Source organism: Chenopodium album, chromosome 24 (genome assembly GCF_948465745.1).
Source record: "Chenopodium album chromosome 24, dcCheAlbu1.1, whole genome shotgun sequence".
Lineage (NCBI taxonomy): Eukaryota > Viridiplantae > Streptophyta > Magnoliopsida > Caryophyllales > Amaranthaceae > Chenopodium > Chenopodium album.
In genome coordinates, this window is record NC_137857.1 from 7,347,105 (window position 1) to 7,410,222 (window position 63,118).

Below are 63,118 nucleotides of genomic sequence, written 5' to 3' on the forward strand. Positions count from 1 at the left end.
TACCACTAGATCAAACTTAGCTTGGTGCAACGTTGGGCTTTGGATGAGGGAAGGAAATGATAGGAAGAAAGAGGGCTATGATGTTGTATTCCTTATTTTATTTATGTGTGATATGAGCATATATGATAGAGAAAGAGGTGGATGGGTAGATTGGACTAAACTGACTCGATAATGAAATCTAAATTTTATAACGGGTGACTCCATTTTTTATTGAAATAACGATCTAATGGTAAATTTGAATACAACAAACTCTATTATGACTCGATTAATTCAAACTGAGTTCAGATCAGCTTAACTCGATTTAGAAATCTCCCTTTTTTTTAACATCTTTGATAAGGCTATCTTCTTCTTTTAACAAAAAAAGTTTTTCGGCACAAATATTTTCACTTACTTCATAAATCTAATTAGGGTTTGTAATTTCTAGTACGAGTTTAAAGAATAATTTCAAATACGTAAGACTCTAAAAAGACTCTACTTTATGATAAGTAATCACATATTGGAGTATCGGCTTATATTACTTTATTTATTTTTCTTAATGGGTGTATTTACAGTAAATAGAAAAAAAATTTGTTAAAGGACAATGTATAATACATGATGGGCTACTTTTGTTTATGAAATTTTCCAATAACTTTAATGGATGCCGTTTTTCATTTTCTATTCCGTACTACTAGAAATTTTTTTGCTCAAAAAGGTTGAAGATTAGGTACATGTACTAATGTACATGAGTAGTTGAGTAAATGGAATAATTATCTCCTCTCATATAATAATCACGTTACCACTAATAATTATTCTTGGTATGTATAGAACCACCCAAAAACTTAGCATTATGTGGCAGTACGCTTAATGTACCATTTTTTTGTATATTTTTTAATGAAAAGTACACCTTGGTCTAAAGCATAAACTTTAATACGAGTATAAAAATAAAATATTAGTATAAGAATTTTGAATTTATATTTATTCCTTAACATAGAGATTTAAAAGTATAAATTAAAAAAACATTTCCGCTGTTTTTTTAGTTGTATTATTATACAATTTCTCAACTAATCATATAGTTGAAAAATATATGTTGTAGCATTAATTGAATCAAAACAATTTTGCAATGTTTAGTAAAGGCAAAAATAACTTATTTAACGTATTAGACTTGATTTCACTTTATTAAAGAACTCTAAGCTGAAATCAATTACTACCTCCGTCCTTGTGTTTCTTCACGATGTTTAAAAAATGGGAGGAAAAAAAAAAAGATGAAATACATAATAAAAAAATACAATCATTGGAAAAAGTTAAATTAAAGCAAGAAAGTGAATAAAGTACGAGACAAGTGGAAATTTTAAGTTTTTTAACAGAAGTGAAAATGTTAAGTTGAATGAATAAAGTTAAAAAAAATGAGTGTAGAATGATCTTTACATACTTTCAAAAAATAACGAGCATCCAAAATAGGAAAACAAAAATATAACGTAGGACTAAGAATGCGTGTTATGTTCACGTTATTTTCACTAATTTCAGGTCTAATAAGTTCAGTTCAGAAAAATTAAGTTTTGATAAGGGCTACCCAAGTTTAAATTACAATTTTAATAAGGGTGTTTTCTCTTCAGTTTAAGTTTAGTTCCGTTCATAATATTCTCCTCTCATAAAATGTTCAGTTCACTTCAGCTCAGTTCAGTAAATCAAAACAGACCCTAAGTTTAATTAGTTTTTATAAGGGCTACTTTATTTTAAATTACACCAAAATTCAATTTAAGTTCAGTTAGTTCAAAATAAATGAAAATTAGGTAATTGAACACATTCTAACCCTTATCAAAAGTTATTAATTTGTAAGTGTGCACTATTCACTCACCTTACCTAAATCATTTGAGCGGAATTAAAATAAGAGAAAATAATGTGAATAAAACATAACTTTATTGCATGAATAATATAAAATTCAAATTGTTTAATCACAGGACATTTATATTAATTTATTTATAATTTCGCTTCTTCATAAACTCCCTTATTATCAACCACCAAGAAAACGTATCAATTATTCAAAATGAAAAGGTGTATTACCCAAAAAAAAAAAAAAAAAAAAAAAAAAAAAGAAATAAATAAATAAATAAGGAAAAAGCACGAGTAGCATGAGCAAATAGTAACAATCACGAGCCTAGAAAAACGAACCTCTCCCGCCATAACTAACCTATAAGATCCACCCACGTGTACGTAGATTAACATTCTCAATTCATCGCATGTGCGTCCCACCTAATGCGGCGCCGCTTCGGTGAAATTCCCAAAATACCCCTCATTTTCCCCACGCGGAAACAATTTTTAACCCCACTTTTATCCTCCACGTGTCTTCTCCTCATTGGCTCTCACCAACGTGATGTTGCCGTTTATTTAAATGGGTCCCACCCCCACCTTCACACTAACTGCAGTACGGCACGTCGTTTTTCTCGAGAAATTATTTTTTGATATTTGAATAACGCCGTTATTTTTCCCGTTAACGCCGTTATGTGGGGACTACTTTCCGTTTACGGTATTACCCCTAACGTTACGGTGGTGTTTAAACGTGAATTTTTTTATAAAAAAGATTCGAAAATGTGAAATAATAAGATATGAAAATGTGGGGTTTTTGTTTTTTAGAGATTTGACGGACCACAAAAGTCACATTCATTGCATTAAATTAATTAAGATTATGATTATGATTATGATTTGTGAGTATAACAATGATCAATTTCCTCTTGGTATGTCCTTGATATAGGAAATATGGACCTTATGGTTCACAAATTTATAATTGAACCAACGTATACATGTATATATGTATAGATCTGAGATTTTGATTTTATTGTGTTTGAAATTTCTTTTTCAAACTTTTTTTTATAGTATTGATATGTTATATTCAACATTGATGATTTGATGACGACTTTTAAAATTTTAATCAAGTATTAGTGTATCAGTGCTCGAGGAAATTCACATAATTGTTGAATAGGAAATAATTCGTACGATTTTCAACAACGAACATCAAACAACCACAAGACGAAGGCTGAGAAATAAATGAGATTTGAAAAACAAAATAATGGGACAAAAATGAAGGGAAAAAAAAGGGGAAGCATGAAGTGCGTGCACAAGTCTTTTTTTTTTTTTTTTTTTTTTTTTTTTTTGAAGACAGGTGAGTTAGGGAATTAATTAAGCTCAAATGTTGTTTGATGTACTTTTATACTCCGTACTCAAATCAATAGTATATGTTCCCATTTGACAAATTTGCACAAGTTTTGCATATGAATGTGGCTTTTATGACACTCTAGCTTATTGGCTAGTTTGGCCTAAATTCAATCTCCAAGTAGTATGAGCGGCATTTTTCCACACGTTTTGATTAGTTTGCTTTATCATAGATTTAATTGTTGAAACCTAACATACAAGATAGAGCTGATAGACAAACAATGAGTAGAGGGAGTATATTTGTATATTTGAGAATGTTCATCTCATTCATTAATTGGTTTCAAAATTAGAAGCCATTGGGCCTGTTCTGTTTACCTAATTTTTACTTATTTCGAGTGTTATAAGTTCAAGTAAATTCAGTTTATAAAGATTAGTTATGTTAAGGAAAAAATAGTTCTATAAGATTTATCAAAGTACAAATTACAACTAAATAAAGTTTGCTAAGTTTTAATGAATTGAGATAAGTTTTGATAAGTACGGATAAAATAAGATAAGTTATAGTAAATGTATATCAAGTGAATTGAACACACTCTACATGCTATGTCCATATTGTGTGCACTTACTAAGAGCCTGTTCTGTTCACCTTATTTTCACTTATTTCTAGTGCAATAAGTTAAGATAAGTTCAGTTAAGTTCATATAATTGAGTTCAGGTTCAATAAGTTGTAATACAGTTTACCCAAGTACAACTGTACAAATTACAACTAAAATAAGATTTAATAAGGTCTAATATCAAGATAAATTCATATGATTATTGAAAATCAGGTGAATAGAACATATTCGATCTAAAAGTGTTATCTTCACCTGGTTGAATTTGAACTTATCACAGCTTATTAGAAATGAACTTATTGTACCTAATTTGTACCTAATCAAAAGTGTTAAACTTGATTGAAATTTATTAGGTTTGGTTGGAACTTATTGGACCTTGATTGAATGTCAGTAATATAAATGGGATTAGCATGTTATTGTCTATTTAAGAAATTCGCTATCTAATACTCCCTCCGTCCCAAAAAGAACGACCCATTTGGCCAAAATTTTGTCCCAAAAAGAATGACCCATTTGCATTAAAACACCCACCAATTTGCTACAATATTTGTGCAAAATTAGCTTCCCCATATAAAAATTTGATTTTTCATGTTATTTTATTACTTTCTCTCTCTATTTTATTACAAACCCTATGTAAATTTATCTTTCCAATATACTTTTACTACTTCTTTTTACTTAACTTCCTTAATACCCGCGTAATCAACCCAATTGGGTCGTTCTTTTTGGGACGGAGGGAGTAATTAACACAATAAATTGTAAATAAAGTTTAAAGTACAGAAATGGTAATTACAAAACAATGCATGCACCTAATAAAAAAATGTTGTAATTCTAACATTACTATAATGGCACAATTAATATGATATGAATTACTCCATCCGTCCCCTTTTGATAGTCCCTTATGGGCAAATTTTAGTCCCAAAATATTCACCCCATTTGCTTTTCCAACAACCATAAATATTAATTTTTTTACAAACTTCCCTCCAATTTGCAAAAAATACTTATACAGATTTAGGGTCTGTTCTGTTCACCTTGTTTTTACTTATTTTAGGTGTAATAAGTTCAGATAAGTTCAGTTAAGTTCAGATAAGTTCAGATCAGGTCTAATAAGTTTTAATAAGGGTTAACCAAGTACAAATTACATCTAAAATAAGTTTTAATAAGTTCAGATAAGTTCAGATAAGTTCAGGTAAGTTCAGATAAGTTCAGGTAAGTTCAGATAAGTTCAGATAAGTTCAGATTAGTGAAAATCAGGTGAATAGAACACACCCTTATATTTCCCATGTAAATTTTGTTTTCCCATGTACTTTTATTACTTTTTATCTCTACTTTTTTGCATACCCAATGTCAATTTACATTTTCAATGTATTTTAACTATTCTTATTTGTGTTTATTAATTCCCGTGAAAAATACCTATAAGGGACTATCAAAAGGGGACGGAGGTAGTATAGTATTTGATATTAGTATATTAAATATGGTTATTGAAACTGTTTAATACTAATTGGACTTGATTGAATATGAAATATTTTGAACTTCTTAAACCTAAAGCTTAAGGTGAAGAGAGTACACCCTAATTTTATTAATTTTATAATAATATAATTTTAATTTTGAAAAGAAAGTTGTGGTATACCATACATTATGCTAGTGTGAACCTATCAATAATATAAGCATATATGTGGCATGTAAAAATTTGAATGAGATTGAGATTAGGAATTTTCTCATTATTTGAGAAAGCAATAGTTTATTATCATAACGATTTAATGATTTTTTGTTTGATTAATTTCTATAAAATTCTAATATTTCATGATGTACGACAATCTTTAGATCACCATTAGGTTAATTTTTTACAATAGTAGTTTAGCCATGTGAATATTGTGTATTGGGGCCTACTTTGTATAGAACAATGTTAGAGATTTGCTAATCGATTGACATCTTAAAAAATCTACACCATTTACTTAGACGTAAAATTCAGATTAAGACTACTTAATGATGAATAAAACCATTGTAGAATAGTCGTTAATCATATTTGATCGAGTTTTGAGTATTGATGACAACTACTATTGGTTTGTCATTCATTTTTTTGTTTATTAAAACTATACCATCAAAGTAATAAATTACAAAGTACAGAGTATATATATATATATATATATATATATATATATATATATATAACAAGCTATTAGTAGTATCAGTAATATACTCGTACTTATATATAGGTCATATATTAGTATATACTCATATAGTATATACTTGTACAATCGTACTTAGCTTGTAGAGTTGTAGTCTTGTAGTATATGCCTCTAAATTTTGTTTAGTTAAGAGAGATTGTCCTATAAGATTGAAACTTCTCATAAATAGCGGGGTAATTAAGTAGTTTTCTTGCCACTAAAATCAACATTTAATTTTGTTGTGTATTGGTAGTTAGGTCATAATTTAAAATAAAGTTGTGGGGAATTAAGGGCCTACGTGTTAATAATAACGTCATTGCTAATAAAGTTGCACAGCATGTAAATAGATCTAAACATGAAATTTTGGATTAAGACTTGACATGAAAGAGCCAGTATTAATCGATTATCTAACGTTGTTTATGGAATATTATTAATCAAATCAAAATAAATAATATGAGATTTGTCGAATCAACTTTTACGTAAATGTAGGCCTTTAATCCTTTATACTCAGATAGTAATCAAATAATATGATCATATTCACTTGATGAAGAAAGATTATTTAATTTTCTTGCTTAAATGTAGGCCTTTAATCCTTTATACTCTATATCTTACAAACTTGGTATAATTGATTTCCTGAATCATTTGCAATTCACTTGAAGGATGTTTGAGGTAATTTTTGATTGATCTTATGTTCTTTTCTAATAATAGAAAAACTTAAAGTATATCATTTCAAATGGAATCCATTGGTAGGTAGATGATATGTATAATCACAGTAAAAATACTTTATTACAAAAAATTGTAAAAATACTTTATTAAAAAATATTGTAAAATTTCCATTAGTAATTCTTCATTGTTGGCTTTTTTAATTAGTTCTTGCACTAATTAAATGCTTCACTTTAAATTTGTTTGAGATTATATATTAGGAAAAATGTGTTACTAATATCTTAAATTGGGCCCTAAAATCATTTTTTTTTAGGAGAAATATGTTACTAAATCAAAAAACCAAACCCTTTTATAGTAATTTCACTTAGGGGTCATGTGCGATCGACCACCCTGCACATGCTCAGAATCACATCTGGTAAAAAAATTAGGCGATCTAACTTAACTTTTGGTATTTACAGTAATTACAATTGTAAAAGATGGGAATGTTATAACTTTGAAGATGTGATTACTATGGAATAATTAAATTAATTAGCTTATAGTAACATCTAATATGTATGATATACAACAATAGTAGTATATTACCAGTAAATTAGATGCAATTTGGAAGCCTTGGAAGACAAGTTATATACGATGTCTTGGACTACAATACAAGATTAAGTTAAGCTAACTCAAGTAATACCTTCCGTTAATGTCTTAATGACCATTTGAATGAAGCTAATAACTCAAAGTAATTCTCCGCTGACCAATAAAGTATAATAATTTGTGTAAAGTGAAATCTACCACGAGTTAATTAGAACTTAATTCATGAAATACATACAGTGGATGGTACTCTGATTTATAGTATAACACCATATGTCCATGTAAGCATAAAAATCATAACTTTTAGAAGCGAGGGTACGTTTAATTTAATTTATTTCAACGCAAATTTTTTTTTAAAGGTAAGGAGAAGGGTTCTAAGCTACCAGGTCGGAACCTCTTACAAGTCCAACCTGACCCGGGTTAGCGACTTAGCGGGCTAGACAATTAGGGAATGGGGGGAAGAGTAAGGAAATCCTAACCTCAAATTGCCTTTAATGAGGTTTGATTCCACCTTGTGGTTGTGAGGTGACAAATCTTACCACTAGACCAAATTTAGCTTAGTATTTAAACGCAATGTAGTTAAGTCCTAGAAAATAACATATTTCATTAAATTCAAATAAGATTAAACGAGTATAACAATATATAATTATGGTATTTAGTGTGAATTCTTCATAACCAAGAAATATGCATTTTTTTTTTGACACAAACCAAGAAATTTGTTAGAATTTCTAAATCCAACAAAATATGATTTCAAATAAAAACCATATTACATCGTACTCCATACTTTTAAATCTAATCTTTTTTGCAAAATTAGAATTTTAAATATTGACAATATTTCACTAATTTATTTTTTTAGTCAAATCATCTCGTCTAAGGGCATGTTCATATTTACTTAATTTCAGTTCAGTTCAGTTCAGCTCCAATCAGTTCAGTTAAGCTCCAATCAGTTCAGTTCAGCTCTTAATTTCCCTCTCTCATAAAATATTCATTTCAGTTCAGTTCAGTTCAACTCCAATCAGTTCAGTTCAGTTCAGCTTCAATCAGTTCAGTTCAGTTCAGCTCAGTTAATATGAACAGGCCCTAAAACTATCTGCTCCACCTTAACGTTAACAAGACATTATTATGAAACAGAGGAGTATCTTTTTATGAACTTGAAATTCCATTCCATAAGTGCGATGTCGTAAACCGAAAACGCTGTACCCGTGGTCCAAAAATCAAACCATCGCAATTATATTAAATTGATAAATTCCATCTTTCTTTTGACGAAAAATTAAAAAATAATAATTGTATTAAAGTAAACGGTAAAACAATTCTCCGTTACTTAACCGAGCAATGGCAACGTTTGAAATTACTCAACATTTCCAAGGACCTTTCTAGAACTATTCAAAACTTTCCCTTTAATTATTTAATTATTAAAAAATCAATAAAAACCACCTCAATATTTCACCATTTTTTTAAGATTCCCAAAAATAAAAACAACACGTGTTTATATTGTCCCAACCAACCAAACAACTGTACACCCTCCTTTTTAAAATTAAAATAAATAATTCAATTCAATTTTATTAAATTAAATTTTCATTTTTATTAAATTAAGCTTTATTTTTAATTTCTTTACCACTCATTTATAAAAAGTCGCCCGCCTCCCTTGTTATTATTTCATCTTCCTTTTTTATTTTCATTTCATTTTCTCTCTCTTCAACATTTTTATTCCTCGTGGCTAAATCTAAGCAACCCATCAAATATTCTTCAACTCTTTCGAATAAAAATTTGATTTTTTTCATTGATTTGATTGATTTTTTCATCGGAAAGTATGTCTGCTTCGTCGGCGATGGGTGATTCCGGCAGATTTTCCGGCAACAAGATGAGTTTTTCTCAGACTTGTAACCTCCTCAGTCAATACGTTAAGGAGAAACGCGCCCTCGGCGTCGATTCTCGAGGTAAAGATCTGAATAGAAATTAAAATCGAACACACGGACTAGCCAAATTAGTCGTGTTATAGACAAAAACACGCGTAAATCAATGTAATCAGTGTTTATATTTTCATGATTTTATAATTTTTAACAATTTTCTAGTGCGTTTTTAATGCTTATATAGTCCTCTAAGGGCTATGTATAACATTTTTCTATATTCTTTTAAGGCGGAGTTTTAATTTATATTTCGGATTTTTATAGGACCGTCGACTATGAATTTGTTTCCTGTTAGTGGGAAACAAGGAACAGCAGCTTCTGAAGAAGATTCAAGTGGGTGTGTTGGAAAAACCATCAATCTCTTTCCTCAGCTTTCTGGGTTTAATTCAAGGTAAAGTTTTATTTATTTATTTATTTTTCTTTTATTAGTTTTTATTGCTATATTTAGTATTTTAATTATAATTGTGTATTAAGTTTTCGGGTTTTATTATATTATGCGTCAATTGGTGTTATTAATGTTTTGGTATTGTATTTAGCTCCTTATTTACGAAAGCGTATACAACGTGTGTTTGGTACTGCTGTAGTTGTTCCACGTGATTGAAATTATTTAGCTAAAAATTTGTTGACTGTAAATCTGTAATTATGATATTAGGTTTTGACTAATTTGGAATTAGGATAGAGTTAGAGTTGATTTTTAAGTTGTAATTTTGTTGGACTATTTTAATTTTGTTGTTCAAACCCTCTAAAACCCAATTAAATTAAATTAAAATTAATGAGTTGGGTATTATATTTATTAGTATTAAATTGATTATTGGAATTTTCATGAAATGTTGTTGGTGTGAAACCAATTGATGGGCCCTTGTTATCTACTAGTGTAGTATGTAGGTGTGCCCCCAAATTTTTTGGATAAAGTATAGGTGGACTAGGGTCTAGGGATAATGCATGAAGAAGATGTTTTTTTTTGGTTAATACATTATTTGAGCCTTCTCATTTATTGTATTTTCAAACCCCTTTGATTAATTAGAACCTTTTGATTATGGAGTAGTTTAGATCTTAGGGAGATTTCTAAACATGTTTAAGACGGCCTTGAAGTTGCTCATAAGCTCGTGTATCGCTTTTATGGTAGGTGATTGATTTTTGATATCGGATCTTAAACACATTTAAGATGGTGTTGAGATAGTAAATAAGCTCGTGATTTGCTCTTATTGTATCTGATTGGTTTTAGGGTTGAACCTCCTGTAGACTAATTGTTTGGACCAAAACCGGAATTTATGTACTTTTTTTCACGCGTAATTGATTCTTGTGAACCAAGGGCTATCCAAATGTCATGAAATACTAATATTTAGTAGCCAAAGCCTCACATGCATATATTTTTTCTAGCCTTGAGTTAGGGTTATTGTTATTGACCCTTGTGATGTTTTGGCTAATGTTTTCCCACTTTTGTTCCGATCTTTACTAGATGGGGAGAATCTGTGTGTCTGATTTGTTTTACTCGTCGTATTTCAGTGGGAACAAGCGTGCTAGCCCTGAGCCTCCGACTCCCCAAATGACCATATTCTATGGAGGGCAAGTCTTAGTTTTTAATGACTTGCCGGCTGACAAGGCAAAGGAGGTCATGGACCTGGCTAGCAGCTTCGAAGCTAGCCAAAAGAAGAGGAAGGTCGAAACTACCAACTCGTCTCCCTCTAGCCCTGTTGCTGTCCCAGTATCAGCCCAAAACACCAAATCAAATTTGAATCCGACCCTGAACTCAAACCAGAACTTGACTGCTGCTTCGAAATTTGGGAAGAACGTCATACCAGCTGCCATGCCTAGAGTGTCTGGTAATTATTCTGTGCATGTAGATATGTAATTACTTAAATGATGGGGGTATTTTGAACTATCTTTATGTAAATCTTTTGCTGAGTTATGTGGGTGCTCTCAAGTATTATTATCAATCTTTTGCTGATGTAAATCTTGCTTGTTTTGAACCTGCAGATCTGCCTATTACTAGGAAGGCTTCTCTTCACCGTTTCCTCGAGAAGAGAAAAGATAGGTAAGGGAATTGTTTTGCAATTAGTAGATCATACTGATGGTTTTCGTTTTTAATTGTTACTCACATATGGCTTACTATGAACCTGATTACAGTTTTTAGAAACTTAAGAACTTGAAACACATGCTAGTACTTGAAAGTTGAAACTACTTCATACTTTATAAATTGAAACACATTATAATTTCTTTGTGCTTGAATTTATTGGTTCTGATTTTTCTTTCTGTTTCGAATTAACAGGCTTGTGGGCAAACTCCCTGCTGATGTTGCCAATGGAGGCACAGCAAAACCTGCAGAGGGCAAGGCCGCGTGGCTGGGACTGAACTCTGTGCCGGTGTTCCAGATGCAGAAGCAGCAGCAACCCTAGTAGTTCTAGACTTTATAGTATATGTGTTATTTATGTATACTATTATAGGCATTTTATATGAAGTATATGATATAACTAATGAGCTTATTAGCTGTAGTGTTTATTATGTTGGGGGGTTTTGGCTATTAGAATCCCTGTTTTTAAGTTAGAGCTGACATTTTTGTGAAACTTGCTAGCTTATGTAATTATTTTAAGCTAGTCTAAGTTCATTTCTCAGTTGAAATGAATATATATATATGATTAATATTTTTGTTGTCGTAATTCTATCATATTAGTGTTTGTTAATCCTTTGTTCGACGTTGAGGGTCAGTGAAATTGATTGGCACGCGCTAGGTGCTGTAAGTGCATGAATCCAGAAATTGTAGTGTTTGCAGTAGAATGAAAGTTGAGCAGTTTCTGGGTGATATGGAGGGCCATCCTCATCTGTTTATAGATACATCATGTATCAAACATACCGACATCACTCCCATCAAGGCCTACTATTCTTACACTTTCTAATGTGAACTAGTTTTCGGGCTTGAGCGATGCCTTGACTTATTAATAAGCTAAATCATACATCGTATTAACTATTGCATGGTTTAGTGGTTAAAACTTTAAGATCAATCATTAATGTAAGTTGGTAGATTACATTTTCGTCCCTCCTCCTCACCCCACCCGACCCGCCTGACCACCAAGCCAGCCAACTTTACCTTATCAGCAGCCAATGTTAACATATTCATTTAAATTAAAAATAAAACCAACCATACAACTTTGGCTTGAATTGGCTAAAAATGAGAGTGGACCTTTGATTAAAAAAAATCACCCTATTTTAATTATAAAAACATCAAAATAATAGTATATCCCTTTTATAATATCAGATTATTCAACTAATGTTATAAAAGTATTTCATTTAAAGGAGTATTGAACTACTAGTTGTTTGTTTTTTAATTTATACTTCATGTTTGATTTTTCAACATACCAATACATAACTATTTGAAGTTTTATTTATTTAGACGTGTATGATTATTTATTATTTTTTTTTGGGTGAAATGTTTGATTATACAAACAAATGCTAACTTTTTTTTTTTGGGTGAAATGTTTGATTATCTGTATTGTTAATGAAGGGAAGGTTATTACCATATTGTTTCGTAATGAGTATCATGACTATACTAATTTAAGTTACTTTACCAGTTATAATATAATCTCAGAGAATGCGTGTTGTTATACGTTAAGGTTGAAAACAAATTTGGTAGTTTCTTTAATACTTCTATGCATTTTTTTAGCTATTGCATCTGACTTGGTAATGTCTTTAATTGTGTAATAATAATTTCTGAAACAATATTTATTTTGCCTTTTTAAAAATGTATATCAAGAAAAATCTAACAAGACTTCGCAAAACTATTTTTTTTTTTTTTTTTATTTAGCTAATCATAATCAAAATGAAGTGGGTTGAATAGAGTGGAGACTCAAAATAAAATTCTAAAAATTAAACATACAAAAGTGACGTGTAATGTTATCAGAGGGTGACCTTCCACCGGGACCATTTGGGACTCGCCGGCCCGTAAATAATTATAATTTATTAATTAATATAATTAAATAATCTATTTTAACTTACTCTATAAGTTATTGGCACTTTGCCTTATTAGGGTATAATGATTAATTTTGAGCGAGAGGTAAAAGATTCAAATCTCAACCCTTTAATATTTTCAATTCGGTCAAGATCCGCCACCGAGTATTGTATCAACGAACTACTTCGTACATTTTAAACCAAATAATCTAGATTTAGATTTGGGGATGAGTATAGGATCATCCTTCGATGTCTAGGTCTATAATTGACCAAAGAGAGGGACGAGTAATAAATAGAGCATGTGTGGAAATAATAGGTGGCTTAGATGAGAGGGTATTTATTATAGGTGCCATTGTTTACTTTATACGTGTCACTATTTTAATGATTGATGATGATTAAAGATATCTATCCTTAAGTTTGAGGGAATGTCATAGAGTAGAATGAACTTTACTTTTTCTGAATTTTAAGGGATTGTTTGGTTAAATAGAGTGATGAGGAATAAATGAGACATTATATGAACATGTTTATATGATGAGTTATATACTTATACAGTACTCCTTCCATCCCTTAATACAAAATTTCTTTCTAGCACTTATTACTCACATAATAAAGAGAAAAAAACGTTTAATTTAGAGACATTGGGAGTATTTATATGCTTTCCTATCGTAGTAATGTTTGATTAGTATTGTGATTGACTAATAGCCTCACATCGATAAAGCGCCATGCAGATTGATCTGATTTTGTCCGCCTGAGCCTAATTTGTTTGTCTAGTAATATGTTGTATACTTTTTTTCGTTCTATAAATATTGTTACACAGAGTATATGAAAAAGTAGATTATTGATATTACCACCGTTTTATATTATTTACAAAGATTAGACATTTTTTTTTCTCTCTGTTTTATGTCAAATCGTTGCAAATAATATGAAACGGAAGAAGTATATATTATTTGACTTTTTATTATAAAGTACAATTTATAAGGAATTGTTTATAAATCAAAATCAGTTGAAAGATTTTAATTGCAAATATTAGTGATTTACCATGTGGGCACGGGTCGTGCCGGCACGCGGGCGGCACGGGCCCGGCACGACACCGGCACGGCCCGGCACGGGCACGGTCACCGGCACGGCACGGCGGCCCACCTGTGGGCCATGCCGTGAACAAAATTTCTGGGACGGGCACGGGCACGGCCCGTGGCACGGCGGCGGCACGCTGGCCGGCACGCTGGCACGACCCGCCGGCACGACCCGGCACGAAGCCAGGCACGGCACGGCACGGCCCGTGCCTTGAACTAGCCGTTGGAAAATATGGCCGTTTTCCAACAGCTATAAACGGCCATATTTTCCTCCAATTTCCACCCAAATCCCCTATAAATACCTCATATTTTCCTCCAAAATTTTCACAATTCATCAACTCATCTCTTCTCTCTTATTCTCTAATTTTCTTACTCCCAAATTCTCAATTCTCAAATTCCTACAAATCATACAATCTTCCTCTCTTTTGTGAAAAGAAAAAAAAAATTCCTACTCTCTTATAAATTTTACATTTTTACTATTATTAGTCTACTACCAAAAAAAAAAAAAATTGTTATATTTACATTCGGGAAATTAAAATTTCGGGAAATTATAAGTTCGAGAAATTATAAATTTGGGAAAGCATTGAAGCGTCATTGTAAGATCTAACTCAACTTTATTTTAATTTGTTATTGTTGTTGTTATTATTATTATTATTATTATTATTATTATTATTATTATTATTATTATTATTATTATTATTATATACGTGGAACTACTTAATTATATAAAAACTACTTTCTATTTTAATTGTGGGTTATTTGGATTGTTGAAATCTGTCTAAGGCGGGATTTGGGCTCTGGACAACGTCGCTCCTAACCTCTCCTACCTGGGATCTCATTGATCCAAGTAATCTACTATTATTATAATTATTTTTGAAAATTTAATTTATATAAAAACTACTTACTAATTAATTATCATTGATCTCATTGTTGTTAATTGTTACTTTGTTATTGTTAATTGTGTTATTATTATTAATTAATCATGGCATCAAACCAGAACGTTTCCTCCTCCTCTAGAAAAGCCAAGTCAAAACGTAGGGAATCACCAAACCCAAACACTTCAATGTCTATGCCCCCCCTAACATGCCCTTTCCCTCTTCTAACATGCCTTTTCCAAACACTTCCACCCCTTTCTTTCATCCCCAAAACACGGGAGGGCAAGAACAAATGGATGATATGGCTCCTTGGACCCAATTTCAACAAACCCAATTTCAACAATATGAATTTCCTTTTCCTCCTCCTCCTCCTCCTTCCCAAGGTAGCCAAACACAAGCCTCCGGGTCGAGTGAACCATCCGCCCAAAATCCTAACATATTAGAGTGGTGTACCGAAGAGGATTTTGCTCAAACCAAAAGAAAGAGTGAATGTTGGGCACATTATCAATTAAGTAAAGATGGAAAAAAAATGCAAGTGTCGGACTTGTGGTAAAATTTTCTCGGCCGATACCAAGGGAGGGACGGGACACCTTACTAGACATACAAAAAAATGTGGTGGACCATCTAGTGATCCAACCCAACCTAAAATTTCTCAATTCCATCCACAAGGTTTTATTTACAATTACGAGAGAGATAGGGATGAACTTGGGAGAATGATTGTACATGCAGAACAACCTTTTCTTTTTGCCGAAAATGATGCCTTCAACAACTATATTAACCGAGCACTACAACCAAAACACAAAAATATCTCCCGAAAAACCGTTCGATCTGCTGCCATGAAGACTTATCTAGAGTACAAATTGAAATTAGTAAATGAATTAGCTAATCTTCCTAGTAGAGTTTCTTTAACCGCCGATGCATGGGATAGTGGGTACGGACTTCACTATTTATGTGTTACTTGTCATTGGTTAGATAATGAGTGGATGTTACAAAAACGCATCATTCATTTCAAAATGCTTGAATACCCTCATACCGGTCTTAACATTTCACATCATTTAATGGAAGCTATTGATGCATATAGTCTTAGGGATAAAATCATGTCTATGACTTTCGATAATGCAACTTCTATGACATATAGTGCGAATTTGGTCAAATCCCAATTGAACGATGTTATATTAGATGGAGATGCACTTCATGTTAGATGCATTTGTCATGTTCTTAACTTGTGTGTGAAGGATGGAACACAAGCAATTGGTCCATTTTATCACAAAATAAGGAATGCTATTTGCACTATTAATAGCTCTAACATGAGATATCAAGAATGGAAAGGTTTTTGCAGGCAACAACGGATAAAAACCATAAAAATAGCACCGGATTGTCCAACTAGGTGGAACTCCACCTATGAAATGTTGAGTCGGGCAATCGAGTACAAGGTTCATTTAACACTTTTTTATAATATGAAATTTCCACAAAATGCTTTACTTGAAGATGATTGGGCTAATTGTGAAAAATATATGCAGTTTTTACAATTACTATATGGTATGACACATTGTTTTTCTTCTGTATATAATCCTTGTGCTCATTCTTTTCTTAGCAATGCATGTTTACTTGCACAACTTTTTGCGGAACACCGATCAGAACATGTTTATCGTGGATATCTTCCATCCATGGAGGATAAATGGCGTAAATATTACACCGATATTCCTATGATTTATATTTTTGCTTCTATTTTAGATCCTAGACGAAAATATGATGGCACCTTTTTATTAATTGATATTTATCATAGTAACATGAATTTTGAAGATGATGTTGAAACTTTTAAGAATAAGGTGACGGATGAGTTTTTTAATTTATATAATGTTTATGAAAGTAAATATGGAACCGTGTCTCGATTTGCCCTTTCTCAAACATCCAAAAATGTAAGTAAATGGGCCAAAGGTTTATTTGCACAAGCTGCTAACTTGATGTCTAAGTATTCAGGTACAGAATCATCATCATCTAGGAGAACACAAAGCGATGTTTCGGAGTTGCAAATGTACTTAAGTTACGACTTCATGAAAGGCATGGACGATGAAGAGAAGTTTGGCCTCGACATCCTCGATTGGTGGAAATCACAAGCCGTGAAACATCCAATTTTGTCGGCAATGGCTCGTGATATTTTTGCTATCCAAGTCTCTTCCGTTGCTTCCGAAAGAGCTTTTAGTGCGTCGGGAAGAGTTCTAGACGATAGAAGAACAAGACTAAAACCCGAAACACTTGAAATGTGTGTTTGCTTCAAGGATTGGTTGGATGCCGAAACTCGTTCTCAAGATCGTACTTATGCACAAAACGACGACGATGAAGGAACGTCGACTTCTTTTAGTTCTCATACTTCTCAATCCACTCAATTGGCGGATGACCTTGAACCTCTAGGAGACGAAGACGAAGACGACCAATAATAATTACATGATTACATATTTACATTATACACTATTGTATTCTTTTTGTATTATCGAACTTCGTATTCCGTATAATAAATGAAGTTATTTAATATTCATACACTATTGTACGATTTTTAATTATCATTACTTATTTTGTAATTTTGTATTATTGAATTATCGTACATTCGTACCGGCTACCGTCATATAATAAAATAAGTTATTCTTCAATTTTTTGTGTTTTCGGATTATCGCACTAGTATTTTTTTTTATTATATGCATTTTTGTTTTTAATTCGTTTTTTTTAACATTAAAAAAAATAAAATAAAATAAAATTAAGGTAGGCACGGTTTGGCCCGCGGCCCGGCACGGCACGGCCGGCTAGGCACGTGGGCCGTGCCGTGCCGTGGGCTGGGGTGTGCCAATTTCAGGCACGGCCTGGGGTGTGCCAATTTCAGGCACGGCACGGCACGGCCCGCCGCGGAGCCGGCACGGCACGGCCGCCACCCCGGCACGGCCAGGCACGGCCCGCGGCGGCACGGGCACGGCCCGTGCCCATGTTTATGTGCAACCTTTTGATTGGCTTGATATAACATCAACATTATTCCTAAAAGTAGTATTGTGGTATACAATTATTTATAGCTCCTTTTACACTAATTCATTAATCCTTGCACTTGAGGTTTCTCACACCCGAATTAACAATTCATAAAATATATAGTAATTTTTGTTGACTTTTATGTCAACTTAGATATTTGTTTCTCATTCTATATTTGTTTATGTACAAAAGGCAAACCAAAAGAAATGAATGCATAGTTGCGTAAAATCTTATGCACAACCATTATATAGATAACGTATTTTTCTATATAAACCTTCAACCTTCTTACCTCTCAAATTTCCACTTTTCATTTCTTTCCACAACCACCGTAGGCACCGCCACCTCTGAATTGAGGACTTTAACGATTTCACCAAATCCAACCCTCACAATTAGCAATCCGGATTTCTATAAGATGTAAGAAACTTGCCAAATGAGCCAACTTTGTTGATATGTACCCACATGACTACTTCTTACGAAGTACTTGTATTATATTGAAGTACGCACATTATAAAAAATTCTTTATTTGTTTTCTTTTCATTGCAATGTGCAAATTCAAAGCAAAGAAGAAAAATAGACTTAAAAAGAGGATTTAACATAACGAAAATAGAGATAAAAGTATATCACTAACCAAACATAAAAGTGTTGCAATTACTTAACAATAATGTATAAAAATATTACAATTAAAAGAGAACGAAAGAAAATATCTTTAGCGTCGAGTAACACCGTGCATCACACAGCTTAAAAAACTTTCCTATCGCAGCAAGCTTCACAATTATCATTATCTACTCGTACATTCTACGGATTACTATACAATAAAATTTTGGAAAATACAAGTACACAAGATTAATTTGTGGACATAAAATGGGATTCTGTATGATAATGAAAATGGGGCCCCGCCAACCCGACAAGGCATGTGAGGTCCATAGATGTACCATGTACATGCTCAACTTGGTAACCACCTCTCATTATTTTTGAATTTTTTTTATTCCAATCTCTAATTTGAGAACGTGACAATTTAAAATTATTAAATAAAGAAAAGGTTTGTTCTTTCTTCATTAGTTTGACCAATAAAAATAAAAATTGTAGGATATCAACAACTTTACACACGCATTCACCTACTCTTTTGACTCGTGCCGACTTCCCATCTTTTTACTCCCTTTTTAAGTGGTCCTCTAGCTTAATTGTGTGGATTTTTTTAAAATATTTGTTGTATTATTATAAATATTTTAAAATACAACATAATATCTTCTTTTGATATTAGGGTAATAAAGATAATTATTGCAAAAAAAAAAAAAGGTAATAAAGTTAATAATTGGTACTCTATATTTATTGATTAATTTAAGTGTTGATATGTTAATTAACTCTAAAATAAACGTAATTGATGGATAATATGTTGAAAGAATAAGGGCCTATTCTGATTGACTAAATTGAGCTGAACTTAACTTAACTTAACTTATTGGAGCTAAACTGAATATTTTATGAGAGAAGTAAATTAAGAGAAGAATTGAATTGAACTGAACTTATTGGAACTGAGCTAAACTTAACTGAACTGAAAAGAATAGGCCCTAAATTGATTTTTGGATCCCTCACATAATGCTGAATAAGGTATATTTCATTTATAATCTTAATCACTCGATATAAGATTGAAATTTTGTATCAATTCAGAAATATGATAAAATCCTACAAAGTAAAACTCGATTTTAATATTCTCCGAATCATAATGTATTGTGATTTTCTTCTTAATTATATTGATCTAGAAATATTACACTATCATAAACCCTAATATAAATGAAACCATGATACGACTCCTAATATAATCTTAATATAGATGATACCATGTTACTCCTGATAATCTAATATACCCTTAAGCAAATACAAGTATGAGATTTTAATATCAACAAGTGGGAGTTTCCACGCCACTAGACCAAATTATATTTTTTGTTGTATTCTAAATATATATACAAAAATACTTTAGATATTAAAATTACAAAGCAAATATGCACTCACATTAATATACTATGGCCAATGGATCCAAACATGTTTGGTTGCTTTCGTAGTGGGTTTTGATCATTTCTTGCTCCAAGATAATAAACTATCACGTTGGTGGAAACATAATTTATATAATTTAAATTACACCTCTTAGACAAAAAAAAAAGTCCTAGGTAATTAGTGGATAATGTTTTCCTAAATTGTGCGAAATGTCATTATCATAAAAATTAATCATATGAAAAAGAAATGTAGTCTACTACAAATAATTAAACACAAGTATGAAAGAACATGCTAATGTTGTTAGTTGAACAATTTAATCTAAAAGAGTCAATTATTAGATATTGGATCTGGAAATGGCCTATGTTGAGATATATGGATTATGAACCAAAATATCTACGAAACTTTATGTGATTGATGGTGAAATAAATATTATTGGTGTGAATCCATTGCTGGCTTGTTGCATGGTCCAATTGCACAAAATTATTTATCAAGCATTATCAAAAATTAAAACTTATGCGAACTAAGTCTTTTAGGGCCTGTTCTAATTGACTGAACTGAATTGAACTTATTGAAGTTGAACTGAACTGAACAATTGAACTGAATATTTTATGAGAGAGGGAAATTAAGAGCTGAACTGAACTTAACTTAACTTAACTTAATTTAACTTATTGAAACTGAACTGAATTGAATTGATATTTGCCTTAAATATTTTCATTCGGTATCTGAACTTATACTCGTGAACTTAATTCGTTTGAATTTAATTTAATCTCCTAATTTCATGAAATTTGTGTAAGTTCAATTTAATGATTTTCATTATGAAATTCTTTCTACTTTATTTTAGAATAAAGAAAACAAAGGTCCATTTTATCGATGAACCAAATTCAAAAACAATGAATATTGTTTGGCTAAACTAGCTAAACACGAGCCCACACAATAGAGGAGAGTTTAACTAGTGTTTGACCCAATGAAGGATTATTAAGTATTACTCGTACTAAGAGCATATTGTGGCCCATAAAAAATCTTGAAAAGAGGAGGGCTCATTAACAAAATTAATGCAAGATGAAGAGGATTTTAAGTTTTGTTTAAAACAGGTAACCAATAATTTTTGGTGCATTTCTTCATATGATATTTACTTATTTAAATTTATTTTATTTTGTATGAGCTTATTTTATTTGTAAATTGAGCTCGGTAAATTAAGCTTGTACAAGCCCTTTTACCTTATCATAAATTTAATTTTTCTCTTGCATGAACTTTTTTGAACAATCCCCTAAAATAGGTGGTAAGGTGAACCGAACATGTATTAATTTTCCGAATAAGGTTTGTTTGACCTCATTTTGGAAGTTTAGAAATATAATAGAGCGAGCCTTTTAGTTTAACATTTATTTGGCCTTTCAGTTTAACATTTATTTCATAGAATCCATACCACTTTACCAATTAATGTCCATTCTGAATATATATGGAGTACACAATATCTTTGTTAACAATGTTATGTACTTATGTGTAAGGATTTGAAGGATCTTAATTATTGCACAAGTGTGTTTATACGTATGCAGCATATTGGTTACTTACGTGGAAGCCTTGTGTGGAGTTAGAGAATAGAGATGGGTAGGTGATTGGTAATGTTGAAAAATTCACTATCTTATGTGATATATCTATCACAAAGCTGAAATACTCTTACACATCGAGGAGAATGCTGTTTTCAGAAACAACACGGATTATAAGAACATATATTAAGATATAGGAACTATATGTACAACAAATAATATGTATTCCTATATAAAGTTGTTTTTTCTTTACCTAGTAATATTTAGCCTAGTGGTAAGTATTGTATCACACAAGTACACGACCATAATCAATTCTCATTAGGGGCAACTTGGGGGGTGGGGATTCTCTTACCCTCTCCCACCCGGTCCATCCCAAACTCTCAATGAGCCTTGCCCGCTAACTTAGGTTGAGTTACTTATGAGAAGGCGATGTGAAGGTTCACAAATTTTAAATTTAATTATTTAAATCTACATGTGTTTGTATATATGGAAATGTGTTTATGCATGCAAGACGTGTCCATTTTCAAATATAGAGTACTCTGTATCAAATACTTGATAAGAATGAAGTCATGAAGTGCTCTTTTTTTTAAAGTCTTATTGAGGGTTAGGGTTGGAATTGAAGGATTATAAATTGATTTAAGACGTGCTTGGATAAGAGGTAATAAGAAAATTGAAAGCGAGTAGCCGAGTATATATACTTGTATTAGTTGTGTATGTATATATAGGCTAGACTCAGTGGCTTCCTCAAAAAAAAAAAAAAAAAAAAAAAAGGCTAGACTCAGTGGTAGTGGTTTAGGAACTTTCACTTGGGCTAGGTGCAAAAGTTTAAATGAATTTTAGTGGGCTTCAACTTGTTTATATAGTAGCTGGGTGATGGTCCAGAGTAGATAGTGCACTAATACTCCATATAACGCAAGAGTTAATGTATGTTTACTAGTGCTACGTATAGTGTTGTCAATTGATTCAATTTCATTATGGGCGTGTTTGGTTTGATCTAATAAACTGTTTTCATTGTCAAAGTAAATAATAAATGTAATGTAGTATACAAAAATCGTCATACAATGTAGTGTTAAGTACTTAAGTTTTTATTTGTGATGGGAAGTACTTAAGTTATACGTATTGCAATTTAATACGTATTTAAAGATATTGATAGTCTAAAACACAAATGAAACCGCGCAAATAAAAATATACAGACATTTACAGGATGGTGATGTTTCAGCACATTAATAATTGATTAATAGATGGATCACATAAGGATGTACTCGTGTACAGTGTACTACACTAGCTAAGTAGCTATTCAGCATTCATTATTTCCCTATTGTTAGGTGTATGTTTCATACTTTACTTCATGTGAGTTCCAAACATAATCTCCTAGACACATTGATGTTTGAAACACCAATTAAGTAATCATCAAGAGTACTAAACTCAAAGGAAAGTAGACAAAAACATGAAAAATCATGCCTTTGAATTGGTTAATTACTTTTATTATACTTCACTCTTTTCTACACTTTTCAAATAGCATTAATTTTTTCCTCAAGAATACTATTTGAAAAAGTCTCGTCGTTAGCTCTTGATACCATATACTACATTTTAAAAAAAGCTTAGTGTCAGTTTTTTTAACATCCTAATGTTTATAATACATGAAGGAGCACTAAAACTAAATCGAATATGACTAGACCATATACCCCCATCGACTAAGACAAGTATAAGAGAAACAATAGAAAAGAGTTAGAATTCAATTTTTTTGTTTTTTTTTTTTTAAATACACAATAATATTTCTATTTTTATAATTAAAAAAAATAATTCAACTCTAAGTTATTACTAGTATCTAAAAGAAAAAACCTTTCCACAAAAATTAAAATCCATATTATTATTTTTCAGACGAATGTAAAATGTTCATAATAGAAAGTGCAACAGCAGACAACTGAAAAATACGATTATTTTGCTGTGTCAAAGGAGACACACCAACATCTTCAAACCCATCTTCACAAGTTGTTGAAGCTTCCATCACCGAGCTTACTTTCACGTTAGCATCCACGAATCGTTGTGCTCGAAAATCTGTTACCGCCTCACTTAACATAGAGAGTGCATCCGAGTAAAGTTCCAAGCAATCCTTCAACACACCCTTGGATTTTTTACTAACCTTCTTGTCTTGCAAGAGTTGTTTGATCGAACATCGAGTGTCCGTAACGTTGTGTTTGACCAATGTGATGGAGATTAGGCCTAGGCGGGTTGTGTTAGCACAATGGCTAGCGGGGGCAGATTGGAGGGCGTAGACACAAAATTTGTAGTTGATGTTTGGGTCGTTTTTCGACGAATTTTTGCATGTTTGGTTGATTAGATTGCTAGCTTTGGTAGCAATGAAGAGGAGGACAAGGGTGAAGAAGAGAATGTAGGGAGAATTCATGGTTTTCATTACAATGTTTTTGAGTTAGTTGTATGATTATTATTATTATTGTTATGTTTAAGTGTATTAGAAGGGTGTTATTATAAAGGGTGCTATAAGAACTATTGGCCATTTGGCCCTTGTTGGTTTGTTGCTTGTTTTAATTTGATAGCGTAACTAATGCGCCTCTATTGAAGTTAGGAAGCCCACATTATTGAATTGGTTGTACAAGTGTACAATTATGAGGCATGAGTACAAATAAATGTATTAAGAGGATTGATTTGTGATCTAAACAGACAAAATTAATCCGTATCCGATTATCTAAACTTAATTTTAAAATATTTTTGTATCCATAAGAATTTTGATTATGAAACAACTTAAATATTTAAGACTTACCCCAAGAAAAAAGAACTTGATAAATTCATTCAAAATCAAGCATTAAATTAACATTAAGTCATCAACCTAGACCAATAAGAAAGTAACAACAAATGAGTTGCTTGTGTTATTGTTTAAAAGAACTCAGTAAATTGACAAAGAATATTAATTTATTATACAAAAGACTTCACCAAGAAAACAATTTCCTTATTTTTATTTGGTTTGGTTTATGTCTTAATTTAGAGGACTACGCATACAAATTAAAAGCACTAAAGTATATACCATTCTGTTTTATCAACGGTGTAACAACTCTAGGTCATGGAAGTATGGAACCCATCTCCACAATTGGTTGCATTGCCATATAATCTCCGGCCTGTTGCATCTTGAATTCTTGATCATGGAGCTCGGATGAGAGTAGAGTATAAGTTCGAGCAATTTGCTAACCCGACTTTAGTGGTCAAACCCAGTAAGAAACTTCGTATCAAAAAAGTTATATGAGTGACATTATTATGATGAGACCAAGCGAATGTGAAGACTCCTAATTGACAGACGGTACTTAGGGCCTGTTCCAATTTACCGAAAACAACTGAACTAAACTGATTGGGACTGAATTGAACTGAACTGAATAGAGCTGAAATGAATTATTTATGAGATAAGGAAATTAGGAACTAATCTGAACTGATTAGAGCTGAAGTGAACTAAACTAAACTGAGTGTGCTCATTACCCAACCTCATCAAACCTAATCCAAATACCCGAATTGACACCTCTTACCTCTAGTTATCTAGTCATGAGGTGAACCCAAACTTTACTGCGAAACAGCTTGGCTAAAGTCATCCACAATAGTTATAAAATAATGTGCACCCGTCAAAGTAGATGTGCGATAAAGACCCAAATTTCAATGCTGGGCTCAATGTTAAAAGCCCAATGACGGCCCAAGGATTAGCGTAGAAAGTGGATTGCAACACTACTGGTACATTTTTTGACGTGGTATCTAACAGTTTGAGAGATACTCATAGCTTTGAACAAGTCAAATCAAATTTCACGCCTAAAAATCAAAAACAAAGTCCTACAAAAAAAAAAGAAGAAGTCATCATCATACTCATCAATTATCATCAACCTTTAATTTGGATTTACAATTATGGTTTCCCTTCTCCCTCCTCCTCACCTTACCGCCTTTCGAATCGAGTCAAGTCCTAAGAAATAGATCATTAGATCGGTATTAAGAAGGTCAATTTTGATACAAATTTTTGATAGAATTCGTTTTCCAAGTCTAACAAACTACGTACAAGATAACAAGGTAAAAAAATAATTCATACTTGTAGTATCAAAGATAAGATTATTATGTAAATCACTTTCAATTAGCAAGCCCTAATTCTTAAAAATTAAAAATATTGATCGAATTACAGTGAAATTATATATATGTTGCACGCATGAATAAAATACCATAATAATTCTATAATACAAGATAACAACACAATTACACAAACATTACTTGGTTAAATACATAATGTTAAATTAAAATAATTAAATAAATAAATTATACATGTAAAAATAAAAAATTAAAGCATACTCATAATACTAAGTGCTATAGCAGACAATTGAAAAGTATCATTATTTTGCTTAGTCAAAGGAGAAGTAGCACCAACATTTCCAAAGCCATCTTCACAAGTTGTAGAAGCATCCATAACCGAGCTTATTTTCACATTAGCACCATTAAATCTTCCAGCTCTATAATCCCTAGCCGATTCCCTTAACGTAGGGACCGAATTCGAGTAAACTTCCAAGCAATCTTTCAACCCTACTTTCGTAGAATTATCCACCTTGTTACTCTCTAGTAACGTTTGTATCGAAAAAGTTGTACGTGTAACGTTATGTCTAACAAGATTGATGGAGATTAACCCTAGACGGGTAAGGTTTATGTTAGGGTAGAGACTCGAGGGGGCGGTCCGAAAGGCTTTAGTACAAAAGGTGTAGTTTATGTTAGGGTCATTGATTGATGAGTTCATGCATGTTTGGTTTATGAGGTACGTGGACTCGGCCGTGGTTGCGGCCGTGGTGGTGGTGGTGAGGAGGAGGAGGAAAAGAGGGAGGATAGTTGAAGAAATGGAGGAAGGAATAAAAATCATGGTTGTTGTTTTGAGGTAGGGACTTTTGTGTGTGTTGAAGATAGTGATAGAGATGATTTTGTTAGTAGTGGAAGAAAAAAGGGTGAAACTAACTTTTTGTACGTTGGAAATAAAGAGTGTTAGAGTCGTTGAGAAAACAGAAAAAGGAATATCACAGTGTATATATTATACTATTGTTGCAATTAATTGTTCTAGCTTTATTTTAAGCAAAATCATGAAGGTTAGTCTAACAACACTAACGTACACTTAGATTATTAATTGTGTTTTGATTGATTGTTTATGGAATGAGATTATTATAAGAATTAATCCTAATGTTGTTAGACTTTTTTTATTATTAGGGAATGCTCTTATGATATACAAAGTATCTAACAAGGATAGTAGGGAGTATAAAAAACAAAACGAGTCTGAAAATTGACTTTGGCACACTCATTATACGAGCGTAGTTTTCAATAGTTTTCTTTTATTATTCATCAATGAAACATTGTTTGATCATTGTCGTAATCATTATCACAATATCACGCAATAACTTGCTTATATGTGAAGGTGGTCACACTATCAACTAATGGTATGACAAAGAATGAGAGATAGCTCAAGTGATTAAAACTTCTATCCCGATTTTAAGAGATCTTGGGATCGATTCTCACCCGTCCTTATGGCTCTTTAAACACACGCAACAACAACAACAACAACAAAAAACTAATGATGTGACTGACTACGCATAAAAAAATATTAAAATAAAAAGGTTAAGAAATTTAAATAATAATTTATGATTATTATTTTGGTAATATCCAAAACCTACTATAGAATGTCGATTGATCCCTATCCTGAAAACATTTTTCTCAAATCTTTTTGTTTTGGGAGCTTTACTAGCTGGATGACTCTTTTTCCTTGTGGTATTTGGCAGAAGATGCACCTTTTAGAAAATGATGAGCTCACATTTATGGCTTTTGTAAATTTCAATACTCATACCTCACTAGTAAAGAAACATTGGAGGACCCTACCTCATATTGGTAGGTAGCCCATTAATACCAAAGCCCATATAAGTACATATAATGACATAATCCAATGACGAAATAAGGTTGGTCCATATAATGAGAACCATTATAAGATGTAACCCGCAATTTTAGGGGGTTTTCTAGTCAATTAGAATTCATGCTCGAATGATGAGGCCACCATTTTAACAAGTGATTGTTTAGTTTACATGAGAATTGTGTTCTTGTGTTTTACTAGCTTTCTCTCTCTCTTGCATGAGCCATCAAGGAACTCCCATCTTGTCTAGACAAGGTGGCCTTGGGAGCTCTTGTAGGGGATTTAGTGAGCTTTCTTCCTCAAATTGTTTTTTCTTTACAGGTTTCTGCCTCGTGGTTTCCTACTAGCTCTGTCCTGTGTCTTGTCTTTTCTTTCTTTTAGTTTCTTTCTTGTCTTCTTCAGTTTCTATTCATCTCTAATGGCATTACAAAGTATTTCTTTAGGTACTGACATCAACATGGTTGAGCCAAGTACATCCAATGATCAGTCTAATGATAACTCTTCAATGACTAATTGCTTGGTTAACCAAGTAAATGTGCAAAATCCTATATTATCGACGCCTGTTGATGATATCACTATGATGGACAACAATGAATCCTCCGTGGAGGCTCCTACTCTGGTATCACCACCAAAGGTTTCTTTCAGGGAAGCAGTTCAGTCATCTTCCCAATGGTTTGATGAGGCTCGGAAGATAGTGATCACATCTACTGAATGGGAGATGATGCTTTATCTCCTCCTGATCCTGCAAAAGCAGTTTCTTTTCCAAAGGATACTCTAACAAAGTTAAGGCAGCCTTGGAAATTGGCTCTAATGGGTAAGTGTTTGGGTATATCTATTAGACCTTCCTTTATAACTCAAAGAGTTCGTGCAATGTGGAGACCTAAAGGTACCCTAGAGGTCATCGACTTAGGAAAAGATGTTTATCTTTTTCGTTTCTCAATCCCAGATGATTATGAAAGAGCTTTACTAGGTGGTCCTTGGTTTATCCTAGATCATTATCTAATGATCACTAAATGGAAACCAAATTTTAGACCATCAATGAATCCTTTTGATAGAATGACGGTTTGGATTCGATTCCCAGAATTACCGGTTGAGTATTACGATAAGGAGGCTATGTTCAACATTGCCAAATTAGCGGGAAATCCCATTAGAGTTGATTATGCAACTGATCGTCTTACTAGGGCAAGATACGCCAGGGTATGCTTAGACATTGATCTTACTATTCCATTGATATCAAAAGTATGGGTGGGCAATAGTTGGCAAATTATTGAATATAAAAATATTCAATGTTTATGTTTTCTTTGTGGAAAAATAGGCCACACTAAGGATAAATGCTCTCAAAAATTAGTCACCACCCAACCTACTCCAACTTCCTCAAAAGATGAGTTGAATTCTATCATCAACAACAATGCTATTTCTTCTACAAGCACCCCTAATTTGGGGGTCTTGGTTCCCCACTCCAACTCAGATTATGGACCATGGACTATGGTATCCAACAAAAAGAAATTTAACAACTCAAAGTCTATTAAAAAATCTGGTCAGACAAATGTTCCAAGACAACCTCAAAGCCCAACCCAAAAAAACCAATCTAAGCCCAAAAATAACACCAGCTTTCCTTCTAAGAAGTTGAATGACAATGCCAAAACTTCTTCTACAATTTCTTCTTCTAATTCATTTGCTTTGTTGGGTACCACCAATACTACCACAACCAATGATTTAAATAATAAAATAATAACTTCCAATGATAACCTTAACATTGAAAAAATAAAATCAAATCCCACAAATCCCTCTTCTCTAGCTTCACACGCTTCCCCTTCTTCTTCAATTTGCTTGAACTCAGAAAATTCAAGCCACCTGGCAATCATGGAATCGGCTACAACAATGGCTAATACTTCCACTACTACCACCAATTCAAGCCTTTTAAACTCCCCTGATTTCAACTCAAATTCACAGAACAAAAACAACCAAGAAAACAAAACCGTGAAAAACCCCAACAATGGAGAAAAACAAGGCGAAATTCCCTCCGGTCAGACCTCCGCGCCGGTCGCCGAGGATTAATACGAGGGCCAACACTCCACCTCCGTGGATGCGACCCTCTACCAGCACCTCAATTCCCAAAACCCGCCCACTCCAGGGCTCTCCAATAACCTAAGCGCAACCCCTATCGATGAGACAACCGTTCAGCCCATTCCCAACTCCTCCTCCACTTCCACCCCACTTTCCGTTCAACCACTCCCTAGCTCCATCCATGTCTCTATCTCAGATCAGAAACATAGTTCAGACACCACCGTCTCTTCCAATTCCGAACCCCTCTCTTCCGACTCCTCTTTTATGGTCATCGATAGAATCTCCGCTGACACTGGAGAAAATAACGATGATGTACAACACCCTACTCCAAATTACAAAGATGATGACCAATCAACTTCAATCTCAGAGTCAGATGCCATCCTCGTCGAACACTTCACCCCACCAAACCCCTCTTCGTCCGTGGTACCAACAACAAATCAATTGGCCAAATTACCCTGCTCACAACCTTGCTCCGCCACCACAAAATACCCAAATAATCCCTCTCTCGTCGGAAAACAGCGAACACGATCTCGAAAACTCGTCTCACAATATGAAAATTTACCACATCAAAGAAGGAGTGGTGGGTCTTCAAGTGGATGTAGACTTCTGGGAAACTCTGAACACTATCAGGGAGGTCAACTCGATGGTCATACCACTCAAAATGCACGATGTGGTCTTGATGGATCGGAGCATGACATGGAAGGATTGGGACAAGTTTGACCCCCTTTTCTGTAATGGTAATCCTCCACCTCCTTTTCCTAATCTTGATATGAAAATTGTATTATGGAATGTTCGAGGAGCAACTAGGAATGAATTTATCCCGCATGCATGGGAAGTTATTGCTTCCCATAAACCTAGCATTTTCATTATCTTAGAAACTAAAAGTGATGGGAACCGTGCTTCTGAAGTTTCTAAAGTGCTTGGTTTTGATGGTTTTGAGTTTGTTAAACCTAATGGTTTGCGTGGTGGTATTTGGCTCTTATATAAAAATCCTGTCGAATTGATTGATTATGTTGAAGGACATATTAGGAATTATTTTCATGCTCTCTTTAAATTTTCTCCTGAGAGCAAGGAGGTCTTGCTTTTTGCTGTGCATGCACCTTCTTCTCCCTCAGAAAGACACAAACTTTGGAGGGAGCTTCAAGCCTCTTTGCCTCCTGATGATACTCCATGGTTGTTTCTTGGAGATCTGAATGAAGTGACTAACCCCTCTGAGAAATCAAGTGGCTTAAGATTTCGAAGTTCTCAGTGTGCTGATCTTAACAAGCTAGCTGATGCTGCATGTCTTGTTGATTTGGGGTTTTCCGGAAACCCTTTTACTTGGCACAATGCCAGGGAAGGTCTCAATTTAATTCAAGAAAGATTGGACAGAGCTCTTGGGAACCCTAGCTGGCTGAACACCTACCCTAACACTCAGGTATTACATTTAGCTCGTACTCATTCAGATCATAATCCTATTCTTATTTCTTTGTTTGAAAAAAGATTAGGTGGTCCCTTTCCCTTTAGATGTAAAGCTGCTTGGCTTGAACACCCTAACTTTAAAGATTTTTTTATCTCTAATTGGCATATGCATGAGTTTGATTTTATCAAAGGAAGACAGGAATTTTTGTTAAAGGTTAAATCTTGGAATCATGATGTGTTTGGTAACATTACTAATCAGAAAAAAGGCTAATTTCTAGGATAAATGGTATCCAAATTGCTCTAGCAAAACATTACTCTACTTTTCTTTTCCATTTAGAGAAGGACTTGCTCTTTGAGTTAAACCATATTTTTAAAATTGAGAGAATTATATGGGCTCAAAAGGCAGGTTTGGATTGGAGAAAGCATGCAGATTGTAACTCTAAATATTTTCATCTTATAGCTAATATCAAAAAAACTTGAAGTAAAGTTCTTACTTTACAATATAATAATGGTGTTTGGGTGAATGATTTAATTTTACTTAAACAGATGGCCAGAGACTACTTCATAAATGTTTTCAAAAGTATTCCTATTAATATTTCTCTTTTGGAAAATTATTGTTTTAAAAAGGCTGTAGATTTTTCTTCAGATACCACTTTTGCTTTGCCTCCTTCTGCCAATGATATCAAGTCTCTTCTTTTCCAAATGGACCCTGTAAAATCTCCAGGACCTGATGGTATCCAACCCATATTTTTCCAGAAAAACTGGAACTCCTTAAGCAATTCTATCTCGGCTTTTGTTAGTGAGTGCTTTATTAATGGAGCTATTCCTCCTAATATTAATGACTCTTACATCTCTTTAATTCCTAAATGTGATAGTCCAACTTCTATGAAAGATTTTCGTCCTATTGGTTTATGTAATACTATATACAAGATTATTACTAAATGTATTTCTAATAAGCTTAAACCTTATATGAATGATCTTATAAGCCCATTCCAATCTAGTTTTATCCCAACTAGATCTATCGATGAAAATATTATCATCATCAAAGAAGTTGCTCATCATTTTAACAAAGCTTCCAAGATGGCTAATTTAATGGCTCTAAAAATTGACCTTTCAAAAGCTTTTGACAGCCTTGAATGGTCTTTTATCAAAGACACTCTCATCAATTTTAACTTTCCTATTAATTTGATAAATCTAATTATGAGTTGTATTTGCATTCCTTCTATTTCTCTTTTGTGGAATGGAGAGATCACTAATTCTTTTCTCCCTCAAAGAGGTATTCGTCAAGGTGACCCTCTTTCTCTGTATATTTTTGTCCTTTGCTTAGACCGTCTTTCTTGTATGATTCAAGCTAAAGTTGATGAAGGTAAATGGAAACCAATGAAAATTGCTAAAGATATTAATATATCTCATTTATTCTATGCCGACGATGTTTTTCTTTTTGGCAAGGCTTCCTCTACTAATATTCATGTTATGATGGAAGTCCTTGATCGTTTTAAACAAATTTCTGGGCTTTCCATCAATATCCAAAAGTCTTCGGCCATTTTCCCTAGAAAAATGGACTATAATGTTAGAAAATCTATTTGTGATATTTGTAATATTACAAATACTTCTAACTTTGGTAAATACCTAGGAATTATCATTAGTCATAAACGCTTAAATCACCTTGATTATTTTGCCTTACTTGACAAAACTTGTGCTAGAATAAAGGGTTGGCAAGCAAAAATTTTAAATATGGTTGGTCGGTGTACTCTTATTAAGTCTGTTTTAAATTCGTACCCTGTTTATGCCATGCAAACTAATATTTTACCTTTTAGTGTTCTCCTTGACCTCGAAAAAAAATGTAAACAATTTCTTTGGAATCGTGTCAATCGATCTAGATATATTCCTAGAACTAATTGGAAAGTTGTTTGTGACCCTATGTCTAAAGGTGGTCTAGGTATTAGGGATTTTAAAATATGGAACCTTTCCTTTATGGCCAAACTTGGATGGAAAATCTTAACTCAACCTGATAAGCTATGGGTTAAAATTCTTACCATAAAATATCTAAAATATAGTAATTTCCTTGATTATGTTGTTAAACCCACTGATTCTATAATTTGGAAAGATATTCTTGCTGGTAGAGCTATTTTAAAATCTGGAATTGTGATTAATATTGGTGATGGGGAAGATACTTCCCTTTGGTTTCATCATTGGATTGGGGATTGCCCTTTTTACTTTATTCCAAATATTAAAATCCCTAATTCAAGAGGCCATTGGAGGGTCTCCAATATTATCAGAAATAATTGTTGGTTTCTGGATAACATTAAACATATCCTTCCTGATTCCATTTGCTCTCTTATTCTAGCTCATCCTCTTCCTACTATTGTTCATGTCAAAGATAGAATAAGATGGAGTCTTTACAAAAGTGGTACATTCACTATAAAATCTGCTTATAACTCTACTTTACCTCCTTGCAACCTTAACTCTTCCTTCCTTTCAAATGTTTCATGGAAAAACTTGTGGAAAATTAAGGTGCCTTATAAATACAAAATGCTTCTTTGGAATCTGGTTAGAGATATTCTGCCTACTGGAACCACTCTTAAGAAAAAGATTTTTTCTTTTGATCCCATTTGTATAAGATGTGAAGCTCCCCTAGAGGATTCACTTCATATTTTTAGGGATTGCCCTAATTCTACAGCCTTTTGGTCTCTTGTTTTCCAAAACTATTTACCTCCTAGTTTTGATTTGAGTGCTTTTTATAACACTAATCTTGCTGATTGGTTATCTTTCAATTTAAAAAATGATTCTACTTGGAAAACTATTTTTGTGGTCTCTATTTGGCATTTGTGGAAAATCAGAAACATGGCTATTTTTGACAAGAAAATGCTTTTCATCAAATCTACTTTTAATAAGTTCCAAGTTGATTATATTGGGTGTTTGAAATTAAAACAGGCCAATGTGGAAACTGCTGCTTCTTCCAGCTCTAGTATGAACAGGATCTGGGCTCCTCCTCATAATGGTTTCTACAAGTTAAACACCGATGGATCATGGATGAATTTAGAAAGTGCAGGGGGGAGATGGTGTCATCAGATGCCAGAAAGGCCTCTGGCAAGAGGGTTTTGCCATCAATTTCAATGCTTGCAGTGGTGCTTCTGCTGAGTTGCTTGCAGTCAGGGAGGGTTTGCTGATTGCGTGGAAAAGGAAGATCGAGCTTCTTGAGTTAGAAATTGATGTTGATGCTCTTACTAAAATGCTCAAGAATCCAGAAGCCTATTTAGACAATGACCTTGGAAACATTATAAGGGATGTGGCTTCTCTTCTTAGCAGAAACTGGACAGTCACTATTTTTCATGCTAAAAGAAGTTGCAATTTTGTAGCTGATAGACTTGCCACTATTGGAAGAACTAGGGTCGGGAAGGGTCAGAAAGAAAACTATTTTTACCCACCACCTGATGTTTTTAATATGTATGCTGCTGAAATCCCTGAATATCAAGCCTCAGATCAGGGCATTGTCTAACCTGCTGCTGCTGTTTAAGTCTTCTTTGCTCAATTGTGCTTCAGCTGTCCTTCATCTATTCACTGGGAATATCTTTTGTCAAGCTTATTGCTAGTCTCCTAAACTATCTACTGCTTTCTACTTCTGCTACTTTAGTTCAGTTTCTTCTGTTTATGTTGTACTTCAGACTCTTGGTTGCTACTCATGCAACAAACTATCCTCTTTTGCTCGGGTGGATGAAGCCACTCTGATGTAATATATTTTTCCCCTTTGCGTAAAAAAAAAGTGTTCATGTGTTTGGTTAATAGTAAAAAACATATAAATTTTCAAACATTAAAATGTATACGTGCTAATACACAGGATATATCCTTTGTCGAAAAATCAAAATAATAGTTATTGGAGAAGTTGGAAAGTTAGATTAATATGGGGTGGCTCCATTATTTTTATTTAGAATGGATAGATTCTAAAGATTTTGAGTTTTTGGTGCATATGGGTTAAAGTTAACTTTGAAATTATTATATAGATGTTGATTGATTAGTGGGGGAAGGGGGTTCATAAATTCTTGTGTTTTTGGAAAGTTATTATCCTATTGTTTCAAGTCCCCTAGTTTTATTTTCTTTCTCGTGTACACTAAACATCTATTCAAATTAGCATTTTTCATGAACAAAATTCCCTCGATATCAATTACCAAAACAAAACCACTTACATAATTGTGATTTATCATTGGTCAATATATATGTCACTACAGGAAGGTAAACTTGGATTAGTTTAATAAGCGAGAGATACATCATGACATAAAGATGTTACCAATAAAATTGATGTAAAAATAATTCGATTGATTTGTTGATATATCTATAAAAAAAAGTTAAATTGATTTAGCATGCGACAACAAATAAATCGTGATACAAAACATTACGGAAAAAACGTGGTGGAGAAATAATTTGATTGATTCGTTGATCTATCTCCGAAAAAATATAAAGTTTAATTGATTTAACACGCGACAGCAGATAAATCATGACATAAGGCGCTACAAAAAAAGGTGGTAGAAAAAAAATTGGATCGATTTGTTGATCTATCTGTAGAAAAAAGTAAAGTTTAATTGATTTAACATGCGACAACAGATAATTCGTGACATAAAACGTAACGAAAAAAAGGTGGTTGAGAGATAATTAGATTGATTGGTTGATCTATCTCTAGAAAAAAAGTGAAGTTTAATTGATTTAACACGCGACAGCAGTTAAGTCGTGACATAAGACGTTACGAATAATAATGGTGGTAGAGAAATAATTTGATTGATTTGTTGATCTATGGAAAAAAAAAAGTTTAATTGATTTAACACGCGATAGCAAATAAATAGTGGCATAAAACGTACGTTACGAAAAAATAGGTGGTAGAGAAATCATCGAATTGATTTGTTCATTTATCTATAGAAAAAAAGTAAAGTTAAATTGATTTAATATGTGACAGAAGATAATTCTGGACATAAACATTGCAAGATAAACAGCTAGTAGAAAAATAATCGGATTGATTCGTTAATCCATCACTAGAAGAAAGTAAAGTTTCATTGATTTAACATGCGATTACATATAAATCGTGACACAAAACGTTACAAAAAATATTGATAGAAATATCATCGGATTGATTCATTGATCTATTGCCAGAATAAAGTAAAGTTTGCACGATTCAAATAAGTAAAATTTTATGAGTTTTATGGTTCAGATATCTATCTTAAACCATCATTTGAATTGACTAATTTAATATCCTAATAGTTTTTTTTTTGATAGTTTGTTGTTTATAAAAGTGATCACCTTTATACTTGTTTGTGCTAAATAAACAGCTTTACCATGTTGTTTGTTTTAGGTTACTTGATGAATTCTCTAATGCCTAAAGTGCATAGTTCGACGACAAGTACTTTAGATTTAATTAGCAGAGGTTATGATACCGGTAAATCATGGCTCATTGGCTTAATTCATACTCCCTCTATCCTTTTACTTTTGCCCCATTTGACTTTGTGCACCCTCCAAGGCATGTGTTAAAACGTTTATATCTTCATTTTCAAATGCGTAAAAATTATAAAAAGTTGATGTTAATTAACTTTACAATATGACGAACCAAACAAAATCTCACATGACTATATTTCCTTTTGTATGATAACGAGAATTTGTAGTCAAAGTTTTTAAAGTTTGTCTCACATTTTGGCAATGGAGCAAAAAAAATAGGGACAAAGGGAGTACATACTATCACCACAGTTTTCTTATTCGGTTTACAGAAAGTCAAATTTTAAAAAGTTACAAATGAAATATTGGATTTAGAAAAACCTTTAGATTATATTCCTTTCAATTTTTTTTGTTTATAAACTTATTGGTGAAGTGAAACCTACCATGTCTCTTGTCCAATTTGAGTTGCAAATCTCAATTGCATTGCATCTCTACGTAACACATAATATTGCCTAAACTACTATCAATCCTCATCCGTGTGGAGGTGAAACTCTTCCCCCCAACAATGGGATTTCATTTGAAACTACACATTCTTAAAACTTCAAAACTCTTATGCTTTAATACCAGTGACAATGTCTTTTTGCAGTAGTCCATAACTCGTCTTTTTTTGTATAGCTTTAATAATCTAAATGAGATAGAATAATTCTTATTACCATTTTAGAGTTAGGGCCTATTCTTTTCAACTTAATTTCAATTCAATTCAACTCCAATTAGTTCAGTTCAGTTCCTAATTTCTTTCTCTCATAAACAATTCATTTTAGCTCTGTTCAGTTCAGTTCAGTTTCATTCAGTTCAATTTAGTAAATCAAAACAGATCCTTAGAAGATACCTTTTAATAAAATAGATTAGTTTATGTTACTAAGATTCCCCACATGAATCTTGGCAAGACTCTTAAGAATCTTGGTTCTATAATTTGTACCCTTAAACCCCTCTTTTTTTTTTTTAATTTTGACCTCGTACCTCACTTGCTAAATCAACCAAAAACAATCCAACGATCAAAAAAATCCCACAAAAATAACAAAAAACCTAAATCAACGGTCAAAAAACCAATCTCACAACTCCTAAAATAAAATCATACACACCCAATAAAAACCAACCAAAATCTCACCTTTTACAATCAATCTTGTTCATCAAAATCAGTTTCTCTCTCATCATCTTCCTATCATTTTCTCTCTCCTACTCTCCCTATTTTTCTCCTCTATACCCCTCGTTTTCGAGGGCCCTTTTTTCTTTTAATTTTTTTTTTTTGCCATTTTTTTTCACTTTTATTTTTCCTGATTTTCCATTAATTTTCAATTTCTTCTGCAATTTTGATTTGAGCTTATTTATCTAATTTTGGGAAAATTTCCCCCAATTTTTACGTTTTTTGTAAACCCTAAAAATCCGATTTTCGTCGGAAAAAGGTATGCATCAACAAAGATTGAAGCAGCAACAACAACTACAACAAGCGATGATGCAACAATCGATCCTTCAGCAGCAAGCTTCTCTTTATCATCCCGGTGTTCTCGCTGCTGCTCCTCCCCAGGTTATTTGATTTTATCGATTTTATATTTCTGCGAATTTATCTGAATTTTTATGAGTTTATTTTGATTAATTTATTGTATTTTGGTATGTTCGAGTGTCAAGATTTGATTTTTATTAGTTAAGTTGCGATCAATATGATTTTTGGTTTTTATTTTGTATGTTGGGTTTGATTTAATACGCATTTGGTAATCAATTTTATTTCTGGAGATGTAATTTTTCGGCATTGGTTTAAAATGGTTCGAAAGTTGATGATTTTAGGGGAATTCGAATAATGGGGTGATGTGCTTTTGGATTATTAATTTATTATTGATTGAATTGTGTTTATTATATGTGGATACACTTGTGAATCAATTCAGAAATTAGATATGGGTGATGGTAATTGATTCTAATGATTCGATTTTTCCTTCGATATGATTAGCGGTGTGATTATTAGTGTGTTGAAGGGGGGTTGAATTTATGAGAAGATCACTTTCAATTGAAAAGGATAGATTGTGAGCTTTTCTTTGAGTCTTCAGTGTTTGCAGCTAAGTGATTTGGGTGGTGGTGTATTATAAGATAAATGATGGGTGATGTTGGATTATGGAGTACTTTGTTTGGATGTCTTGGGTATGTGGGCTGGTTTACCGGAATGGGATTGTCATCTTTTCCTACGAGTCTAAGGAAGGGAGCTCATTTCTCTAATTGACCGTCAGATGGGATTCTTTGGGAGCTTTGGTGTTCTCTTTTGAGGGATTGGAAGAAGGGAAATTGAGAGGATCCTATTTCTAAATGAGTGTCTCGGCTTTCTAAATGCTCAATATGGTTGGCGTTCTAATGAATTAGATGTTTTGCTAGATGGCATAATTTGTGCCTTGGTATCTACATATGAGGATTGTATAGCTGAATTTTTTTAAATTAGGATTTTTTTTTCTTCTATTTTTTATTTTTTTTAATTTGTAGATTTTTAAATTTTTTTTTTTAATTTATAGGTTTTTTTTTTTTTTTTTTTTCCTATTGTTTTTTACATTTTTATTTTGCAGATAGAGCCTATCTTGAGTGGAAATCTGCCACCAGGCTTTGATTCAAGTGCTTGCCGCAGTGTGTGAGTGCCTATTAGATTTTTTTTTTTCTTTCTTTTCATTTTTTTTTCCTTTTGAACTTTATTCTTATGATTTATAGAGATTTTCTTTTGCTTCCTATAATCCTATGTTGACCTTGGGGGTGGAGTGATGCTCTTATTGAGAGTATATAGATGTCTACCCTTTTTTAGTTTCCCTGAAAGAGGTGCCTCCTTTACAGAGTATTATTAGAGGTTTAAGTTTCTTTTAGGATGTTAGTTTGATGCTTAAAATTCCCGTAACTTTGAGTCCATGTTAATTATGTGTGCTGCAAAGGACTGTGGGGTATTTCTACTTGGGTCATCTTTCAGTTGTCTTATCATAGAGGCATAATTGTAGGTATGTTGGGAACATTCACCCCCAAGTCACTGATCCACTTCTTCAAGAAGTTTTCTCAAGCACTGGTCTTATTGAAGGATGCAAGCTGATTAGGAAGGAGAAGGTTGGTTACCTTATGTCTATCAGTTATTATATACATCTGTTTGACTACCCTGAAGAGCCCTCCCTTTTTTTAAAAATATAATAATATCTCTCATTACTTGTGCTGCCAGTCTTCATATGGCTTTGTGGATTACTATGACCGCAGATCAGCTTCTCTCGCTATCGTCTCCCTTAATGGGCGTCATCTGTAAGTATGAAGTGGATTGTATCATTATATTACTCTGATTGTCTAGTTTTTAGTTGATTTATTTATCTATTATGCATTATAATTTCAGATTTGGGCAACCTATTAAAGTTAATTGGGCATATGCGAGCAGTCAAAGAGAGGACACTACAAGTACGTATGGTCTTGTGCTGGTGATTTACTTAGTCTGGTCTTTTCATTTATACTATCTGGATGTCTTATGGGTCATGTGTCCTGCTCGATTTCAGATCATCACAACATATTTGTTGGAGATTTGAGCCCTGAAGTTACTGATGCTACATTGTTTGCTTGCTTTAATGCTTACCAAAGCTGCTCGTAAGACGCTTTCGTCCCTTGTTACTATATAGCCAGCTTTGTTCATATCCCTCCTGGTGGTAGGCACTGTAAAGTTGACTTCTCTTGTTCATTGCAGAGATGCTCGAGTAATGTGGGATCAGAAGACTGGACGTTCTAGGGGTTTTGGTTTTGTTTCTTTTAGGAGCCAGCAGGTATAGTGCTGTTTCTTACTTGTTATTTTTTGATTTTTTTTTTTATTATTTTTTTAATGCCATGAATGATAATAAAGTGTAAATTTCATAGTCTATGCATTATTTGACCGTGTTTTTACTCTACAGGATGCCCAGAGTGCAATCAATGACCAAAATGGTATGCCCTGTGTTGATTTTTTGCTCCTTAGACAATTTCCTCTTTCTTTTTCTTATATCTATATTGATGGTCATCGGCAAGATCCTTAAAAAAGAAAAAACCTTGTAAACCCTTTACAATTTATTGTCGTATTTGTATATTTCATGATTTTCTGTTTCTTTATTTCTTTCAATTGTTTACAGGAAAGTGGCTTGGAAGTAGACAAATTCGTTGTAATTGGGCTTCTAAGGGTGCTGTAGGCGGTGATGATAAGCCAAGCTCAGATACTAATAGTGCTGTGGAACTCCCAAATGGATCATCTGGTTAGTGTTAATGTCAGACTTACTTTTTCTGCAAGTTATATTTTTGTGTAGGGAACTAGAATAAGAATAATAAAGTTGGTGAGAAACTCAGAACCCCCCTCTTGTCTCCCCTAAACCATGTCCTGTTTTGAATTTTTTGTTTGGTTCACTCCTTTTGTATCTATGGATCTTTTTTCATAGGTTACTGATCAGAAATATGAGAAATATCATAATTCCTCTCTTTTCTTCCCTTGTTTCCAACTCCCATCAGAAATGGTATTTGTTCATAAATTCGAAGCAATAGCTGAGGCAATTTTTACTTAGTAAATGACATTTCTGCCTTTTTCCAGCACCAATGTTCTCTTTGCTTTTCTATTACACCTCAATGGAATGAGTTGCTTAGTTGTTGGAAATGGCGAATAAACTAAATCTATACTATGAGTAATTTTTAACGTATGTAGTTTTGCTACCATAATGTCGCAAGTCCCTCTCTCACTCATTGTATTTCCATTTTTTTAATAATCATTTTCACTCCCTTGTATATTCAATTTTTTTTTTTTTTTTTTTTTTTTTTTTTTTTTTTTTTTTTTTTTTTTCCCCTAAACCATTACTTATTTTCATTGGCTTTAAATCCTGGTTTCATCAAACTCACCCTCTTTCATTGTTTAAATAACTCATTTTACATTACTGTGATCGTCCCATTTTAATTTCACAGGTCATTTTATATATTTTCTGTGTATTCATTATTTTTTTTACATTGATTATTTATTTCTTTGGAGGGCTGCATTGCCTGTTTTTATTTTTAATTTTATTATGGAGTTTTACTTTATATACTACCTAATTTTTCTATCTTCACTTAACCTTCCAAATCATTAATATTGTCAAATTTTCTTTTTAAATGAAAATGATCTATGCAGTAATTTCTTAATTTAAATATTTAATTTATTACAATTTAAATAATGTCCTATATTTTATTGAGCATTTTAGCAATTTTTTTATAATTATGTATTCATATTATTAATAAATTTGAAATAATAACTAGTACATCCCTTTGCACCTAAGGTGAAACATGGATATAAAGGATTTTTAAGTACTGTGTGTTTTCTGTTCACTTCCCCTTTAATCTTTACTAGTCCTATGTGCATGCAATACACTGATACGTGCTTAATATTCTGTTTTATTAACCTTGTACTTGTTGAACTTAATTTACTTTACTGAATTTAAATTTTTACTCACTAAAATTATTATTTATTAAAACTGATGTTTACCAATTAAAATATTTTTAGTGATTTCATTTGTAATTTGTTCTTTGAAGTTACTGATTTTTCCTTTACAACTTAAGATGGACCCAATCACACGACACTGAAAAATGCGCTTTTTCTTATATGATATTCCTACAGGCATATCACGGAATGTGATGTTTCTAATGGGGGCCGATCCCACATATGGGATTAACGCTTTGATTGATTGATTGAACTTAAGATGCAGAGTAGAATCTTACCGAACATTTATTTTTATTTTAAATTTTTACTATAATTGTTTTACTAATTTAAACTCTTTTTTTTATAAATGTATTTTTTAAGATGAAAATTTTAGGGCCTACATGTACTTAATGTTGTTTGGAAACATTATAACTAATCAATAATCTGTCATAATATGCAATATATAAAATTATTTAAGTTTGCCCAACCTTCTAATACATCTATCAATCTTTTATATGAGTAAAAAATTGAATTTGTATTTGAAGTTTATTAGGGGTGTTAATTATTGGGTACCACTTTGTCGGTTAATGAAATAGATGGCCCATGACCTGTCCTGAGAACATTAGGTTCCTGCAATTTCTGCGTCTGGATCTGTATCTGGATCATTGGAGCATGAAATAATCCGAGGATTAAAAATGGTGATTGATTTGATGGCTCATTGTTGCTTTAAGTCGTCAATATGGATGGGTAAGGATGTGAGTTTAATGATTAGGTTATGAGGTGCTTAGGTGCTGCTGATCTGGTGATGGTGGACAATAGAACTGTTACTAGAAGCCCTCTGGTGGTGGTTGTTGTTGAGTACAATTTTTCAAGAAATGCAATTGTCAAGCTTTAATTTGTTTACTAGAGTTGGATGTGAATAAAGGTTACTCTAGTTTATCTAATCTGGCAAAGAAAATGAATGACAATTAAGAAATATGGGAAGTGAACAGCATACATAGTCCATCGAAATATTTGTTTCAAATCTTGTTTGTATTATATGTTTCCATGGACTTTATATTAATGTGGCAAAGACATGCAAAGGCATGCTAACTTTTCCCATGTGGGTTAATAATAGCCCTGTTGGAATAAGTCATTACACTTTTTTGGTTTTCCATTAAATTGCTAAAAGTTACCTGCAAGTTTACTTTTGTGGGTTTTTTTTTCACAGTATGTACTTGATTTTTAAAGTCTCTTTTAACTTTTTATGCAAACTCTGACATAAGTAAGCTTGAATCTGTGCACTACATTAGAGATAATTTTGTGAAGCAAGGGAAAGGGTTTGACTTCAATAATGAGTTGATGACCTTTCTAGCAAATATACTGAGACTGTGAAGGATACTTGATACAATAACATGGTTTCATGGGTATATAGCTATTAACTATTGAAACTTTGTTTGGAACCGAAAAGCATGCAGATTTTTCATAGAATGGCCAAGTATGACACTTGGACGTGTAGTTGTGTTTCACACTGGTAGCTGATTCTGAGTGCTTTTATCTGCAGTTCGTGCTGGACTAATAAAATTTTGGCTGTGATGTGCAGAAGAAGGTCAAGAGAAGACAAATGATGATGCTCCAGAGAACAACCCTCAGTATACTACTGTTTATGTCGGCAACCTTGCTTCTGAGGCAAGTTATCTTTGAATTGATTGAAAAAATGCTATTAGATGTATTGATGCCATAGAGATGCTAACCCTCTAGGTTGTGATCACACTCAAGTTATGTATGTGACCATCTGTTGTTGCAGCATATAATATAGTAGTCGCTCTCTAACACCAACAATTGCCAGAGTTGACCAGCCATATCAATTTCACGTCAATTGTCTGCAGCGTTTTTCTTTTTACAACTACATCTTTCAGTTGAAGAATTGCACCCCACTGGAATGATGCTCATGCCTCATCCCATGCTTTAAGATTTCCAAACACGGCCTTTGTTTATGTGCGCTTGTGTGTGTGGGGGTTGGAAGGGCAGGGGAAGAGGGATTCATTGGAGTTTGAGGGCCATAGGATTTTTGATTTACTTGGATCATGACTGTACATTCATTTAGACATAACCCCTTCTGGCTATCTTTGTTAAATAAGCATTTAGTTGAAAGGATATTTACCCCTAGAAGTTATTTCTGTTTACGAGATATGGAGTGTGTAAGAAGCTAAGAGCAAGTACAGTTGTGCAGTTTAATAATGTTTTTATACATGGTCACATAATTAATTGTTTTAGTAAGATAAGATGATTGAAGAATCATAAAAATGTGTCATGGAAGATTTTTCTCTGTTTCTGTAAATTAATGTTCGCTAATTTGCAGGTTACATCAGCTGACCTTCACCGTCAGTTTCACGTTTTAAATGCTGGTGTTATCGAAGATGTCCGAATACAACGAGACAAGGGTTTTGGTTTTGTGAGATACAGCACTCATGCAGAAGCTGCCCGAGCTATCCACCTTGGGAATGCACGGGTCCTCTGTGGAAAACCTTTAAAGGTAACCATCTAGGTGTATGATATGTCTTTTCAGGGTAGTGTGGGTAGGTGTTTAATCTACATTGCTGACCTTCCCCGTCAAGAAAAAAAAAACCATTGCTGACCTTGGCTTAATGTGGTAGTTTGGTTGTTTTAAAATTCTGATGACATTGCTTTTTGATTACAAGTATGTTTAAGTGCCTTTTCTGCTCGATTTTTTGGGCTGGAGGGTGTTTGTCTGGTATTTGTCTATCCGGAAAGATGGCTTTTTCCAGCTCCGATGATTTTTTGATTACTTTTTCAAATATTCTGCTCATATGCTTTATTTCTGCAGTTCTGCTAATAACACACCCTGGCTCTCTATCTTTTTTCTTTTTTGATAATTAAATGGAATTGGTGTAATGGTGGTAAGTTTTGTTTGCCTTGTTTGTTTGTTAACTTAGTAAAGCCCCTATGCCACTAAACGTCTTAAGTATCTCTTTATGTTTCCTTTTTGAGACGTCTACCAAAAAAGCTTCTTTTTATCTTAAATCGGAGCTTAACCCTACTCAACAGAGTCAACACATGTGATCCCCCCAATCTCTATCTTTCTCTCTCCGTATCCCTTGTGATGTGGGCCATCCAACTCACCAACTCTATTTCGATCAATTTTTTATTTATAATTTTGGCCCTTATATACAAAGAAGTCTATACATCTTACTTCTAACTAGAAAGTAGAAACCTTAAATTATGTGCCCAAACCTATGAGGAAGGTTTAGACTGAAGGATCCAAGTAGAGACACTACAAGTTTATCATTATGATAAACATAAAAGCGTGTGTGGGTGAGGAGGTTTTTTGGGTGGGGTGGGGGTGGCATGGTGAGACTGAGACCAATGCAAAAGAAGATAGAATGCGCATTGAAGGAATTGGAACAATAGATTTTGACATAAATGATGAGTCATAAAACTGATAATGCTTTAAATAAATATACAGAATAAAGAAATTAGTTGGCTCCTTGTTTTTTGGAGTGATATTTTCAATTATGTTTCTCAAGGATGCAGAGTATCATCGTAGGTGAATATTTTGATTATTTGTAATTGCCTGGCTACTTGTATAGTCTTTCCGTTATTATATTTTTCAAATTGGTTTTGTCCTGTTTTATCTTTGGATCCAATCTTAGCCATTTATCAATAGTCCAATTATTGTTATGATTGTGACATACACAGAGAGATGCACATGCTTTATAACTTATGTTAGGAGATTGGTATGTATAACAATCTTTGTTTCTTGTTTTGCAGTGCTCTTGGGGCAGCAAGCCTACTCCACCTGGTGCAAGCTCTACACCTCTTCCTCCTCCACCTGTTCAAGCATCAGGTTACACTGCTGCTGATCTGGCTGCCTACGAGCGGCAGCTTGCTCTAGCCAAAATGGGCGGTGTTCAGGCTCTCATGGGTCAGCATCCACTTAAAGCCGCTGCTATGGGAATGGGTGCTCCTGGTGCCAGCCAGCCAATCTATGACCCTGCATATCAGAATCTTGCTACATCACAACAGCTAATGTATTATCATTAAAGTGTTCCTATTCGATAACCTTTTTTTCTTCTTCCTGATGGATGTATGGTATATTAGCCTTTTACCCTCTTTATTTTCCTTTTCTTTCGTCTTTCAAGTCATAATATTATGATTTACTTCTTTATACTTACAGTATGGAAACGGTAGAAACGATATATTGATGTTACAAAATATGTGCACTTGCCTGCATATATTTCAGAGCTTGTACTATCGGTTTTACAACCTGATATTACAGATGTAATTTATTGAGATCTTTGCAACAGATTTTTCGTTTCCACCTTGTTTTCTTTTCCGTGTTTTCCCTAATGATGAAGTATATTATTCTCGAAGTCAAATATATTCGGATACTTAAACCTGAGGTTGCTTTATATTTGAGCTCAGCACTGATATGTGCATGTGCAGTTTGATTCTCTACGCATTTGCTGAGTTTAGGTCTGATGTACTACAACAAATTCCTTTGACAGTAAGATTACCAGAAACGTTGGATTGCTTTCTCTTTCATTTGAGTTTCTTTCTACTCTTTCTGGTTTTTGGCTCTTCTGTCTGTTTTCAATTATTTTTCTGGTAATAAGATTTCAAGTGGGCAGATGCCTAATTCTCAGAAAGCTAATTGGTTGTCCCAAATGTTAACCAAACATTAGGAAATGTAGAAAGCTCCAAACTTGTTTGCATCAGCAGAAAGTAGTGTCCTTTTTTTTAAAAAAAAAAAAAAAAAAAAAAAAAAAAAAATCTGAATAAGCTAAATTTTTTACTCTGATATACTGTAAGGACTTTTCTTTTTCTAACTTAGGGCATGTTCTCATTGACTGAACTCAGCTGAACTGAACTGGACTGAACTCAGCTGAACTGAGCTGAACTGAACTGAACTGAACTGAAATGAATATTTTATAAGAGAAGGAAATTAGGAGCTGAACTGAATTGAGCTGAACTGAACTGAACTGAACTCAGCTGAACTGAACTGAATTTCAACGTAAGAGAACAGGCCCTTATTTTGTCAAGATCAGACTACTAGAAATTGTGCATAAATTTTCTTTAATTCTTTTTTTTTTTGTTTTATTTTTTTCCATAAAATGGAAAATAGTATAAGGTGAAATATTAAACTTGCACATTTAGTTCATAATATATGCACACGTTACATATATTAGACTAGAGACTGAATTAATTATATCAAATCGGTTCCTAATTTGTTGAAGTTAGATCAGAACACCTTATAGTTGAATATTTTTGACCTTTTTCTCGCATAATTCAATGCAAATCATATTATTGAGGTGAGGAACGTTTCATATTAGTCATGCTATATTGATTCTGTTATGGGTAGATTTGTAAAAATTCAAGTGATAAAGAAACGTAGGAAAAATTTTGGATATTTTTTGTGGTAAAGATAAAATTCTGAGTAGATTTCAATTCCTTACAAAATGTTGAAATTGTTTACTACCTCCGGTCCAAGTTAGTTGCAACTTTGAAATATTTTATATCTCACAAATAATACCCCAAAGTTGCAACTAACTTGGACCGGAGGTAGTATAAAAATTTCTCATAAAGGCAACCGTTCCAATTTTTTTTTTTTTTTTTGATAGGGCGTTCCAATATTTATGAGACGAAGGAAGTGTTTTGTAAATTATTATTTATGAATTATTTTATTATAATATAATGTTTTAATCAATCTAGCTATCAATTTCTCGGTGGGTCAATTTTGCTTCACGTCAAAATCATGTATAGTGACTAATTGAATATAATAATTTGGAATAGGTAATTGAAAATAGGTCAGTTTTACACTAATGTAAGCATAGACTAGTAGAAGCGGTAAATTTTAAATTTGCAATTACTTTGTAAAATAGAGAGACTCCTCCGTTTTTAAATACTTGTTTCATTTTCTTATTTGTAAAACTTTTACAATATTTAATTAATTTTTTTTCCTCAAAAAAAATAAAAAATTAATTTCTCCCACTTAGTGGAACCAACATATATTCTCTCTCCTCCAATTATTCCCACTACTTCTTTTCTATACAATTTTTTATTCTTCCACCCACCCCACTACCACCCTATTTTATTACTTTATCCAATTTCTCCTAAAATTCCACACATGAAGAAATAGAGCAAGTATTTAAAAACGGAGGGAGTAAAATTTATAAAGTGATCCTACAAAACAAAATTCTTAAATACAAAGAAAAGTGTATTATATTCCCACAAAAAAAAAAAAAAAAATGAGAGTAGCTGATTTCTGTAGCAGAGATTTCTGAACCACAATATACAATTCCCTGACTGCTTTAACACTGATTTTGTTGTTGCTACAAAATTTCTGTATATTTCATTCAGCATCTAACAATATCAACAGATTATGTCTTTTCCTAGATTTAATCAGAATATAAAAAGCATATAATAATTTGTAAAACATATAATACTTCTGTAATTTACATCAAAATTTATGATTCTCATTACAGTCACAACTAAGCTCAACCCAACTCAACTCTGACTTCTCATTACAAGTTGAGCAAAATTCTGTTCTTTTTTTATATATATAATCACAGATTTGGAGATTTGCCGGATTTTTTTTAAACTCTTTTTTTCTTTTTGTTATTTTTAACCTAACTTATATTATTATTCTACAATATAAGATATTAATACTAATAAGAGAAAATTTATTCCTAATGATGGTATTTATATTATGCTGCTACTATCCCAGTTGAGAAGATCTGGCCTCTACTAGAACAACCGTAAGGCGATGTCGAAAGCTCGCCAGATCGCGGTGTTTCCGACCTGCATTTTTCTTTCCTCTCTTCAATCCTTATATGTCTTTGCCTGCATTCAGTACTACAAAATGCCTTTTCCCCCCTGTTTTTACATAACATAAACATACATATTAGTATTATTATTGTTACATCCTTATAATAGTGCTAAAGTCAAAACGTGTTAACTAAAAAAACGGAGGGTATATTAGCCTGTTAGGATATTTAAAAATAAGTATGAAATATTACCTGTACATGTAAATGTCCTTGCCATGAAGAGCTTTCCTACAAGAGTGACATGAACTAAGAAAATCCAAATCCGAATCCGAATCACGAAAATCATCTGAGAATCTAGCCGGAGATGATATGTTAAAAACCCCGATTTTCTTACTAATTTTCGGTTCCATGGACCGTTCATCACCGCTATAATAAACTCGAGTCGTGGACTTGTTAGGTCCGCGACATGTAACATACGTAAACTCCTCTTCTAATCCGTCCATCAATTCCTCATCCTCGAGTCGAAACACACCGTTTTGGTTGTTCATCTCATTATTATTCTTGATCTTACTAGATTGAGTAACGTTGATCGGATTTGAACGAGTCGAAAATTGGCTACAAATAGCATATTTTGCTAGGATTTCACCACCACATACCACGTTACAACTATTAGACTTGTTGTCAAGGGCTACGACTATAGCCAATCCGATCCCACCGTGTTGATCGTAATAATTGTTACACTTTAATCCCCTAGGAGATTGTAACGACCTACAATCCAATGGACCTCGAGGACTTGTCATCGTATCAACGATCCCGGACCTTAGTACTCCGGCAAGCTTACTAATTGCTGGCCGGGATCGCTTGCCCAACATAATTGATTGATTGATTGATATAGTTAGCAAAAAAAAAAAAAAAAAAAAAAAAAAAAGATTGATTGATTATAGTATGGAATTGTGGGTGGGAAATTTGAGTGGGATGATATAATTGTTCTAGTGAGATGTTGGAGTACACCCCTCTTAGATGGGTCTCTCGAATAAGCACTTGAAGAGGGTTGTCAATTTATGTATGATTGAGTGGTTAGACTTAGCCCACTCCCCTTTTTTATATTATTTTTATTGTATAATTTTTTTTATTGTGGGTCCCATTACATTATTACTATATTCATGATTTGTTTTTTTTTTTTTTTTTTTTTTAAAAAAGTACTGATTTCATTGGCATTCTAATTACTACCTCCGTTACATATTATTTGCAACAATTAGACATTTTTCCTCTCTACTTTATGTCAAATCGTTGCAAATAATGTGTAACGGAGGTAGTATTTTATTCGGGTTTTTATGTATGTAAATTAAGGTGTTGTTTTATTTACTTGAAGGGAACTTGAATCTGCACATAAAAGTATAAGACTAATCAGGTTGTTAATTAAATATAGGTACCTCTTTTTGGCTTGAATTGAATTTTTTGTAACTTAATTTATGTTAATGTATTAATCGTAATTTAAGTGAAAAAAAATGATGAGGAGAACATGGTTGTAGTACAAAAATTAACTAGTACGTACCTTTTTATAAGAGGGTTTTTGTATTAGTGGGGTAAATATAAGCCAATAGTATCAAGAAAAAGGAACGATTAGATATAAAGATGATAAATAAAATATACAAAATGAACCTAATTATAATAGCCAATGAAATGAGAATGTTGTCTTTCTTTACAAAACCGAAAGAAACACCGAAATTTGTTAGAACTTTGTAAACAATACTTGAATACTTAATTACCCCTACACATTGTTAATTATATGTTGGGTATATTATACTCCTTTAAACTTATTAACAATTTTTTTAACTATGGCAATTCTCTAGTAGGTTTAATCTCCATTTCTCCAATCCTATTTTAAGGAATTTCAATGACAAGATCCTTAATAGAATTATGTTTCTAAGTATTACACTTTTTTTTGGTAGATTTATTACACTTTAATGCAAGTATTTGTGGTTCGTTCTATATTGAATGATTCTATATCATATAGATTTGATTAATATTACAATTAACAAAATCCTACAAGATAATGTATTTATTGTATTAAGTACAGATATCATATAAAAGTTCAATTTTTTTTTTTTTTTTGAAAGAAAAGATAGAGCATTATATTAATTAAGGAGAAATGTCCATCTCCGCAAGAGTTACAATACTATGGGGAAAGGAACTAAGACGTACAACTTCATCATTCCCTCCCAAATCACCTCGAGCAACAAGGTGAGCTACCGTATTACAACTTCTTTTTGCGTGCGAAAATAAACGTACATTGAACCAAGCTCTATCCTTTCTAATATCATCATAGACGACATGAATCGGGGCACGACCATTGTCACTAGAAGAGACAGCTTTGACGACATTCACTGCATCTGTTTCCACCCAAATGTTCCTATAACCAAACCGCATAGCCAACTGAATTGCATAGCGCATTGCCTGAGCTTCGACACATTCCGGAGTTGCTGGGTTTACTGCCTTCATTGTTGTCAAGACTAGCCTCCCCTCAGCATCTCTAAAGACGACCCCCAATCCAGCATTGCCCATCGAAGGGACGTGAGCATCCACATTTGCTTTAATACACCCTTGCGGGGGGCATTTCCACACAACACTACTTGTTGGCATAATTGGAGTAGTTGGAAGAAAGACCTTCTTGGCATATTCATAGTAGTCCTCGACTAGCCTACAATACCCAGCCGCGAGCATAACTGCATCCGGGCTTTCATTCTCAAAGATGGTCAGATTTCTACATCGCCACGCAGCCCACATCAGAGCAGCCATACGTCTCAGCACAGTGCCATCTATTTTGCTATGCAACCACATCCATCGCGCCACAAAGGAGTCTGTAGGAGCTTCAGCCAAGTGTTCACCAAGTGCGCTATGTTCCCAGATTACTAGTGCAGCAGAACACTCAAATAATGAGTGAATTATAGTCTCCCTTGCAGCACCACAAACCTGGCAGGAAGAATCAGTTGTTATATGGCGCTGCACTAGTCGATCTTTGACAGCAAGGTTGCCTTTGATAGCTCCCCAAAGAAAATGCTTAAGCTTGGGGGGACCTTGTAAACCCCACACCGATCTCCAGCAATCTTCATTACCACCCACATCTCCCACCACCCCTGCAATATCTCTTGCAAGCCAGTAGCATGACTTGACAGTGAACAAGCTATTTTTCGTGCAGCACCAGTAAATGTCATCCTTGGTAGGATGCGTTGGCAGTGGGTGAGCAAGAATCAAAGCTGCAGTTTCATTATCAAAAGTGGCTCGAATTTTATGTTGATCCCAACTCACGCATCCCTCCACCATTAGTTCATTCACCAGCATATTCTCCTCACACCCAGCAGGTTGCTGAAGAAAAAATTGCTTACCATCCTTCACGATCCACGCATCTTTCCAAGCCTTGACTGCATTCCCATCCCCAATTCTCCACGCCAATCCATCTCGAAGCAGGTCTTTTGCGCCCCATAGGCTCCTCCAAGTATAACTTGGGTCATGTCCTCGATTAGCCTCAAGTACATTTGAATTCTTGAAGTAACGAGCTTTGAGAATTCTGGAAATAAGAGTATTAGGATTAGATTGAAGCCGCCATATTTGCTTTGCCAAGAGTGCTTGGTTGAAACACTTGAGGTCACGGAAACCCATCCCCCCTTTTGCCTTCGGAACACACAATTTCTCCCAACTTTGCCAATGTAGCTTCCTGTGATTATATGTCGATCCTCACCAAAAGCGGCATAGCAGACTATGAATTTCATCAATTAATCCTTCCGGCACCTTAAAAATGCTCATCATGTATGTTGGGATAGCTTGCGCAACCGCCTTAATAAGGACCTCCTTACCCGGCTTTGACAATAACCTCTCTTTCCAACCATTCAACTTCTTCCAAATTCTCTCTTTCAAGCAAGCGAAGATGGCCTTCTTTGATTTACCAATAATCGTCGGCAACCCCAAATACTTCTCATGTCGATCAACCTCACGAACCCCCAAAGTATCCACAATTGCTTGTCGTCTTTCTGCCGTCACACTTTTACTAAAAGCCACCTCTGTCTTATCTAGATTGACCTTCTGACCAGATGCTCTTTCATACAAACTGATAATATCAGCTATCTTCGAGCATTCCTGCAGAGTAGCTTTAGCAAATAAAATACTATCATCTGCAAAAAATAAGTGAGACACCCTAGGAGCCGCATGACAAATTCGAGCCCCACTTAGCTTCTTTTCATGAGCCGCTTTTGACAATAGACCCGAGAAAGCATCAGCACATAAAAGAAACAAATAGGGAGAAATTGGGTCGCCTTGACGAAGACTACGAGAAGGAATAATGAACAGGCCAGGAGATTTTCAATAATGAAAAATCTTGTTTGGTTTGTTTCGATTTATAATTTCAAAATAGTTATTAATCTCCTTAACCCATTCCCTTCCCGTAGAGCGAGGGCTTCCCTTTCTCTCTGATTCACCTCCTCCTTGCTAGACTGGATTTCTGAAATGGCTCGACCGAAGGAAGAGACAGTGCAGAAAGCCAGTTTAGTTCAATACCTGCTCGAATTTCAGACTAGCTACTTCGTAGAAAGTCGCTGAGAGACAGAAGTTGAAAATGGGAGTATGGAGCCATCGTCGATCAAGTAGTAGCATAAAAGTTTCACTTCCGTTGTTTCTTTGCACTTGCTATACATGTCAATTTACACTTCCTATTGCATTAATTCATCAAGTTAACAATAAGTTTATCCCTCATACTCAATTCTTTACCTTAGACTTTGTTAAATCAGCTTTTCACTATTTCCTTTGTTCCTTTTCATTATATTCTATATATTTAAACTTTTATGGAACTTTTTAAATCTTTGACGGTAAAATCACAATATAAACATCAAAACCATATCATGTGCGATCTTGCTAGATTCAGCTTGAATTTATTTTCAACTTATTTTTAGAATTTATATTCATATCGTATTACATATACGATCAAAGATCATATATTGGAGACAATAAAATTCAAATCTTCAATAATAAAAAGAAATGAAAAGTTATTTTTAATAGTTTCTTATTATTTCGACGCATACAAAACTCTGTACTTGCATATATAATCTAAATTAAGTACTTCAAGACTTATTTTTGTATACCTAAAATTATTTTACTCCAAGACTCATTTTTTAAATTGTACTTGCATATACTCACTCCCTTTTAAAATATTTGTTTCACTTTTTATTTCCGTCTTTTTCCTTTTTTGGGAAACTTTTACAATATTTAATTCATTTCTCACACCTAGTAGGCCCAACATAGTACTCTCTCTCCTCCAATTCTTTTACTTGTATTACTTTTGCTTTTTATAATTTACTACCTTGATATTCTATTACTTTCTCCAATTTCTTTTAAAACCCTGTGCATAGAGAAATGGAGCAAGTATTAAAAACGGAGGGAGTATAATCTAAATACTGTATTCCAAGACTCATTTTTTATACCTAAAATTATTTTATTTTATGTCGTTTAAATTTATTTTGTTTAAACTTAGTTTAGTTAAATTTAATAACTTATTTTGTTTACACATTTTATTCTATCTAAAATTATCTTAATCTATTATTTCTAAAATAAGATAAAAAATAAGTTAAATAGGATGAAACAAACAAACACTTAAAACAATGTCCAAGTTTCTCCCACTTTATTGCATGAGTCATGTCAAAGACTTTCCTCAAGACCCCCTTAAAATGAACTCATGAAAAAAAATCATGCATAAAAATTATGAGGAAAAAAAAAGTCATGAGAATAGTTTATTTTATTTGAAGTAAATTTATTTATTTTTTCTTCAATAAAAAAAGTAAATTTAAATTCGAAGTAAATCGAGATCAAATGATTCATAAAATGTCACCTGTCATAGGACAAAAATTAAAAAATTGTCCACCTTCAAAAAATGGGACCCACTTACAAAAAAAAGGAATCTTGGCCCACAATTGCCCCCGGAATCTGACACCAAAAGGGATACTCTTCAAGGGCATTTTTGGAAAGTGGGCCCTTTTTTTGTACGTGTCATTCTTTCGACGGATGGGCTCAATTACTTGATTATGACTGGAAACCACTGTGGGCCTCAGCCCACTTCATTACTGGGCCCACTTTCTTTTGTACCTATTTTATTTTTTCTTTTTATTTTTTTTATTGGTTTTAATTTTTTGAGATGAAAATGACTTTTGGTGGGGTTTTAGGTGCCGGTGTTGTACTGCTACCTTGAAATTAGCCTGTTTTTTAGTGAGAAAAATGACTAAAATGCCCCTCTATTTCTCTCTCTAATAATTTAGGGTGTCAATGTGTCATAATATTTATTAAAAAAAAAAAAAAAAAGTAGGAATCTATAATTATTACGTTTTTTTTTTATAATTATTGTTTCCTTTTTTATTGGGTACGCAAGAATCTTATTTTTTATTAATTTTTTTAGATGATTTTTATTTTCATTATTATTGGGTAGCTTTCATTGCCAACTTGCTTCTCCTATTTTATTCGACCTAGACTAGATATGAACAAGTTCCTATCAAATTCAACAAAACGTAGACTTGCCTTGAGTCAACATTGGGCAACCAAATTACCTTTTATATTTTTATTTATTTTTTTTTCATAAAAAAACACCTTTTATTTAATATTCATAGCTTCAATCGGACAATTTTTTTTCCTCAATTTGATGTAACGTAGTAGAATTACAAATGTGTGGTTTTATGAACGACTTAACAAGTTCCCCCGAGTGCATAATGAAACTTGTCTCAATTCATCTACTCGTATCCCCTCCGTGTTTTTTTTAAGTGATACATATTAATCGACATATAGTTTTAGGCAATTTAATTGACTTAAATAAAATAAGAGGTAAGTGGGGTAATGGAGTATTAAAAAATTGTTAAAAAAAGATAGTGGGGTTAATAGTTTATGAAAAGTAATATATGTGAGAGGAAAGATATAATAAAAAAGTAATAGTGGGTTTGGGTGGGGACCATGAGAGGAGAGAGATATAATATTTTAATGTATTGTTTTGCCAAAAAAGGAAATGCATCACTTAAAAAAACACGGCGGAAAATGGAATATGTATCACTTAAAAAAATACGGAAGGAGTATGTAAAATTATTGCTTATCTAATACGAGTATAATTTCTTTGAGTAACCAATGAAAATATTTTTAGAGGAGATCTATACTTTTTTTTACGAATAACCGTTAATGTTATGTGATAATTAATTATTGTAAGTTCGTCATAGGGCCTGTTCTCTTCAGCTTATTTTCAGTTCAGTTCAGCTCCAATAAGGTCATCAGTTCAGTTCAGTTCTTATCTTAATTTCCTTCTTTCATAAAATATTCAATTCAGTTCGGTTTAGTTCAACTCCAATAAATTTAGTTTAGTTCAGTTCAGTCAATCAGAATAGATTTTTACTTACAACTTCCTTAATATTCAAAAGTGAGAAGAAAAACATATAACAGATTAATATCATCATGCCATTCAACTACTATCTAAATACAATTTCTTTATCTTAAGTACCAACATTAACATTTTCATTAGAAAATTAAGAAACAAATGTCTCATTAAGTCATTTTTCATAAATTGCACCTTGTCTAGTTTCTATTTTCATAAATGACATGAGGTTGTAGAGTTGAGGAATTATTGGTTCCAGCATGGGTATATAGGGAATAGGGAATTAGGGATTGACCCCTTAATTGCACAACCCCTTCCAACACAATCGAGCCTATGTAGGAATGACAATGGATCGGATCTACAAAATGCTATGTATATATGCTAAAACAACAACTACTAGCTTTAGGAAATTTGGAAAAATTATATGGAATTTTTTTTTTCTCCAAAACTAAAAATTATTTTAGGGAAAAAAATAATATAATTAAAATCATATATAAACCTTTTGGAATATTTTCCAGATATGAATTAATTATGAAGATTTTTTAAAAAATTTTAACTTATTACCCATTTTCTTGTAAAAAAATGATCGAAACTTATTTAGTTGGGGATATTTAAGTTCTTGGATTCCTAGCATAGAGGGCTTTGTTGAACTTAAAATAAAAAAGTTTGAGTATATTCTGTCCAAATTAGCACAAAAAAAGAATAAATAGCTAAATATTAAATAATATATGGCGTGAAGTAGTGAATACAATGGGATATTATCAATTTATCGATATTATGATATCAATAATCCCTAGTTTAATATATAATCTATACTAATATTTTAAAAGATGTTCCTAAAAACGTCTATGTGTCACATATACTCGTCATTACGCCACGTCATAAACTCAATTCTTCAATACACTATGTCACCAACTCAAACTTCTAAGAAGAATAGTCATTGTTTAACCACCTAAGTAATTCTCACTTATGTTATAATCTTGTACACAAATTTATGTTATACTACAAAAGTATTGAACATGTCTCATTCCCTTTGTTGCTGTTTGTTTGTCAATTTTTTCATTCCCTTTACCCGTTTTTATTTTTGAGTTTACCTAAAATCAATTCATATTGATTCCCCACCCCCTAGACCTTTCCATCCCTTTCCTAAGCCACCACTACACCACCATACCTACACAAGCTGACAAGCAACTAGTTACCCCCCCTCCCAGCCACCTTGCTGGAACTCGCAGCAGCTCCCCACCCCTCGCCAGAATTCACCATAGCTTCCCACTCCTCGCCGAAATTCGCCGCAGCTCCCCACTCCTCGCCGGAATCCACTTTTCACCATCGAGTCAATTTATCTCCTCCTTTTCACGACGGCGCTTTTGCGCTTCGACCCATTTTCTCTGTCCTACCCCTGTTCTCAAGATCTGCATTCTCTTTCTTCGACTACACCTAGAAACCGAACCTCAAGACAAAGCAAGATTGAGTTTTCTCGAAACCTTAGCGGCTAGGCCAGGGGAAGGGACAGTCGGCGATTTTAAGGGGAGGAGATTGTTTTCTAGGGTTTTGCGTGGGCGGGGGAAGTTTTGCGTGGCAGCGAGGGGTGAGGGAGGTTTGACGACGGGCGGCTAGGGGTAGGGGAGGTCGTGGTTGGGCGGTGGAGTGGCAAAACAAGTGGGAAAGATGGGTTGTGGGGTGGTGGTGGTGATTCCCTTTGTTTTTGTAAACCAAAACAACATACCGTATGGAAAGGGTTTTATTCCATTCTCTTTCATTCTCTTTGTTCATTCCATTCCGTTTACCTGCAAACCAAACGGCCCCTAAATGTCTTTTAAAAAGTTGATAGTTGCATAACTAAAAACAGTAGCAATGTGGGGCAACGCCCGGGCTATACACTAGTTAAATAAATAAATGGCGTGAAGTATTGAATACAATGTTTCGATTGCTTATTTGCTTCTTACGACAAAATAAATTAAGGTGCTGGGATGAGAAATTGAGAATAATATACAACTAATACCAATAGTTTAAAAACTATATGAACTGCCAACTCTATGAAATATGACTATAGCTGTTGAGTTTTTAGCTGCAATATTTTATTTTATTTTTAAATAGTAGACAAAAAAAGAATATTAGAAGTAAAAACATACTTCTTCTATTTTCTTTACTTGCAATCAATATACAAAGTACTCCGTATATAGTATCAAGACATGGACTTTTAAGAGCTAATTAGCAAAGGTAAACACATGACGTTATCGAAATTATTTCAACACGAATGAGAAATGTTATGTACTACTAGTCTACTATACATAGTTGAAAAAACTAGTTTGATTAAGTTTTCATTTCCACTATCTAATCTCTTCAATAAAATACGTGTCATGAGACAGTATTGCAATTTTTTTTTTAAAAAATAAAAAACAGAAGAAGTATAATTAAAAACTTTGATTCTAATAATTGCACCCTAAAAACCTTACTAAATTAATTCAAAAGGTTTTGTGTGAGATCGGGCTCAATAACAAAAGTCCAATAAAAAGGTGCGGGGTAACTAAACCCGATCGCGAGGCCCGCAACACTAAAAACATGATAGTGGACTCACGTCATTCCGTCTCACCCAAAACTTTACCAAATTCATTAGCGTCTCTCCTACCTTGTGTAAACATGGCTCTTACGAATGACATCCCCATTTTGTATGTATATGTTGCTTTTACACGCATCCACACACCATCAAAGAAAATTTATTATTTAATTTGCTTCCATATCATTAGTCTATGATCCTTCCTTTTTTAAAGGTGTTTTTCAATTCCAAGCACAAAACCAACCATGAACAAGAAATGTATTGTACTAAAATATGTTCCAAGAACAAAATTTTCTTAAAAAAGAAACTTAGTTGGAAACTTATTAGCCAATCACATATTAGAAACCCACTCTACAGTCTATATTTGTTTGGGAGTAGGGGGATTAAGTTACCTCCTTTTGTTACTCTCAACTCTCAAGCGTTGACATGTGGAGTTGAGCTGATTTAACATGTGAAAGGTGTCGATTTACTAGAGTCTTTAATCTGAACTTAAAAAATTTGTAAATAGAAAGATTTCTATAAATTTTTGATTGCTTCCCATGCATAGTAGAGGTAGTATACTACTCATCATTCATACAAGTATGACGTGAATGACTTAATTGTTTGAATATAATTATATTGATGATTAGATTATTTTGTGATAAACCAATACTATTTGCTATATTTGATTTCAATGAAAAAAGATCAATTGATGAATAAGATCAATTTCGAGTCAATTAATATATTAATTTCAATTACAAGCCGGATCAATTTTGATTTGAATTATCCGTAAGTAATGGTTTTATGTATAATAATTTAAATGGAGTCATTCATGTCACATCCGTTTAACCACAAAAGTATATAAGTTGTAGTGTACACTGTAACTACTCTCAAAGTTCACAATGAAATGGGATCATTCGAGGCATATAATATATGATGGGAAACTTTCGTATATTATTCTATTCTTTCATTACCTTTAAGATCAGAGCTTTTAACATTTCTAAGAAAAGTCCCTTGCTCATACATCTTAAACCACAGTTTTAACACTTATATTCTCATTTCTTTTCAAGTACACATGAAAAGAATTTTACACATGAAATTAATATTCTATGGATTCGTTAAAGAACCCTGGCCTAATGGTGCAATTTTGTCTGTTAGTTATCACTTGAAATTTTTTAGTTACATGGAATAACTTGCCTTGATCATTGGAGTGTATACATCTAGGGATGCAAATTAGTTGTTTCATACTACACAATAAAAAAGATTGAGCAATTATATTCACCTCCTAAATATTGAGTCTAACTCGAATAGGTTTGTGTTTGACTCGTTGATGTTCACAATGGAAGACTTCATCTCTATTACTTCGTATATAAGTCAAGGGAGGGGCTGTGGTATCCCTGTTCAATGTGCCTTTGCTTTTAATTTCTTGTCACATCTAGTGTTATATAAGAAGGTTTTTATAATATTTTTAAGTATATATAAAGGCTTAAAATTACAAAATTGGATGAATTAACACTATTCTTATGGTCGTCAACATACTAGCAATCCAAAAACCACGCGAATTCAAGTGTTGACGATTATTTAGAAAATGAGGAAATATACGTAAATAGTATAAAAATTAAAGTGCTACGAGTAAAAAGAAAAGGATGAAGTAATTTGTATACGTTAATACAGAGAGAACCTAGTCGTCATGGCTGTTTTATCATAGGTTTTGTTCCTACTCGTCAAGTCATTCAATATTTCTGATGGTTAGAGCCCGAGGTTTTGGGAGCCTAGTCAGCTAACTATTGAATGTTACTTTCAAGCTTTTCAATGCCTATTGACTATCTTAATTTTTAGTGTTAATGGTATTTTGTTTTTGCAATAATTTCCAAGGAATGATGGGGAATTGAAAAGGAAAGGCTGTTTGAATTATCAATTTATGCATAATTTAAGTGAATGGCTGGGAAAAAAATAATGCGAGTTGTACTATAAACGGAGTACGTTTGTATAAATATACAGAATACATAGATCTTTCTTCATATATCGTCTTGGTTTTAGTTTGATGCTTTAACTAGCCGTTTGGCCCGTGCAATGCACGGGTTATTCATATAAAATTGTATTGAGAGATAAGTGAGGAAATATCACTAAGTCATTATAGGGTATAATATGTAATCGGAAACATGATTAAAGAAATTTAAATTTTGGAACATTAATCGAAAAAGAGGCTTAAATAGAAAGGTGGAAGTGCTAAAATTAAAGAGAGATAATAGGAAAATGTTGAATTAAAGGAGAGAGAAAAAGATGAAGAGATGAAGTACAACTTTAATGAAAGAATTAAAAAAAATGGTGTAATAAAAATTTAATAGTGTAAGATGACAAGTGGCACTATGGTTAGAGAAGTGTAATAGAATGGATAGGGACATGTGTCTTTCTTAGTTTCTTGGTTATAGTTTTTAAATACTAAGTATAGATATAGATTAATGCGTAAATTATACGGTAGTTAACTTGAATGAAAGCCACAAAATGTATGACTAGACTAGAATTGGGTCTAATATGGTTCATAAACAATCAATTAAGTCGGTTTTGGATCGAGTTTTGTATTTTGACAATTATTTTAATCCTAAAGCTTAAAATGATTTCAAATATCAAGCAATTATTTATTACTTTCATAACCTATTGTGGCTGGGGAAAGCAATGCTTTATGGCAGTCAGGTTGGCTAGCAGGTTTGGCTTCAAGAGAGAGATTTTTGAGTCCGATAATTTGTTTCTTGTCTCTCGTCTCACTAAAGCAGCCATCCATCTCATGGAGTTAGACTCTATCTTAGAAGACATTTTATCCTTCTCTATTTGTTTTGATTTTATGTTTTGATCTCATGTTAAAAGAGAAGGGAACTTTGTTGCCCACCACCTAATTACTAATGAGATTAATTCCTTTTGCCGTTGAATAAGTGTGGGTGAATCATTATCCTTATGAGATTTTCCCATATATTTTGATGGACTCTATGTCCCTAAATTAATATATTTTGCTCGCATTCTTTAGGAAAAAAAAAAGTACTCGTAACAAATTGGGATATTGCCCCAGATACACAATAGCTGGAATTGGGATTATAAATACAAAAGTACTGCATTGTTTTTCATCAATTTTTGGGCTTTTGCTCAAAGATCTTGGACCGATCATGCCAAAAATAGTTACCCAATTCAACTAATTTTGAGTTGGGCTAGCTGGTTTGAGAATTTTGAGTCTGAGATTAAATAAAAACAAAAAAAATAAAAAAAAGAATATTGGGCTTAAAAATTATTATAGCTCATGTCAAGCAATGTGACAAAGTTTTGCACTGGTTGTCACTTGTCACTAGCCTACCGTAACCTTCCTCCTTTATCCAGGTTTGGAACTGGCAGTGGAAAACCCACTTGTGACTTTGTGAGGTTTTTTTGATTTATTCTTATGTCGCTAATTAAGTTGTTGACAGTATTAATAATGAACAAAATTATGTAAACAAATATTTTTAGGGACATATAAATGCCAGCACATTTTTCTGAAAAGTTCATAAAAGAAGCTATTACCATTTTAATGATGGCAAATAAGTAAATAAACATTTTAAGGGTACAAATGTCCAAACACTATTAAGAGTTATCTCAAATTTTTTAAAAGATAGGGATTTGATTACTCTCATAAATACGAAGTAATATTTTTATTACGAATCTTATCTAATAAATTTAAAGCAGCATTATTATATCAAGATTAGAGGTGTCAATTCAAGTATTTGAGTCGGTTTCAATGAGGTCAGGCCAGGTCTATTTCAAAGTTGAGTGATGCTAATTAAATTATTGTGTCCATACGATTCGAAATTTGAATTGATTTTCGAATCAGATCTCATCCAAGTTAGTTTTTGACACCATTCAAAATAAGGTACATTCGGTTCATCCTATAAATATTGACGCAAAATTTTACAAAAATAATATTATAAATATGGCAGAGTATTATTTTTTTAAAAAATTTAATTTCAATCAAACTTGCAAATTTAATATCATATCATATCATATCATATAACTGATATAAAAAGCTAAACTATTACCCAGACCTTGAGACACTGACACTTAACTCTTCAATTTTTAGCCAAGTGTCGCACCACGTTGGATAGATTTAGATAGACTTCATAGGATAAAAAAATTAGTTTAGAATTCTATTTTCAATCAAATTTGGATAGAATTTTAGGATAAAATTGTTAGTTCAGAGTTTTATTTTCGATAAAATACCAATATTTCAGATGTACAAATTGAATTATAATTTTTTTTTTCAAAAAGAGTTTAGATTTATAGTTCTAAAAAAATAATCATATAAATTTATTTTTTTATATCATAGTATTTTTTTGGAGCAAAGAAAGTAGTTCGAAATGTGAAACATCCATTTATAATATTTATTAATTGGTTAAAATAACATATTTAACAATCTAATATAACTTAATTACTATATAGACCTATCAATCAGGGTCTAATCATGAGTCATCTTGGATCGGGTCACTTCAGGTTACGAGCCAAGAAATGTTAAACCCTTGCCCAAAGTTCTGGGTTCGGGTCAACTCAACAGGCTTTGAACATTTTTAAATTTAACTTTTTTTTTTTTTTTGAAGGGTTTATATTTAACTTATTTTTTGCTATTTCTTTGTTTATTTATTTTTATGTATTTGATCGAAATTTTTCACAATAT

General features: G+C 33.0%; 5 protein-coding genes and 1 pseudogene across 5 annotated transcripts; 3 read left to right on the top strand and 3 right to left on the bottom strand.

Annotated features, from left to right (window-relative positions):
• The first annotated feature begins 8,786 nt into the window (after positions 1 to 8,786).
• Positions 8,787 to 11,702, top strand: LOC145611892 (protein TIFY 10B-like). Its single transcript, XM_081667275.1, has 5 exons — positions 8,787 to 9,075; positions 9,310 to 9,436; positions 10,552 to 10,868; positions 11,023 to 11,080; positions 11,315 to 11,702. Exons 1-5 carry the CDS (start codon positions 8,949 to 8,951, stop codon positions 11,439 to 11,441), a joined length of 756 nt encoding a protein of 251 aa, XP_081523401.1. The 5' UTR covers positions 8,787 to 8,948; the 3' UTR covers positions 11,442 to 11,702.
• Positions 11,703 to 23,350: 11,648 nt separating this feature from the next.
• Positions 23,351 to 23,903, bottom strand: LOC145610477 (putative invertase inhibitor pseudogene; annotated as a pseudogene).
• Positions 23,904 to 25,648: 1,745 nt separating this feature from the next.
• LOC145612497 (putative invertase inhibitor) lies at positions 25,649 to 26,461 on the bottom strand. Its single transcript, XM_081667857.1, has one exon. It carries the CDS (start codon positions 26,366 to 26,368, stop codon positions 25,802 to 25,804), a length of 567 nt encoding a protein of 188 aa, XP_081523983.1. The 5' UTR covers positions 26,369 to 26,461; the 3' UTR covers positions 25,649 to 25,801.
• A 3,103-nt stretch (positions 26,462 to 29,564) lies between these two features.
• LOC145610478 (uncharacterized) lies at positions 29,565 to 34,594 on the top strand. Its single transcript, XM_081665808.1, has 4 exons — positions 29,565 to 30,881; positions 31,412 to 33,927; positions 33,992 to 34,358; positions 34,409 to 34,594. Exons 1-4 carry the CDS (start codon positions 29,565 to 29,567, stop codon positions 34,592 to 34,594), a joined length of 4,386 nt encoding a protein of 1,461 aa, XP_081521934.1.
• A 2,882-nt stretch (positions 34,595 to 37,476) lies between these two features.
• Positions 37,477 to 46,041, top strand: LOC145611283 (oligouridylate-binding protein 1-like). The gene is made up of 12 exons (XM_081666596.1): positions 37,477 to 37,865; positions 38,884 to 38,945; positions 39,301 to 39,403; positions 39,513 to 39,589; positions 39,678 to 39,739; positions 39,835 to 39,922; positions 40,020 to 40,095; positions 40,222 to 40,252; positions 40,435 to 40,554; positions 43,318 to 43,403; positions 44,077 to 44,250; positions 45,507 to 46,041. The coding sequence occupies exons 1-12, from the start codon at positions 37,746 to 37,748 to the stop codon at positions 45,777 to 45,779; spliced, it is 1,272 nt and encodes a 423-aa protein (XP_081522722.1). The 5' UTR covers positions 37,477 to 37,745; the 3' UTR covers positions 45,780 to 46,041.
• A 2,104-nt stretch (positions 46,042 to 48,145) lies between these two features.
• Positions 48,146 to 49,580, bottom strand: LOC145612001 (FCS-Like Zinc finger 14-like). The gene is made up of 2 exons (XM_081667384.1): positions 48,755 to 49,580; positions 48,146 to 48,611 (listed from the first exon to the last, which is right to left on the bottom strand). Exons 1-2 carry the CDS (start codon positions 49,372 to 49,374, stop codon positions 48,443 to 48,445), a joined length of 789 nt encoding a protein of 262 aa, XP_081523510.1. The 5' UTR covers positions 49,375 to 49,580; the 3' UTR covers positions 48,146 to 48,442.
• Positions 49,581 to 63,118: the final 13,538 nt, after the last annotated feature.

Coding starts and splice junctions, on each gene's coding strand:
- LOC145611283 (XM_081666596.1), top strand. CDS start 37,746: ATGCATCAACAAAGATTGAAGCAGCAACAACAACTACAACAAGCGATG. Junction 37,866..38,883: donor TCGCTGCTGCTCCTCCCCAG/GTTATTTGATTT, acceptor TTTATTTTGCAG/ATAGAGCCTATCTTGAGTGG. Junction 40,555..43,317: donor ACTCCCAAATGGATCATCTG/GTTAGTGTTAAT, acceptor TGTGATGTGCAG/AAGAAGGTCAAGAGAAGACA.
- LOC145612497 (XM_081667857.1), bottom strand. CDS start 26,368: ATGATTTTTATTCCTTCCTCCATTTCTTCAACTATCCTCCCTCTTTTC.
- LOC145610478 (XM_081665808.1), top strand. CDS start 29,565: ATGAGACAACCGTTCAGCCCATTCCCAACTCCTCCTCCACTTCCACCC. Junction 30,882..31,411: donor ACACCTACCCTAACACTCAG/GTATTACATTTA, acceptor TTACTTAAACAG/ATGGCCAGAGACTACTTCAT. Junction 33,928..33,991: donor GAAAGTGCAGGGGGGAGATG/GTGTCATCAGAT, acceptor CAATGCTTGCAG/TGGTGCTTCTGCTGAGTTGC.
- LOC145611892 (XM_081667275.1), top strand. CDS start 8,949: ATGTCTGCTTCGTCGGCGATGGGTGATTCCGGCAGATTTTCCGGCAAC. Junction 9,076..9,309: donor CCTCGGCGTCGATTCTCGAG/GTAAAGATCTGA, acceptor GGATTTTTATAG/GACCGTCGACTATGAATTTG. Junction 9,437..10,551: donor CTTTCTGGGTTTAATTCAAG/GTAAAGTTTTAT, acceptor GTCGTATTTCAG/TGGGAACAAGCGTGCTAGCC.
- LOC145612001 (XM_081667384.1), bottom strand. CDS start 49,374: ATGTTGGGCAAGCGATCCCGGCCAGCAATTAGTAAGCTTGCCGGAGTA. Junction 48,612..48,754: donor AAGGACATTTACATGTACAG/GTAATATTTCAT, acceptor ATGTAAAAACAG/GGGGGAAAAGGCATTTTGTA.